The 60,948-nt window shown below is 44.7% G+C and overlaps 1 protein-coding gene across 2 annotated transcripts; it reads left to right on the plus strand.

The window, feature by feature from the left end:
- Positions 5,429 to 60,388, plus strand: DCLK3 (doublecortin like kinase 3). 2 transcript variants are annotated; one of them, XM_021071656.1, is made up of 5 exons: positions 5,429 to 5,450; positions 27,112 to 28,961; positions 54,646 to 54,778; positions 56,535 to 56,702; positions 59,800 to 60,388. In XM_021071656.1, the coding sequence occupies exons 2-5, from the start codon at positions 27,243 to 27,245 to the stop codon at positions 59,991 to 59,993; spliced, it is 2,214 nt and encodes a 737-aa protein (XP_020927315.1). In that variant the 5' UTR covers positions 5,429 to 5,450; positions 27,112 to 27,242; the 3' UTR covers positions 59,994 to 60,388. The 2 variants fall into 2 exon arrangements, with proteins under 2 accessions (XP_020927315.1, XP_005652450.2); XM_005652393.3 differs by lacking the exon at positions 5,429 to 5,450 and adding an exon at positions 5,526 to 5,820.

Raw genomic sequence — 60,948 nt, forward strand, 5'->3', positions numbered from 1 at the left:
TGGGTTCGATCCCTGGCCTTGCTTGGTGGGTTAAGGACCTGGCATTGCCACCAGCTGCAGCATAGGTCGAAGATACAGCTCAGCTCTGGTGTTGCCATGGCTGAGCACAGGCTGCAGCTACAGCTCCAGTTCGACTCCTGGCTCAAGAACTTCCAAATACTGAGGTGCAGCCGTAAAAAGAAAAACAAAACAAAACAAAACCTGAATTGGCTTGAGAAATTGCTTCAATTCATGAGCCAGGCAACTTCTCTGACATATCAACAGTCTATATATTAAAGAGCTTATACTTCAGGGTTACAATCTAATTAGTCAACACCACATCTTTTAGGAAGATGTAATCATGGACCTGTCTTTCATAAGGATATGGTGACTCTTCATTTTTAAAATTAAATTGTGGATTGAGGGGTTCCTCATCGCATCAATCTTATTTGAAATGCGTCTTACCTTGGTGTCAGTTTCTCATCATTATTTTTCATGATCTTCATGTCTTTGGGGACTGGCATGGTGATTGAATACAGTAGATACCCTCAAAGTGCTCGGTGATTATTTATTGGATGAATAAATGAATACACTGATCAGGCAGCAAGGCATGATGGAAGGAGCATGGGAGATGGAATCAGACATACCTGGATTCCAACTCTGGCTCTGCAACTTAATTGGCCATTATGTGACCTTGGGTGAGTTTTGTAAGTTCTCCTATTCCCAGCTTTCTCAAGGGTTTAAAAACAGGATACAGTCTCAGAATGACCCAATCTCACGGAGTTATGAATTTCAAAAGAAGTATCCCCTTCCCTCTGTGGAAGCTCCTGATAATTAAGAAATGTTTGTCTCTTCTCTCATATTGGACTTCTCCACTTGGTAGAGATTTTGAGACTATTCGGAGAAGGAGCTAAAGCTACTGAGTGGGTTGGACACAGAAAGGGTTAGATTAGGGCAAAATGACTATCTCAAACCTGAGAATGAGAAACTTAAAATTTTTTTTCCAGAAAAGTTCTCAGCATTATTCAACATAGAAGTAAAATTTGGTGGCTTACCCTTCTCCATTTCATTCAAAGATAGCACACAGGAATGTGCTGACACTGTAGCAGGGGTCTGCAAACTTTTTCTGTAAAGGACCGAAAAATAAATACTTGTGGGCCATATGATCTCTGTCACAACTATTCAAAAGCAACACAGATGATATGTAAATGAATAGACATGTCTGTATCCCAATAAATCTTTATTTACACAGACTGGCAATGAGCCAGATTTGGCTGCATAGTCCATATAGTTTGCTCACCCCTGCCCTAGAGCAGCACTTTGCAGCTCAACATAAGAATCAGGAAAGATCTGGTTATTTCATAGTTCAATTAGCATGCTTTTCTTTGTTCAATCAGAAGTCTAATTTCAATAACTAAAGATGCTATCTCAGTTACACAGATTAAAATGACAGGTGTCCCTAAACAAAAAAACCTAAGTGGTTGATTTGGCATCACTTTTTTCTTTTATTAAATTTAGTTGACTTACAAAAAAAAGAAAAGATCTGTCCACTTTATTTCCATTTATCTTTGAGGGCATCACTCATATCTGAGGTGCATTTCTATCCTTTATATAATATTAAGTTAAAGAGGAAGAATTTATTGGAGGCCAACTGAATCACTGATAAGTTTTTAAAATTTTATAGGGATTCCTGTCATGGCTCAGAGGTAACAAACCTGACTAGCATCCATGAGGATGCAGGTTTGATCCCTGGCCTCACTCAGTGGGTTAAGAATCTGGCATTGCCATGAGCTGTGGTGTAGTTTGCAGATGCGGCTCAGATCCTGCGTTGCTGTGGCTGTGGCGCAGGCTGGCAGCTGTAGCTCCAATTCGACCCAAGCCTGGGAACCTCCAAATGCCATGCATGCAGCCCTAAAAAAAAAGAGACAAAAAGAAAAAAGTAAAAGCTTTATAGAAGAGAATCTGAGCCCCTAACTTAGAAATTTCTTTGTACCACCCTCGGTTTCAGTGTCCCATATATAGGCATGAGCCATACATCACATTTTGCAAATATGCTTGTGCATATGTATGTCTTTAACTTTGTGTGCCTACATGTCTTATTCTGGAATCTGGGGACTGGATATAATTTACTTATTATCTCTTCTTTTGTTGAGGTAATTTAATAGCAATTACACATAATTTTTTACTACAGTCTACCTTTTTTAGAGTTAAGTCCAGTTCCATTTTCTAATTTTATACCTAATTATAGTCAGTGTTTTGAGAAAAGTCATGTCGTGGCCTATGATACTTGAAATCTTGCCCTGAATCTGCTATTCTACTGTAAGGGCGTGAGAATGTTTTGGACTTTTCCTTTTATTACCATTCCACATTTGAAAATTGTTTAGTAGTTTTGCAAATGAGTTTGTTTTTATTGCTATAATACAGGAACAATTATTTGCCTCTTGCTTTTATTGCACTGAGTGCCATATTCTTGGGCATCAGGAGGGCCCAGATGGCAAGTTTAGCAGACATTGGAAATAAACTGGTTCATTTAAAAGCAGGAACTTGTATCCAAGAAAAGTGGTGTCATGTTTTAGATATATTCCTGAAATCATGTCTACACACAGCTGACACACAGTTATCTGAACCAGAGTGAGGAGAGAAATTATATGCATCAGCAGCTTTCACAAGGAATCCTGCATTTTATTGTAGGCACTAGTTTTGACTTCTTCCTTTTTAATTGTTTTCTTTTTAGGGCTGCAGCTGTGGCGTATGGAAGTTCCCAGGCTAGGGGTCGAATTGGAGCTGCAGCTGCCAGCCTACACCACAGCCACACATCTGCAATACACACTGCAGCTCACGGCAACACTGGATCCTTAACCCACTGAGCGAGGCCAGGGATCCAACCTGCATCCTCATGGATACTACTACTTAGGTTCCTAACCCACTGAGCATAACAGGAACTCCTGATTTCTTCCTTTATGAAAGTCTATTGGAGTGGACTTGGGTCAAATGACAAGTCTGCCAAAGCAGAGAGAGGCATTTTGGCTGACTTCAAGGTAGATAGGAATCACTGGTTGAATGGAATATGCCGCTGGCTGGGTCACAGTACTGGAGGAAAGAAGATTAGATCAACCATGACGCAGCCATTTCAAACCCCCTACTTTCCTATCTTTCTGCTGGTGGAGGTAGGGGGGAGTGGGGGCAGAATAGTGAGGGTTTGAATTGTGCATTGGCAGTTTACTTAGGATGAGGATATAACGCTGAGTGAGGGCTGCCCAGGGCCAGCCCGGATGGAAAAAGATGGTGGCCAAGATGGATTTGCACTAGCTGGAGCCCAGGGTATCCGTGGAGGACTGGCAGGAGGTGGGGAGTGAGAAGTAGACAGTGAAACCAAGTCCCCCTAAAATGGAAATATTTAAATAGCTGAGGGACAATTATCTCTAAGAAAATTTCCAAAGAGTTTCTTTCTTCAGGCTTTTGCTCAAATGTCACCTTGTCTGGGAGGTCTTTCCTATACAGCCAACTTAAAATAAAAACAGTCCTCACTCTCCTTTCCTTGCTTCATTTTCTCTGTACCCTTTGTCACCATACTTGCTTATTGCATTATCTGCCTCCACCCCCCACTAGAAGGGGAACGATTGGGAGGAAAGTCATTCGTCATTTTGTTCACTGTTGGTGAATTGGATTGTTGAAAAAGGTCCTCGATGATCACTTTGGGTTGTCTGGCCATCAAAGAGCTGGAAGCAAAAGTTCCCTTGCACACAATGGCTTCCTGAGGTTGTTGCAGCCATGTTGTGACCCTGAGGCAACAATCTGAGTCTGAGGGGAAAAGGCAAAATGTTGAAGGGGGCCCTGGGGAAGCCTGAAAATAGATTTAGTCCTAAGGTCACCTCTGAGAGACTGAACCAGTGCAACAGCCTTCTCCTTGACTTCCTGTTATGTGTGAAGCAGAGAAAGACAGACCCTGAATCTGGGAGTGGACCTGGTACTCAGCCTTGATGTTCTGTTGAACATGAACAATTTCACAGAAAACCAACATCGGACGAGGCCACTCTGTGACCTGATGGGTCCAGGTAATATCAAGACCATTGCTGTAATCATATCAGTGGGCATGTGGAGAGGTGAGTGTCAGGGAGGAGGAAATTTTCCTCTCCTTTCTATGATCTTCTGGAAGATCTAAGAATTGGCATGAAACAGATTAATAGGACAGAAAACAAAGTTTAATAACATGTATACCTGAGAGAGACCCAGAAAAACTTTCCAAATGGCTGAGGCCCTCACCTTAAATACCACTCTCAGCTAAAGACAAAAGAAGATGTTGAGGGTGTAGACCTTACCAGGAAAAGCACAGTAAACAGGGGTACATTTGTGACACAGATTTGTCATTGCATCTTCCATTGATTAGAATTTCTAGAGATTTGGTCCTTTTCCTCTTACAGGTACAGTGGAGACATCTAATAAACAGGAATGTCCTTTACGAATGTAAATGTTTCATATACAAAGGTAACTCCTACTTGGTTTTCAGCATTTTCCCCATGTCTGCTGTTTCTTAGAAAATGACCATCTTATGGAGTTCCGGTCGTGGCTCAGTGGTTAAGGAATCCGACTGGGAACCATGAGGTTGCGGGTTCCATCCCTGGCCTCGCTCAGTGGGTTAAGGATCCGGCGCTGCCCTGAGCTGGGGTGTAGGTTGCAGACGGGGCTCGGATCCTGTGTTGCTGTGGCCGTGGCGTAGGCCAGTGGTTACAGCTCCAATTAGACCCCTAGCCTGGGAACCTCCATATGCCTCGGGTGTGGCCCTAGAAAAGACGAAAAAAGAAAAAGAAAAAAGAAAATAACCATCTTAAAATAAGATTCCAAAGAGACAGAGTTTTGGGTGGCAAATTCTGCTCCCCTACATGGGCATGGTCTTCCCTTCATTAATCATCTCTCCCAGGAGGGGCCTGGGAGCCTGTATTTGAGGATGTGGGTTTGTAACTCTAGACAGTGGGGGATCTGCAAGTTGGAGGCTGGGGCCTATGGTGTGCTTGGAAAGGTTAGAGCAATGCAAGGGGCATGGAGCAGCCTTTAAATGGTACCAGGAAGACATGTCGCTGAGGGAGGTTTGCAGGGTATATCCCTTGGTATGAACAGAGGAGAGCAGGTCTCTGAATCTGGGAAGTAAGCAGGATACAGGGAGGCTGTGGGACCTTGGGTAAGTGTGTGAGAGCAGCAGGGATGGGGTAGGAGAAAGTGGGAGGTGAGGGAAGTCTCCTCTCTCAACTGCCAGGAGCGGCGAGGTCTTCTGGGGTCCTGGGGAAGACTTTCGACCGCCACCCACAGAGAACGTGGGCGAGGCTCAGGTTCAAAGCTGACTGCCCCTGGCTCCCAGGCGCACCTAGAGGGCGGGGAAGGAGTGCAGAAAGGCCGGCCCGGTGGGGCGGGGAGAGGTGGGGCTGCGGAGGGTCCCTGAGGGCCACCTCCGGCGCTGACTAGAGAAGCGGATGCAGGTGCGAGTTCAAAGTGGGCCCTACCTGCCTGCGGGACCCGGCGCGGTGCGCGGGGCGGGGAGGGGCGGGCGCTGGGAGGGAGGCGGGGCGGGCGTGCGGTTGCTAAGCCGGCGCCCCCGGAGACGTTCCCCCCGCCTGTCGCCAGGCGCGGTGCTGGGCGGTCGGCGGGAGGGAACGAGGAGAGAGCGCAGCGCAGGTTCGTCGCTGCTTGCGCCGCGCCAGCTGCACCCGCCCAGCCGTCGAGCTGCGGCCCCGCTCTCCTGCGTCCCAGGCCCGGACCTTCGCGCCATGCCCGCCGCCGCGCCCGCCCCGCACCCGCCGCCGCACCCCGCCCGGCCGGCCCCCGGCTGCCCTGCTCGGCCCGCCCCAGGTAAGTGCGCGCTTCGGCGCTGACAGAGGCTTGGTCGCCGCCGGGCTTGGGGTGAGACCCTGCACCGTGCGCGGTAGGGCTTCAGTGCCAGTCCCGCCGGGGTGTCCGGAACAAGGGTGTGGGGTGTGTGTGTGTGTGTGTTGTGTGTGCGTGTATGTACGTGCTCTGGTGGGTCCAGAACAAGCACTGTGTGGGTGTGACCCCCACATCAGCTGAAACTCGCCTGCTCGGGGTTAACGCTGTCCCTTGCTGGGTTCCTGTCCCTTGCTGGGTTCCTGTCCCTTGCTGTCTTCAGGAGCCTGCCTGGGAAACGCGTGGGCATCCTGCGAGGTGCAGGGGGCTGCAGGAGAGGGAAGGCGCCCTCAAGGGAGCAGACCTGTATTGAGCATCTCAACGTGTCAAGTGCTTTAACTCGAGTTGGCCTCATTTCATCCTCTTCACAGACCTATAAGGAATGTGGATTTATCCCATTTGGCAGATGAGAAAACAGGTTCCCAGAACTCGGTGGCTTGTCCAGGGTCACAGGGCTTGATAGCCGCCAAGCTGAGACTGGAACCCAAGTTTCTTCAGGTCTCTGACCCAGCTAAAGTAAAGGAAACTCTCTTTAGAACTAGTTAAAGAAACATATAGAAGAACTAAAGACCACAGGGGAAAAGGCTAGAGGCAGAGCATTTAGGAATGAACAGAAGAAAAAAAAAAGTGGGTTCGTGAAATAGCCCATCGATAATTTCAAATATAGGACTGCGTTTACGCTGCCTTCCGTGTCTGGCTCTGGGGGCGAGGTGTTGTGAGGCAGGAGAAGGCTGTGGCAGTGCTGGGCAGAGGCGTCTGGGGACACCTTTTCAGAGTGTCCGCCTGCTGGGAGTTGGGGGGTGAGGGAAGTTGTGGAGAGAATTCAGTTGTTATTCATCACCAACAGTTAGTCATCCCTTCATCTTACCCCCCTCCCTATTGATTCCATTTCCTTCCCTTTACTTGTTGTGTTGTCCAAGATGACAGCTGTCACGTTGAAGCTGGATCCCCCTTCCTGATTATCTTGGCATTTGGTGGTTCTGTGCCTTGATGGTTGTGTGAGGAGCTATGAAGTAAGTCCTTGTCACTGCTTACAGAGGTGATCTGTTTTCTAGTGGTGAGCTAACCATCACAATCACAATGAATGGGGCGTCTAGAGTAAGGATAAGCCAAGCATTGTGCTTATCCTTAAGGGGTAAGGTGGCAGGAAGTAGGGGCCCCAGGAAGCAAAAAGAAAAAAATTTAAAAAAGGAAAGGGATGTTGGGTTTGCCTGGCAGCCCAACTTCAGCAGAGGATTTCAATGTAATATTTGGGTTGTTTGGGGTGGTGCCCTAAAATGCTTCACTGGAAAAAGAACAGAGAGGCAGAAAATGGTTTCTGAAAGATGCTCTGTAACGTATTCCATCAAGGTTTGCAAAGTCTTTGAGCCAGGTAATTTTATGGTGAGCGAAAAGAAATGTGAGAAGGGAAAGAGTCCCTGCCTGACAACCCTGTGAGACTGCAGAATAAGTGAGATGGAGTCAGCATTGTCATAGCCAGAGTTTAGGCAAAACTTGGAGAAGGGAGTACTGGATCCTGGACTATCACAGGTGCTTCAGTGCTGTGCTCTGTCCCCTCAGAGCCCCTTGTGCACGCTGGTACCCTGGGTGCTTTCACTCCCAACTGTTGGAGGATGCCCCTGGGGCTTGGTCTCTAGGAGCTGAGAGCAAGGCATGCCTGAGAGTTACTATCTCCCCTGGGGACAGCCTCTAACCAATGACTGATTGGCACCAAATAGAAATAATCTTGCTCCCTTGCCCTTGATTGGGACATGACCTGAAGTGACATACTTTGTCTCTAGAAATCCACTGTGGAGGGGTGTCGCATGGACCTCTGTGAGTTATTGCTGGGCTTGCGTCCCTTTCTGGCCTCACTTCTTCACTCCCCTACCAGTTTTGTTCCTAGGAATACTTCCTAGTAAAACACTTTCCAGGGTTTCCATTGTGGCTCACCGGTAAGGAACCCGACTAGTATCCATGAGGATGAGGGTTCGATCCCTGGCCTTGCTCAGTGGGTTAAGGATGCAGCAGTGCTGTGAGCTGTGGTGTAGGCCTGCAGCTGAAGCTTCCAGTTCAACCCCTAGCCTGGGAAGGTCCATGTGCCATGGGTGCAGCCCTAAACAAGAAACAAACAAACAAACAAAAACAAAGCAATTTTCTAGGGATTCCTATTTCAGGGTCGAATTCTAGGGAACCTGGCCAAACACATGAACCTTTTCTCACTCTCAGCATTTCTTTCTTCCCATGGCATTAGAATAGGATTGTACCCTCAACTGCCAGGCAGACTGTGCTAGCCCGCAAAGTGCCTTGATGAGAATTCCCACCAGGTGCCTCCTGGCGGATGGAGCCCTGTGCCTGGGCACTGGTATAGCCAGCAGAGGCTCGGCGCTGATTTGTTCCCACATCTGGGTGCCTTTGGCAGTGCCCAGTGGGTGGCATGGTGCTTGGGTGTAATGCTCAGAAAAGCAAAACAGAATGGAGAGTTGCTCCATTGTTCCAAGATCTCACTCTTGGCTTTTCTAATCCCTCTTTTACCCAGTTTAAGGAAAATTTCCCTCTCATGTTTTCCTAAATATTTCAGGCAGATGTATTGCTTTTCTCTGGTTACATGTGGAACTGGTTAAATGCCTTAGCTTCTTTCTAAAGCCAGTAAAGGGAAAGACAGGGCTGCCTTAGCCAGTGGAACCACAATACCACAGCCTCCAGGGGCCTGGCGGTACCTGACCAGGGAGAGTGGGTGGGTCTCTACCAGCTTGGCCTTGCAGGAGGCTTCTGCCTTGACATGGGGTCATTATGAGGGACTTAGATGGGCTTCATTAGTCCGAGGCTCTTGTCCAATGATGTTTCCTTTCCTTGCATCCGGAAGGCCATTGTACTTGGTACTTGGAGTATCCCACCTTTTCCTTTGGGGACCTCTTTTTAATGTCTAAATTTGGCCCATTTGGTGGTAACACAGATCCCCTTTTGAAGATACAGATGTGGGGGTGTTCTTTGGAAAGGGTGTTTTTAACTGTCTGGTAATGTAGGTCAGAAGAGGGAAATTCAGGGAGAATGGAAGTGTGGGGAAGAGGTGGTCTGTTCTGGGAGTCAGGAAGTTCAATTCCATTCCCAGAGGTCTGAGGCTTCCTGGGGACTGGGCACAAGTCATTGACCTTCTCTGGGAACCTCAGTGTCTTCACCTTTCTTTACTTTCTTTATAGTTATCTAGCCATCCTCAGAGACGGTTGTTTGATGATCAAGGCGGAAATATTTTCATTGACTCATCAAACAATCAGTGAGCAAGCCCATGAATCCTTGCCCAGGGAGAACTGGCAGTGTCTTGGGAACAGTGGTGTATGTTGAGGTATGGTGGCGTCAGAAGTAAGTGATGGAATAGAGAGCAATACAGTTCGGTGGCTGTGTGAAGGGCACAGAAGTCTCCAGAGCTGTTCGGGAAGGCTAAGTGTGAGTGGCAGGTGCCATGTAGTGTGTGGTGAAGGGGGTTACAGCTCGAGTCCAGAAGAACTGCCTTCACATCAGGACTCTGGCTCTTCAAAGCTGTGCGATGGTGGGCAAGATACTCAATCATTCTGAGCCTCAGTTTCCTCATTGATAAAATGGACACAAGCGAGTTGTCCTGGGGACTGAGTGATGTAAAGCACTTCCCAGATATGATTACAAAAAGAAAATATTGTTATTACAGTTACCTTTCAGGTTGAAGAGTTCTGCCTGAGTCTTTTGGCCAGTGTCTCTCAGTATAATTGGACTGAAGGGAGTTTTCAGCATTAAGTAATTTAAAAGGGAACTTGGTATTTCCTCTCTGCATGAATTATTAACCTAAGGCACCAACTGGAGGAAGCCACCAGAAGTGGTTTTCACCCAGCCTGTCCTCACACCTGACAAACTTCCACTTGTGTCTTGACCTCTGGGTAGGCATCACCTTCATGGCAGCGCCTTCCAGGCCCCCTAGGGAGGCATGGCGCCTTCCTCCACTGCATCTCTTTGGAACCTGTGATTAATGGTTTGTAAGCAAGTGCTTACTAGTGACCCTCAGAGACCACATACCAGTTGGGGACAGGCAAACCCATGGAGCCTTTTCCCTAACGGCCATCTCCACATTCACAAGCTAGCCCAGGGCAGCCTTCTAGGAGCATCTTTGGACCTCAGCACTGGATTGGGACAGCAGATGTCCCAGCAAATGTAGCCTTGGTTTTAGGAATGAATTGGCTGAAGCTCGTTGTTCAGTTTAGTTCAGATACTGTGCTGGTTTCAGGTTGGCTGCAACCAGGATCCTCCAGAGCTTGTCTTTACATCTGTGGTAGAGACAGCTGGTGCTCTCCAGATGTCCATGTGCTTCCCTACTTTAGCAGATGCCCGTATTCTGATGCTTCCCCTGCAACCCACTGAAGTCCAATTGGAGGGCTTTCTCTGGCTGCAAGGTCAAGGGTGGCTCATTCTTGGGGAAAGCCAAGTGTTAGGCAGTTACTGCCCCTAGGAGCAGACCTGAATCACTGATGGAGGGGGATGGATGGGTAACTATCACAGTTTCTACGCCCCCCTGGTGGGCTAACCCTTGGGCACGCTCTCCCCTTTCTCGCCAGAGATTCCCAGCAGAGCTGAGCCCAGGTCTCCCACAGGAGTAACCTTAGCTGCCTCATTTCTTCTCCTCCAGTGCGTTCCAGGATCACCTGCCCAGTAAACCCAAATCCTTCCCGCAGGCGCTGCTTTGGGGAGTGTTCAACCCAGGACCCTTTGGTTTGGTTGGGGCCACTGGACTGTGGGTGGAAGTTCTGTGTGTAAGGGCCAAGGCACTGCTATTGTGTCTCTCTCGCTGCTGGGGCAACCTGGGAGGATGTGAGATGGAGAAAGGCTGCTTGGTTCATATGCGATTTCACAGGAGCAAGAACCTTTTATTATGGTAGCCACTGAGCTTCTTGGCACTTGTCAGTTAAAGCACTTACCTAACTGACACACAGTGTCAGCCCTGACCCTTTGGGTACCAACACTGAAATCAACCCATCCTTAATTTCTCCATCCTGTTCTGATACATAAGAACTCTTGGGATTTTTTACCTGTGATCTCCTTTAATGTTTCTAATTTCCAAACGTGTTCTCTCTCCAGTGGCCTGAAGAATATTAAAATATGGTTTACTTATGTTTTTCTATGGCTTTTCATTAAAATTCATCTGGAATTTATTTTGGTATATGCTTGTCAGACAAAAAATCTAAGTGCACTTCATTTCCAGATTATTATTCAATTGTTCCAAAACTGAATAAAAATCGTTCTTCCCTTCACAATTACTTTGTAATGGTCTTTTGTTATATGTGACGTTCTCATGTGAGGTAGTATCTATTTTGAGGCTACATTTTTCTTTTACCTTAAATTCAGCTTTTTTTGTGTGTAAGTACCAAGACATTGTAATTATAACTCTGTAATTTATTTTACTGGCCACATTACTTATTACTGTTTCACTCCTGTCTTCAAAACTTGCATTAGTGCTTAACCACATCCAACCTACAAATCCAATTGGAAAGAACTGATACATACTAGGAACTGATAACTGATATGTATTAAGAACTGATAACATTCTGGAGTAGACAGGTTTTTTTTAAATTGATCTTCTATTTCCATTCTCAGTTTGTAGTTTTCCTCATGTTGATCATATATATTTCTTTTTTTCTTTTTTTTGTCTTTTGTCCTTTTAGGGCCTTACTGGTGGCATATGGAGGTTCCCAAGCTAGGGACCTAATCGGAGCTGTTGCCACTGGCCCGCCTACAGCAGAGCCACAGCAATGCCAGATCCGAGCCACGTTTGCAACCTACACCACAGCTCACCACAATGCCAGATCCTTAGCCCACTGAGCAAGGCCAGGGACTGAACCCACAACCTTATGGTTCCTAGTCAGATTCGTTTCTGCTACGACACGATGGGAACTCCATATTTCTTGTTAATAACTTTATTCCTAGGAATTCTGTGTGTGTTGGCATTATACATGTTTTTACTTTTAAAATTGTATTTTCCGGAGTGACCTTGTGTGGCTCAGCAGTAATAAACCCTACTAGGATCCATGAGGATATGGGTTTGATTCCTGGCCCTTGATCAGTGGGTTAAGGATCCGGCGTTGCCACGAGCTGTGGTGTAGGTCACAGACGTGGCTCAGATCCTTCATTGCTATGGCTGTGGTGTAGGCCAGCAGCTGTAGCTCTGACTGGACACCTAGCCTGGGAACTTCCATATGCCACAGGTACAGCCCTAAAAAAAAAAAAAAAGTGTATTTTCCAACTGATTATTGCTATTATTTAAGAAGTTTAATATAAATATATACATAGTTTTAAAATGTTGGCCTTATAGCTGGCCCCAACAAAAAATACAACAGTTTTATTTGTTGTAAAAAATATAAAACTTTCATCAGGTTCCATGTGCTCTAATTGCCTTTCCAGGTGGCTCCAAATAAACAAACAGGGAGTTCCCATCATGGCTCAGAGGTTAACGAATCTGACTAGCATCCATGAGGTCGCAGGTTCAATCCCTGGCCTTGCTCAGTGGGTTAAGGATCCAGCGTTGCCATGGGCAGTGGTGTAGGTCTCAGACACAGCTCGGATCCTGAGTTGCTGTGGCTGTGGTGCAGGCCAGCAGCTACAGCTCCCATTTGACCCCTAGCCTGGGAACCTCCATATGCCTCAGGTGCGGCCCTAAAAAGCAAAACAAAAACCCAAAAAAACCAAATAAACAAACCAGATATATTCTAGAATTGAAAGACATTCTGGGAGAAAGAGAAGGAGGGATAGATGAAAAAGGTATACGAAGGAGTTGGGTAAGAATTATCGGACCCCCACCCACAGTCTAAGTGCTGAGTTACAGATGCTGTGGCACAAATAGCTTGGGTTCATTGTGTGTTTTCTCTTTGAAACATAATCTCTTACAGATTTCAAACTTGCTTGTAGGTGTCTACCCTGGTCCTAAAAATCACTAGCTCCAACATCCTAGTCTTCCCTTTGATGATTTACACTTGTTAGGAATAACACGGTTATATTTTGAATCTGCATACGAAAAGATGATGTCAAAGGATGCTGGCAGTGACACCAAAGGCAGGCCTGGCAGGTCAGACTGGTTAATGGAAAACAAAATAAAAGGATTCCACAGCCTTGGTCAGGGTCTCACCTTGTGTTTAAGAAAACCAAAATCTTTGATGTATTAATTAAAAAAAAAAAAAAAGTACCAGAAAGAGAGCAAGTGCACTAGATCGAAGCTCCATTTTCTTTGTAGAACTTGTGATACTCAGGGCTTGCAAACCTCCCCAGTAAACTAATTATGAGGAAGCTCCAAGTGCAAGGTTATGTGTGCTGTGCACTGGCTCTTAGAACCTTTAGGACGTCCTCTTTCACGCCACTAATATTAAATTTAGAATTCCAAGGAATTGTTCATTTTCTAAAAGGACAGTGTAAGAGAAGAGGTTTGCTGGTTTTGAAGAAGGTATTTTCTAAAGATGTCCTATAGCATGAAAGGAAAGCAGGGGTCCCTTACTCACATGAAGGAGAAATGGGGACTGAGCAAAAAATCTGAGACCCGGTGGAAAGGCTCCTATGGTTTCCTTGTTTTCAGGGAGGTTTATTTGCTTTTATTCCCGCCGCCCCCCCCCCCCAGTTGTTTTATGTTACAAAGCAAAGACAGCAGTGGCTGCCTGGTTCTATATGTTGAGTGTGCTTTCTTCATCAGAGTACAAAGCAGGTGTCTTTGTTAAAGGGTTTTCTTGGAAAGGCAAGTGGAGTATTTGTGTTGAGGAGGGGAGGGGAGGGTCAGGAGGCAGACGGGTGTCTTTTTCTCTTGCCCCAGCTTGTGCATAAAGCCATACACACAACATGTGGGATTTTAAGTGGCCTTCGGCGAGGATGTTAACAAAGGAAAAAACATACATGGTGAATTTTTATTCTCTGGGGAGGAGAGAGTGGGGTTTAAAATATCTAACCATCTCAAGGAGAAAGAAAAAGGAAAGTTTTATATTTTCCATGCTGCCTTGAATAACTGTCAAAAATTCTCAGCAGTTTCTGGCTAGCTAGCTGTCTCCATCTGGAGGCTGGCATTGTGTTTTTTTAACCTGCAATTAACTACCCTCCACTGAAAATTCAACCAGTGATAGTCATAAGCTTTCATAGCTTTTTAGGGAACTTTTTCTTAACAGTTCTCACTGTTCTTTTCCTATCCTTGAGAATATCAGTTTTTGGTGTCCAAAGTTACAAAATTAGATATTAGGAAATTGCTGATGGTCACCAGGAACCATTTTTTCATTTACTTACATATATTTTTTGACTGCCTACTCTATGCCAGTGTGGTAGGCCCAGCAATTTTTATTAATTTCAGTTTGAATAGAAAACAGCCACGTGTAGGAGTTCACATGACACAACAGGACAGATGTCTCTGAAGTGGAAGCAGGTTTGATCCCAGGCCTGGCACAGTGGGGTAAAGGATCCAGCATTGCCACAGTTGTGGCATAGGTCACCATTGCAGCTCAGATCTGACCCCTGGAGCAGCCAAAAAGGAAAAAAAAAAAAAAAACACAAAACAATAGCCATGTGTAGCTGGTAGCTATTGTATTAGACAGCACAGAGCTAGAGAGTTGGGGAGATCGGTTAAAGCATCTGTAATTTTTTTTTGGCTGTCCTCCCAGCACATGGCAGTCCCTGGGAGTGAACCTACTCCACAGCAGCAGCCTGAGCCACAGCAGTGACAACACCAGATCCCTAACCTGCTGCACCACCAGGGAACTCTGAAGCATCTGTAAATGTTGTAAAGCAAAAATAAATGTTATAACACCAGCAGTGGTAAGTTTCTATGAAGAAGAAGCAAGATTAGTGAGCGAGGGAGGTGGAGTGGGTTGAGAGTCTTCATACATGTTACATATACATAGTCATACATACTGAGAGTGAGCTGAAGGCTTCTTGGAGAAATGATACTAGATCTATCACAAACCTGAACAAAGATAGGAAGGCTGTGTGTGAAAGCGGTAGTTTGAAGACATGCCAGGCATCTCTGATTAATTAATTGCCTGTTGTTTTTAATGAAACACAAGAGAAGGGAAGTCTTCTGCTTATGAACTGGGAGACATGCCAAAAAACACAAAACACTTAGTGCTCATTCTTTTAAAATTTAAAGATTTTTCACAGTTTGGGGCAGTGCTGTGAGTCTATGTTCTCTAGAAGCAGAACCTGAGATTTGGGTTCTTGCGTGTGGGATTTGGGGAGAAAGGCTGTCAGGGGAAGAGAAGGAGGGGAGCGAGGGGAGCAGGGGACCCAGAGAAGCAAGGATGTCATCTCAGCTGGGAGTGCTGGAGCTTGCACTGCACCAAGGAGCTCGCCTCACCTTGGGGTGAGAAGCCTGTCATTTGTACCCTTCCCATCCCCTCAGTCAGTACTGATTAGGGGCTGCCTTTGGGAAGGTAGAGTTGGTTGTGTAACCTCCTAGATGGAGCGGCTCCAGGTAATTCTTAGGAGAATTGAGCAGTGATGGTCCATTAATAGCAACATCTATAAGAGCTGGTGGGTGGTGGCTGCTGCCTGGTAAGGGCATTGGGTGGGCACCCACATTGTCCATCATGGTGCTGGCCCCATAGTATGTTGATGACTGAGTAGCTTTCGATAGACTTGAGGACAGAGACAGATGAAAAGTCCTAACTAAAGGATGGCTTTCATTACCCAGAACATTCTGGGGATTGGGGACTCAATGGAGAGGCTGTTCTCCTCAACACAACTATGAGTTTATTGGGTTCATTTATGGCCAGTCGGCCTCATTCCCGGCATCAGGTGTGGGTGTTTGGGATCTTGCTAAGCTAGGACCATTTATTTAGTAGACTCCAGCCCTGCAGATCACATCTTGGGGCAAATTCCTGGAGATGGCATTGCAAGGGGTCCTGAAGAAGCTTACCTACAACTGCAGAAGAAAATACTTGTAAATACTTGTAAATGATGCTCTCAGAAGGCCTAGATGCAGCATTAGGGCAGTTTGAGGGAACCATTTAAGTTTCCATGCACAGAGATAGGCTTCTTAATAGAAGAGCTATTGCCTTGGGTGCCACCACTATGATCAATCTGATTTAACCACGAGGTACTGAGAGCTTACTATGTGCAACCTTATGCCTGTCATCTTGTTATGATCTTTACAGCCATCCTGGTGTTGGCCAAGCAGGGCATGACCATGGCAGTGAGGACCTTCTTGGCTCTAGCACCCAGGGTGGGTATTGGGGCCACTTCTAGAGCTTTATGGTACCTGTTGGGTACATACAGGGTCTTGGCACTGTGATGTCCCTTCTTAGAAATGAGAAGAAAACCAAACCCAGTTTTAATTCCCTAAAGGAAGAAAAGTTTGTACCATAATCCACTTTCCCCTGACATGGAGGTGACTCTTCTTTGTTTGGAACCTTAACTCACTTAGGGGAGTTGTTTTTTTTTTTTTTTAAGATCATCCTGTCTACAGGGATATCGCTTGTTTATCGCCAACTGCAGGAACACTGGGTGACTTTATTTCGCCCAGTTGGGATGCTGGCTGGCTTAATAATTAGAGCAGAGTTAAACTGAAGCTGCTTTGCTTAGGTATTTATGCCGTTGATGGGTCTGAGTCCTGCTCCATTTCCTCTGGATGATCCCATGAGCTTTGTTTTATTCTGTGGTTACAGATGACTCCCCCAAACCTGTCTGAGCCATTGCTCACAAAGATTCAGGATCTGTGGAAGAATTTTTTCAGTTCTTACTAACTAGCCATGTGGCCTTGGGCTAATTGCTTACCCTCTCTGGTCTAAAAATTGAGAGTGTTGGGCTACTGGCAATTTTAGTTATAACATGCAAAGAATTCCACCCACACAGCATTTGCTCCAATACATGGGTCCTTCTTAAGATCCTCCTTTGCATCTCTCTTAGGTTGGATCCATGGCATTCCTTTTGTTTTCAAAAGATGCATATATCAATATAAACAATTTCTGAGAATTTTACCAGTAAATCCAGTCAATCATGTAGTGATCATGTCTTAAATATTTATATTCTTCCTCAGTCTAGTGTATCTAAACCTCAGATAAACAGCACAGTGGAACTACTTAAGGTATTTATTTCTTCTTGGATGAACTTTGGTAACATGTATCTTTCATGGAATCCAGCCATTTCATTAAGATGTCATATTTATTGGTGCAAAATTATTCATTTCCTTTATTATTTTATATAAGCAGCCCCAGTGTTTTTCAAATGTGTCACTTCTCTGGAATATGAATGAAAACTATATATTTTGGGGAAACATTTCCTCTTAAAGTTTTTACTTGCTTGCTATTTAATTACATGTTGTACATGGAGGCTGTCTTACAAAGAAGTCAAAATCGTTTAAAAACTGCTTTCTAAAGCATCCATGAGCTCTTTGCCTGCCCTGTCTTTATAATAATGGATATTGGGCGGGGGTGTGGGGATTGTGCCTGCCCCTCAGATCAGCATCTGACAATGAGGGGGAGAGTCTGCAGGGAGACACTGAGGGATGGTGCAAATATTACAGGTGTCTTTACATTAGTCTAAAACCCATCCAACCAAAGCACAAAGATGGAGAAATGAGTTAGGTGTGCTCATCTCTCTAGAAAAAAGACGAATGGAGGAGAATGATTTTTGAAGCCTCACCTATAGGGATGGAGCTTGGTAAAGCCCTCTCTGGCCAGGTGTTTGAATGTTGTTATGACACAGGCTGGTGGAGACCTGGGGGCGGGGCGGGGCGATCACCAGAAAGAAAAAGGAAAATATGGATTTTTGCAGGCATCAAGTCAGCTGGAGACTGGTCCCAGGGTGAGATGTACTTCAGTGCACCCTTTCTCAATAAACGCACCTGCTGAGCCTCCCTGAACAGTACTGAGAAAAGCAAAACTCAGCCCAAATCAGGGTTATTGTGAATCTCTGAGCTGCGGCAGACCATTGGGATTAAAAATCCAGGTCATAGGAAACAACAGCCCAGCCTGGGAACGGTGCCCTCTTGGAATTTTACTGAGTGAGTGGCAACACCCCAGGGGTGAGATCTCGGGTGAGCTGGGGAGTGTGGGGAGGAAATATTAAACCCAGAGGTCAGACTGAAAGAGAAGCTGTCCCCGGGGAAGCCTTGGTTAAAGCAAACCGGCACCAGATGCCGCAAAGAAGGACAACGTGAGGGACAACAGGGGCACACATAGCAGTGGGCAAAAAGGGGAGCAATGAAGACTTCCTGTGATGGAAAAATTGGAAGGTGGGAAGAGGGTTCATCTGGAGGAACAGCGGTGGGAGAGAAGGTTATCGGTGTGGTCACTGGAATGCCCAAGGCCTCACTGACCCTGGGAGCAGACGAGGCTGTGTTAATATTAATGCCCTTCGTGGAGTCTCAGCCACCCCGCCTGCTGTCACAGGACCTCAGCCAGTGTCCTTGGAGTCCTCAGGGGAGGATGTCACCTGTGCTCAGTACACTGTGGCTCCTGTTCTTCCTCCAGCCATGATGTCACTCCTCACTTCCCCTCCCTGTCCCCCGGTTGCCACTGTCCCCAGGGCCCTGCCTTGCCCCTTTCTGCTGTGCTGGGGAAGGCAGGAGGCTGCTCCTCTGCTTACTCTGTTGTAAGCACCCCACACAGGCTTTTGAAACAGCTCCTTCAGCTTCCGTCCTTACCCTGTGATCCAAGGATTGGAGGACAGGGTGCAGATGCCAAGCTGCCCCTCTTTTGTCATTGCCATTATGCCTGATATCATCCCAGGTGCCCAAAATACCTGGGCACAGAACACCTCCTTTCTCCCCTTCACCCACTCCCTTCTGCCCATTTGGCCACTGGTGCAAATAGGTCCCAGCACTGGGCCAAAGCCAACCCTGGATCCCAGTTTCGATTTGGTTGGGTCACACAGCTACACTTTCAGGGTTAATCAAATGGGTATGTACTAGTCAACAGACCTTCTGATCTCTCCCGTCCTCTGCATATTTTGGTTCCACTAACCAGTTTGAGGAAGTAAGAGACTGTCTAAAGCACTGATTCTCAAACTTTAATGTGCATCGGGTCATCTGGGGACCTTGTTAAAATGCGGAATCTGATTCTGTAGGTCTGGCGTGGGGTCTGAAATTCTCCATTTCTAACAGGCTCCCCCGGGGGTACTGATGCTACTGGGTAATCAAATCCTGGATCACTCCCTCCTCCTTATCTGTTTGCTGTGCTTGAAAGCAAACCCTTTGGTAAGGAAATCATGTTCGGATTTTGTGTTACACTGCACTGGTGAGGCAGTGTTTTGTTACCTATCACACATCCCTTATTCATGTTCTGAAAATAAAGATACTGTTGGAGTTCCCATCGTGGCACAGCCGAAACGAATCTGGCTATCATCCATGAGGAAGCAGGTTTGATCCCTGGCCTCGCTCAGTGGGTTAAGGATCCGGCGTTGCCATGAGCTGTGGTGTAGGTCGCAGACACGGCTCAGATCTGGCATGGCTGTGGCTGTGGCCAGCGGCTACAGCTCCAATTTGATGCCTGGTCTGGGGACCTCCATATGCTGTGGGTGTGGCCCTAAAAGAAAAAAAAAATAAAGATACTGTTTATTACAACACCCTTTTAAGGAATTGCTTTGAAAGCACCAATTGACCAGCACTTCCGGAAGGATACTTGGGAACTTCTCCCATTATCTTTACTCTATAGCTTTGCTTCTCAAATTGTGGTCCATGGAACAGCAGCATTGGCATCACCGGGAACCTTGTTAGAGCTGCGGAATCTCAGCCCCTTCCCAACCTGGACTGACCACATTAGGATGTGCCCTTTTATGTGGTCCCAGGTAATGTGTGTGCACATTATCAGCCTTTGAGAAGCCTGCCTGTAAGACACAGAACTTCGGAAATGGGAGCCGCTGGTTTCACCACTAAATTAGCTCGGTCAATGACAGTAGGGAAAAGTTCCTGCTTCAGTCGTTGGACCTCTTTGTCTTGGGGTGACCTGAGATATCTGGGGATGGAGGAAAATCCCTTCTCAGTGGCATGGAGCATGAGGGTTCTTCAGACAAACTAACAGAGGAGGAAGCGGGAGCTGTGATGTGCTGATGAGATGGATAGCATGTGTAGGACCAGAGCGGGGTGAGCAGGAAAACTGAGGGACGGAGGATGAGAATTATTGAGGGAGTCAGAGATGAGCTTTGAAAGTGAGCAAAGACATGTAAGCTGGTTCACTTTAGAATACCCTTGTCAACAACAGAGGCTCTACACAAAATGTGTCACAATTTCAAGGTAGCTGGGACAGTACAAGTTGCTTAGGAAAGATGTTTCAGACATCTGTTGTAACAAGGACTGGCCCTCACTCAGAGACCAGGTAGGGCTCTTGTGCCAAAGTGCTGGGGGGCCTTGTGGAATTGGCATGAATAGGTCAGCAGATAAAAGACAACTCAGAACTAGGGCACTTCTGAGATGAGAGCAGGAAAACACCTTTTTAATTACTCTGTTTCTGATATCTTAGTTGATGTCCTGTTGGTAATAAAGATGATTAGGTAGTGATGACATTAATTAGAGTGTCATTAGTGATGACAAACAATAGATAGCATGGCATTTAGTTTTATTACCTTACCCTCATTAATTTCCTCAGCTTTGATCAATACATACATTGGCCAGGCTTCTGAGTTATGAAACAGTAGCATTTTTGAGGCTCAGTGAAAGGCTGCATTCCAATTTTTTATTCGTTTAGGAAGCCCTTCTTGGGATGTTTGCATAATCAAATGTAAGTTCACAAATGTTTCTCCTGCCTCAGATTTGCATATGAGCAAAATGAGTTTGTTCCCAAACAGCCCCTGGAAAAAGCCCAGGACAAATGATTACTCAGTGAAATGGAAAATGATTTTACCCAGTTCTTCTCCATCTTCCCCAGAAAATTAGAAGGGAATCGTCTCTTAACCTTGCCTGCTGAGGCTACAAGTGGTCAGTCTGGTGATACCACCAAGAAACATAGATTTATAAAAGGGAAAGTATTTTAAGTGGAGCTTTCCTGCTAGGAAGTGGGATTATATGCCACTTGATGCATTGCATTTTCCTGGCACTTTGTGTGTGTGTGTGTGTGTGTTGTTGTTGTTGTTGTTGAATTACATATTACCAGATGTTTTAAAACACCAATTTCCATTTATTTTAATACTCAGACTTTGTAAATGTTTAAAGAGTGATTATGTATTACTTATGTTCTATAGCCATTTGAGTGCATTTCTTTTTCTAGTGTATTACAGGAGCCAGGCAAGAATTCCAAAGTTCATGCTCACCATAGACATAATTTTTCTTCATGGTATATAATTAGACATATGGTTTATGGTTAAAAAGTTACTAGGAAAAGATATATTCCTGGAGTTCCTGTCGTGGCTCAGTGGAAACGAATCTGACTAGCATCCATGAGGATGCAGGTTCGATCCCTGGCCTTGATCAGTGGGTTAAGGATCCGGTGTTGCCATGAGCGGTAGTATAGGTCACAGACACAGCTCAGATCCTGAGTTGCTGTGGCTGTGGCATAGGCCAGCATCTACATCTCTATTCGACCCCTGTGAAAGAAAAGATATACTCCCTGTGTTCTGATTAAAGAAGATAAGTAAGAGATTCATTTTAGCAGTATGTTTTCATTGCTTTTTTTCCTTGATCCTAACTTAATGATGGTCAATCTAAACAAAGTAATAATAAATGATTAGAAAATAAACTGAGTAAACGTAATTTCCAGTCATTTTGGTAGCCTTTTCCGCATAATAAGGTATAGCGGTGACCATTGTGGAACTGGGTTATGTTAATTCATCTGAATTGGGCAACAGATAGGAGGCACAATTGCTGGAAAACAAACCCGTTAGAGGGGAAAAAGAGCAAAATTCCTGTGCAGTTATTGAGTTTATTGGCTCACACCAGTCAGAGAATCCTAGGATCAGTGACCAGGGAGTTGATCTCCCTTCGTTTATCTAAGAGCTGTATGCTTAGATTTGCCTGAGTGTTTCTCTTGATATCCTATCCCTAGTGTTTTTCTATTTCAGTCACTACATGAATGACAAATTCACCTTGCTGAGTCACATTCAGCATCCTGCCCTCTTTGCCCTGGTCATGTACATGGATTTGGGGGCAATCCAAAGTTATAAGAATTGGAGAGGGAAGAAAACAAACCCAGTTTGAGTGCCCACTCTAGAGCCAAGCCAACATGTTGGGTGCCTTCAACCTGAGTGAGATACTGGGTTTGGCTTCATGGAAACTGAGGCTCAAGGAGATCATGTAACGTTCCTAAGGTCACACAGCCACTTAGAGCCTGATGGATTTAAGTTAGAGTTTCTGACTCCATGTTCATGCATTCTCTAAAATGAAGCTTTCACAAAACTCTGGGGACATGCCCTTCTCTTCCCTACCTGTGTTAGCTGTTCTTGATAAACGCTGCATTGGCACTTTTCCTTGTCGTCAGTGAATGTCTGTGATCATGTTTCCTTTCACCTCACTTGTTTCATTTCACTTTCAGTTAAAGTCCATGGTGGGGTGTCCCCCTGGGTGGAAAGCAGTAACACTCAACTATTTACAAGGAGAACCAGGAAGACTGAGACTTGATTCTTGATGTTAGGGTTGGGGACCCAAATCTTGCGTGCTTACTTGACGTAATAGGACAGTGTAGGGGAGTTTGCATGATCCACAGTCTCTGCCTTTGAAGAGGCTAAGTTTAGTCCAGAGGGAGAATACCTCTGAAGGTGAAGTAATACTTAGCTGAGGTGTGCAGAAGAGTCTCAGGCAGTCCTGGTAAATGTTGGTTTCATGAATGATCAGGGCTTCAGAGGAGGAAGCTATGACTACAAACTTGCAACGTCAGGGAGGGTTTGGTGGTGGATGCTGATCTTGGATCTTACACGATGGTAAGGCTTGGATGGGTGGGAGGAGTGAAGGTGGCATGGGGTTGGGTTGGGTGGGGACCACCTTACATGTTAAGCTGAGAACTTGAGTTTGGCCCTCCAGGATGGTAATCAGGAGCCACCATAGGTTCTTGAGCAGAGGAGTGGCTGCATACATGGGCTTGATGGGTATTGGGGAGAAATCCTGTAAACATTTGTGTTTGGGGTGTTTGAGGCAAGAGCAGCAGTATTGTCAAGGGGAGATGAATTTATGTTGCTGTAGTCAATTAACAGACAAATGATGCTACAAGAGAGTCTTTTTCTGTGCCTCCTATTGGAAGCTGCAGGCTTGGTGGCTGAGGGAATTCAGATGTTTAATTTTCACTATCTTTACCCTCAATAACTATTGTTTTGTTTTGTTGGGTTTTTTGGCTGTGCCTGCAGCACACAAAAGTTCCTGGGATTGAACCTGAGCCATAGCAGTAACAACACTGGTTCCTTAACCACTAGGCCAACAGGGAACTCCTAACTATTTATTGTTGATGTAGGGGCAGAGTAGGGGTTACTATTCCTAGATCATATTAGGTTGAGCCATATGAAATTTCCACTTTGGGGTAAGTGATAGAACTACTGGCAATTTTATATGGTTCTTAATCGATCTTGTAAGTTGCTGAAGTAGACAAGTAGACGTGGGCTGACCTTTGGTTTTGGTCATGTGATCTGGGGTAGGTCCTGCGACATTGCTGCTTACAGTCAGCCTGAAAGTCCTTGGGTGCTGTTTCCTTTGGAAAAGGGACTGTTCCTAGAGACTGAGCCCAGGGTCCCAGGGGTGTGCTAGGCTCCTCCTCTCCCTAACGTTTGCCCTTCCTGCCTACAGACCAGGCATTCAGCAGCTCCTGGCTTTTTTTTCTCTTCACTTCGAAGAAGAAAAATTTGCTCTAGACCAAGAATTTTAAAGGAGGAAGGAGGGCTTAGGGAAGAGAGGATAAGATAATTGCATCTTGAGGTTGTGGTTTCCTAGGGCACCCCCCAGGATCATGATGCAGACAGAACCAGAAGTGCCATTCCTCTAGCTCCTGTTGAGGAGGATGGGGACTGAGTTCTCACTCTGGCCCCAGATTTCAGAGGCTTTAGGTGAGTTTGAGACCGCCTGGACAGTGGGCCTCACATGCACGGTGGTGATGTGACAGAGGCTGAGCTCCACTCTCCACAGCCTCTGTGTTGGGACCCTGGGATGGGGGCTGCTCTGGTGGAGCCTTTCCTGGATTCGGGCATGGAGTGTGCCCAGTGTACTCTGCTAACTGCAGGGAATGAGGACAGGTTCTGAGCTAGGGTCTGCGGAAGCTGGCTGGGCACTACCATCCGAAAGCATGCGTCCCTTCCCCCCTGACCTGACTCTGGGTACCACAGACCAAATCATCTGTCATTACACACAAACACCACAGCTCCACTGTTTGGGACCTTGGGGGTCTCATCATGATTTACCTCTGTCATCCAGGGTCACCCCTCAACATGCGACCCACAATGTCCTGTTCCACTACCATTATATGCCTCCTGACATCCCATCTTGGACCTCCTCTGGGATCCTCCTTGAATGCCCTTCCATGCTAAACTTTCCTGCATCCCTAATGTATTCACAGGATATTCCCTTGTCCTCCTGCTTCTTCCCTGAGCCTTCCTTAGAATAGAGAATTCTTTTCCCTTTACTTCGCCTGATAGATAAGTACAGAGGGGCCCTCTCTGTGAAATGCACCACGAGGAAAACAAATGAGAAGACTTAGGGAGTTCCCTGGTGGTCTAGTGGTTAGAACTCCACACTTTCACCACTACAGTCCAGGTTTAATCCCTAGTCTGGGAACTGAGATCCCACATCAAGCTGCTGCCAAAAAAAGAAGAAGGAGCAGGAGAAGGAGAAGAAGAAAAAGAAAACTTAGTCTCTTTGTGTACGTGTGTTTGAAGGTCACCTTCCTTGGCACCCTTCTGTTTCTTGAGGAAACATGAACTAGCATGACTACTGTAGACCTCTCTTCTTTCCTCTCAGCATCAACTCTCTTAGCCAGAAAATGGAAGCAGATTAAAGAGATAATGAGGAGAAAGGAATGACAGATGTCCATAAATAAGTAGTTTAACTGTAAACGTGACTGTGAAGCTCATAAATTCCTGGCATGTGGGAAGATCAGTACCGGCCACCACTTGTCATCTAATCAGACACCTGTGTCTAGATGGAAATCATCTCCGAACAGATTGTATGTTATAATTAAAAAACAAAAAACATTCTGTGTCAATATGCTGGGCCAAATTGCCCATCCTGGCACAACTGGAGTTTCTGCTACAATTCAAATGCACTTGCATTGCTATGATTGTGGCGTAGGCTGGCAGCTACAGCTCCCATTTGACCCCTAGTTTGGGAACTTCCACATGCTTTGGGTGCAGCCCTAAAAAGAAAAAAAAAAAGGCACTTAAAAATAATTATTTTCAACTTCTTTTTTAAAGGAAGCATAAATAGCAGATTCCTGCATGTAGGTAGGGCATGATAAATGGATCCTGTGGGGGTAACTTGAATAATTTGCAGCTCACCTTCATGGTTTCAGTTACAGATTTTGCTATCTTCCTGTTTTCTTTCCTGATCTGCACAGAAATTGAAATTGAATTGACAAAACTGTCTCAAGCGCAGGCAGACCTTGGAGATATTGTGAGTTCCGTTCCTGAGTACTGCAATAAAGCAAGTTACATGAATTTTTTAAAAAATTTCACAGTGCATATAAAAGTTATGTTTACACTCAACTGTAGTCTATTGAGTGTGCAATAGCATTATGTCTTAAAAAATGTGCTCAGCTTAATTAAAAAATATCCTATTGCTAAAAAAAAAGATAACCATCATCTGAGCCTTCAGTGAGTCATAGTAGTAAAATCTAAAATCCCTGATCACAGATCACCATCACAAATACAATAATGACCAAATTTGAAATGTGAGAGTTTCCAAAATGTGACATAGAGACATGACGTGAACAAATGCCTTTTGGAAAAAAGGCACCAATAGACTTGCTTGATGCAGGGTTTCCACTAACCTTCAATTTCTAAAAAACACAATATCTTCAAAGCATAACAAAGTGAAGCACAAGAAAATGAGATATGGCTGGGTTCATTTGATTCGGAATTAGAAAGTCTTGTTTTACTCATTTATTCAATTTATCAGGAAACAAAGTGATTATGAGCACATACTCGTTATTAAAGCTATGAATATGAATATACTGGTTTCTTTCTTTCGTTTTTTTTTTTTTTTTTTCCTTTTTAGGCTGCACCTGTGGCATATCGAAGTTCCTAGGCTATGTGTTGAATCAAGAGCTGCAGCTGCTGGCCTATGCCACAGCCATAGCAACACAGGATCTGAGCCACATCTTCGACCTACACCACAGCTTATGGCAGCACCAGATCCTTAACCCACTGAGTGAGGCCAGGGACTGAACCCACATGCTCATAGATACTAGTTGGGTTTATAACTTCCTGAGCCATGACAGGAACTCCCTTTTTTTCCTGTTTTTAATGACAAGAGGATAAAACATTTAGAGAAGACCATATGTCATGTTGGCCCCTGAGGTCCTATGATGCCAGGTGACACTGTGCACAGTAGAAATTTACTTTAGTAGATTATATCATGACCAAAATGAAGTGATCATACAGAAGAGATGTTAAGATCATAAGGACAGAATCAATAACTGTCAATCGCTATGCCTTTACTGTGTGTCAAGCATATATTGAAGTGAATTATATTCATTTTCTTATTTATTTTTCACAAAGATCCTGGGAAGAAGGTGTTATTATTCCAGTTTCATAAATGAAAAATATGGAACATGAGTAATTTGCCCAAGCTCACCCAAAAAGTCAGTGGTCAAACCAGGATTCAAATCCAGGTCTGTCTCAAATTCTGCAATCATGATTTCCTCACATCTTGGCTCATCCTGTGTGGGTTGAAAGTCAAGCTGAGAAAACTGTTCTTGGCAAAGATGTGGGTAAGACTTGGGTGCTTTAAAGTTTCAGAAATTTCTGACCTCTTGTTGGTATTTCCTGGGCAGCAAACCTTGGACCTTTTATCTCATGTGTAGGCCCTGGAAGATCAGTTCACTTGAGTGTAGTGCATTTAAGGTCAGGCCTCACCTAGAAGGGGCTCCCATGGTGTGGTCTATCCTGGGGGTTGCCTAGGAGACCTGGGGACCCACCTCGGGCCCAATGCTGACTCTGTCCTTCGTTCCTGGTCTCTCTTGGGGGAGACAGGAGATTAGACCTGATGTGTAAAGGCTCCATTGTTTCAAGCAGACCCTCAAAGAACACACTTCTAACCTATAACGGCATCAGTCATCTTTGGTGAAGGTTTGCTGAAGGTCACAGGCCTCTTTGAACCCATCTGACTAATTCTGTGTTGTCCTCTTTCCGCTACAGAACATCGAGGCCTATGTGAACATTCCTTAAAATACTTAAGCTCGAGAATCTCAGAGCGGAAGCTGCAGAGTGCGTGGCTGCCTACTGGCCGGGGGAGTCTGGAGAAACCATTCCTGGGGCCTCGGGGCTCCATGGTGCCCATGTTCAGCCCCCAGAGTGGCCTTCACCCTGTCCACACTGAAAGCAGCCCACTGAAGCCCAGGGTCGTGACTGTGGTCAAGCTGGGCGGGCACCCCCTGCGCAAGATCACACTGCTTCTCAACAGGCGGTCTGTGCAGACCTTTGAGCAGCTCTTGGCTGATGTCTCTGAGGCTCTGGGCTTTCCCAGATGGAAGAGTGACCGCGTGAGGAAGCTGTTCAACCTCAAGGGCAGGGAAATCAGGAGCGTGTCTGATTTCTTCCGGGAAGGGGATGCTTTCATAGCCATGGGCAAAGAACCGCTGACTCTGAAGAACATCCAAGTGGCTTTAGAGGAACTGTACCCCAACAAAGCCCGGGCCCTGTCCTCCTTGACCCAGCACAGCCAGGTCCCCTCTCCAAGGCTGAGAAGCAGGCTTTACAGCAAGGCTCTGAAAGGGGGTCACCACTGCGGGGAGACTGAGACCAGCAAGAGCTGCCGTGAAGCAACAAGGTCCCAGGCCACCATCAGACCTCAGGGGAAGACCCCCGTGGAGGACAGGGCGAAGGTCCAGAAGAAATGGGTGAGGGGGAAGTGGGAGCCTGAACCCAGCAACAAGGTGCCCAGGGATGCCACTCTGGAGAGGCATGCCAGCGGAGAGAAGCACCTGGGGGTGGAGATCGAAAAGACGTCAGGGGAGATTGTCAGGTGCGAGCAGTGTAAGCGAGAGCGAGAGCTCCAGCAGAGCCAGCAGAGGGAGCGACTCTCCCTGGGCGCCAGCGAGCTGGACCTGGGCAGGTGCCCCCGATATGAGGTGGAGAGGCTGGTGAGAACCAGGAGCTGCAGGAGGTCCCCTGAGGAGAAGCCCCAGGGTGGGGAGGAAGGCTGGAGGGAAGGCCACAGAAGCAGTCCTGGGTGCCCGGCCCAGGAGTCCAGGAGACCCAGCAAAAGCGCCGACAGGAAAGAGGACCGAGATCCTGGAGGCCAAGAAGGTCATCCCTCCGCCTCAGCCAAGACCAAGAGGGACGCGGGGGAGGTTCAGCCCGGCGGAGAGGAGAAGGACGGCAGGAATGCAGGCAGGAGCAAGCAGGGAGGCTGGCTCTTCAGGGAGCGTCATGCCAACCTCGACCCGGAGAAGCTCTCCAGGACCCGAGGGGACGAACAGGAGGCGGAGAAGGAGAAAAAGCCAGGCGTGTCCGGAGGGAGGAAGACGGCCCCCCGAGACGAGCCTCCGGCCAGTGTAGAGAAGGAGCCCAAGACGAAGCCGGAGGAGAGCAAGACGGAGCGGTCGCTGGGCAGGAGGCGGCGGCCGGCGGGCATCCTGGCGACAGACGTGAGGAAGGAGTACGAGACCGGCCGCGTGATCGGGGACGGGAACTTCGCAGTAGTGAAGGAGTGCCGGCACCGCGGAACCCGGCAGCCCTACGCTATGAAAATCATCGATAAGTCCAAGCTCAAGGGCAAAGAGGACATGGTGGACAGCGAGATCCTGATCATCCAGAGCCTCTCTCATCCCAACATCGTGAAACTGCACGAAGTGTACGAAACGGAAACGGAGATCTACCTGATCATGGAGTACGTGCAGGGAGGCGACCTCTTCGATGCCATCATAGAAAGTGTGAAGTTCCCGGAGCGCGACGCCGCCCTCATGCTCATGGACCTGTGCAAGGCACTCGTCCACATGCACGACAAGAGCATTGTCCACCGGGATCTCAAGCCGGAAAACCTGCTGGTAAGCCCTGATCTGGCTGCAGTGGGAGGGGGCGGTTATAAAATGTGGGATTCAGGCCATACTAATTGCCTCCTACTCTGTTATCCTCACCCGCTAGAACTTTACCTTTATAGTCTTCTTTAGTATGCTCTTCTGGTATTTAAAACTTCTGTTAGAGTTCATAATTTGTGGAGATAAACGGGGCTTGACTAAATTATTGAAAAAGAAACCTTCCAATTTATTATTTTTTGTTATTATTAAAGTGTAGTTGATTTATTTTGTTTCATCAAGTTCTCCAATTTAAACAAAACAGAAAAATGTTTTCTTTGTCCCTGAGAGGAAAATAGTTCACCTTGACAATGACTAGGTGGACTTCATTTCTTGGACAATTGCTCGTCCTTTGGGCTAGGTGCTAGGGGTGTCTGTGGTAGCAGCTTGCCCTGCAGCATTTAGTCCACCCTCCTACTGAAAGCCCCCTGGCCCTTTTGAAGAGGAGGTCTTGCCGTAGGAATTCAGAAGGCTCAGTACTGAACAGACCCATTTGTGGAGTGGTAAGAGGCTGGCTCTGGAGTCAGATAAAAAAAAGCCCTGGCTTTCTTGGTTGCTTGCTCTTGTATCAGTCCTTTGTTTCTCTGGGACTCTGTCCCCTCATTTATGAAAGAGAAATAGTAATAGTACCTATCTTGGGAGGTTGAGGGAGGATTGAGCACAGGAAAGAGAAAAGCAGCCCAAGACCACCAGGACCTGGCACTCACAGCCTAGCTGTTCTGTTGTTGGAGGTAAACAGTCACCCAAAACACCAACATTTGTAAGGCCTAACACTTCAGACTGTTCTAGGACCATGATGGATCTAGACAAAGGCAAGACCTTTTCATAATCTTATGCCCAAATCCAGATAAGAACAAGGTTGTCCAAATCACAAATGGGCCCACATATTCCCTTTGGGTGCTGTTGTGATTCACTGCCCCACCTTTGAGATAAGAATTATCAGGAGTTCCTGTCGTGGCTCAGTGGTTAATGAACCCAACTAGCATCCATGAGGACGCAGGTTCTATCCCTGGCCTCGCTCATTGGGTTAAGGATCTGGCGTTGCTGTGAGCTGTGGTGTAGGTTGCAGACACGGCTCAGATTTCTGGTTGCCATGGCTCTGGCATAGGCCGGCGGCTATAGCTCTGATTCAACCCTAGCCTGGGAACTTCCACATGCTGCTGGTGCGGCCCTTAAAGACAAAACAAAGATTTTTCAAGATGTCGTATCATGGAATTACCATCACTTCCTGACAGTATCCAGTTCAGAGCAAAATTCTGCTTTCTTGAACTGTCTCCCAAATCACTTAGCATGGCCAGATCTCGTGACAAGTTCATTGACATCCTCTTGCTTAGATGCCTGGATCCCAAAGGTGTGCCCTCTCCCTTGTAGCAAATCCATCAACCCAACGTGTTCCTGAACTACAAGTGTGTTCCTGATGGTCTTTACTAGGTCAGCACACTTCACATGCTCACTCTCTGGCATGTTTATCCTGCTTTCTTATTTGTTGCCCTGATCATCACCTGATACATTCCATATTTATTCTTTTGTTTTCTTTTTCCTCCTTTGGAAAATTTTGTGACAACAAGAATGTTGTTTTATTCAGACTGTACCTGGGCTGGGGGGAAGGGTGGCTGTGCCTGTGTCATGCAGAAGTTCCTGGGCCAGGGATCCAGTCTGAGCCACAGCAGTGTCAATGCCAAATCCTTAACTCCTAGGCCACCAGGGAACTCTCAGATTGTACCCTGAAACCTACATCAGTCTGTCACATGGTGGATATTCAATAGATATCAGTTGGATGAATGAATGAATACAAACCCTAGTGGGCTGCCTGGGGAAATAGCAAGCATTCTATCAATGGCAGCTACTGTCATTATTATTATCTAGAGACAAGTCTGACCTTAAGGTGGATGTCGTGAGGAAGCATCCAAAGGAAGATTGATACAGATAAAGCTGTAGGAAATGGAGCCCCAGTTTTTTTTTTTGAGCAAGAAATTAGTCTGTTTCCTTTAAATTCATGGATGTAGACCCAGCCTGAAAACACTATCCCAGTACATTTGTCTGCCTATTAACTGTTACCATAAGCAGAATGAAACTCTGAGCAAGTTAAGCTCATTATCTGGTGCAATGAGGTCTATGCTGACTACTAAGTTAAGCAACCTTGTTTTTGCCTGAATTCATAGGAATGCAGAACATTCATTGCCTGAGGGGTCCGAATGACCATCACATGACTCTCCCCTTGAAGAATTTCTTTTTTTTTTTTTTGCTTTTTAGGCCCACACCCTTGGCATATGGAGGTTCCTAGGCTAGGGGTCTAAACAGAGCTACAGCTGCAGGTCTGCACCACAGTCACGGCAACACAGGATCCAAGCCACATCTCTAACCTATACCACAGCTCACAGCAATGCCAGATCCTTAACCCAGTGAGCGAGGCCAGGGATCGAACCTGCAACCTCATGGTTCCTAGTCAGATTCGTTTCCCCTTAGCCACAACGGGAACTCCAAGAATTTCATTTTTACATTTGCTGAGTGTCCTCATTCTTTCTTCATTTGCTGTCAGTTTCTGTCTTTTGGGTCTGAGCCCAAGTCTTCCCCATGTGTGATGTGCTAGATGCTGTTTATGACGGCCACTTTCGAATTGCAGCAAGGCCATGTTCTTCACGGATCCTCTGATACTTTCCCCACATTGTCTAAGCAGGAGGGGTTCTGATCAGAGGCCTGGGTGGGATCCACGAGCTGAGCATTTGGAGCATGTGCCTAATAAAGCATTAGTACCGTTATACAAGGCCTCGAGGATGTGGAGTGAGATCATTTACTCTGTGGGAGCGTATTCTTTTGGGGACAGTCATCTGAGCTTGCATTTTCTCAACAAGGTCCTGGAACCAGTCTGTCGGGCTGGCCTGTCTCTAGGGTGTTAGAGACTCTCACTTTATTAAGGGGCTGACTTGTGAGCAGTCTTCTTCAAATGAAGAAAGTCAGCACTTTTATTAGATTGCACAGAGAGTTTTGCTTCCGGAAATAAAAAAATTGCAAGGAAAATGTTAGTATGGACAAGCTAACTGCCTCTAAGAAGTCATTTAGCAACGCTTCATGGATGTAAATGTCAGCTCATGTATGTTTTAGTGCCCGTAAAGGCAGTGAAGTACATGCGTATATGTGTTCTTAGTGAGAGAGGGAGTAAAAACTGCAGAGTAGCTGTAATTTTTCAGTCTAATACATGAGTTGTTGTTGTTGTTGTTTTTTGGCCATATCCACAGCATTTGGAAGATCCCAGGCCAGGGATCGAACCATGCCACAGCCTTTACCCAGAGCTACAGCAGTAACAACACCGGATGCTTAAGCTGCTGAGCCACCAGGGAAATCCATGAGTTGTTAATTGTTGTTAACTGTCCCTGATATTTAGATCTTTCTTTCTGATATTAAAGAGCACCCACTTTTTGTTTTTTTAAATAAGAAACCTTTTTTTCCCGTGGTGGTCTGGCTCCTTCAGAAGCCATGAAAAGCTGCAGATCTGAGCCATCTTTGGTAGAACAGGGTGATATCTTTTCTGTCCTGTGGATAACCTGTCAGCTTGCATTTATCAGAATGGATGGGTCTGTCACATTTATAAACCGTGTTTATCCTTCTTCTGGGTGAGTAAAGTTCAGCATATTGTTATGTCAGAGTTGAAATGCTGCCTCACGTCAGCGCTTTGTAATTTTCCAGACAGGGCTCTGAAAAGTGTTGGATTTGACAATGGGCTCATTGTCTGGGTGCAGAAAAGGTCTCGTTTCTCAATTTGCTGATACGGTAATTACATGACAAACTTGGTTGGTCTTCTGAGAGTTAATATTGGTAAATATCACAGGGTGACTACTGTCCACCAAGTAGTACTTACGCTTCAGTTGCCTTTGATTTGACTTTCTGCACTTGTGTTGAGCTTTGTCTTATCAAAGTAATTTTTTCTCTCTTTAGTGGATGGCTGTTGTCTGTATTAAGACCTGTCTTCGCTAAACTTAGGAGAATGATGGTGTTAAAAAGAACTTTTGATTACATGGCAGATTGGAACCATGGCTGCTTTTAGAGACTTCCAGAATGTGCTAAGAGCTGTTAATGGATATAGCAAGCTTATCATGTTTCGATCAACAGAAATATTTATATCTGATCATTGGGCCCTAGAGTAAAATTTCAGGCCTATATTAATACTGAGCTTATCTATTTCTACTGATCAGATTTCCTCTTAAGATGCTAGTGCCTCTCTTCCCTTAAGGCCATTTAGACTCCTGAAATCTTTCAGAAGAAGTTTTAATTATGAGAATTTCCAGCTTGCAGAAATGTCCGTCTTAATTGCTTCTTCTGCCAGGCCGTGCTCCTTTGCTGGGGTTGGAATGTGCTGTGTGGTGTCCCCTGGGCCCAGGGAGGAGGTGAACAGGAGCGAGAGGCGATGATGACTAGCTTGGCCCACACAGGACAGAGCAGGGACAGGCAGGTCATGTATGGCCAGCAGCTGAGATGTTGCACCCAGCAAAGAAAGCTGCGTGAGTGATGTGGGGGTGGAGAATGAAGGAAAGTCAGACATGAGCCAGGTCCTCTGAGAAAATTTGTCCTGCCACGGGGAAGAGAAGGAACAAGGCCCTGCTCTGGAAACAAGTGTGAAAGGAATGAGGTGGGTGGGTAGGAGCTACAGCTCTGGAGTGCGGGGTCAGAGGCCCTTGGAATCCAGGAGAAATGGTGGTGGGGCTTGTGGGGACAGGTCTCAGTTTGGTCAAGGACAAAGGTCATACCCTCTCTCTGGCTTCTTGTTGGTTCCAAGAAGGAACAGACTTTTCTTTTCTTTCTTCCTTTTTTTTTTTTTTTCCCTGCTTTTTAGGGCTGCACCTGCAGCATATGGAAGTTCCCAGGCTAGGGGTCAAATCAGAGCTGCAGGTGCCAGCCTACACCACAGCCACAGCAATGCCAGATCCAAGCTGAGTCTGCGACCTACAGCATAGCTCACGGCAAGGCCAGATCCCTGACCCCACTGATTAAGCCCAGGGATTGAACACACATCCACATGGATACAGGTAGGATTCCTTTCTGCTGTGCCACAATGGGAATTCCCCAGGAACAGACTTTTCTTGATATTTAACTGTGAAATGTGACGAGACCAGGGCAGTGACCTATGTCCCTTAAGATGGCAAGGAGAATCTGAAAAGATAAAAAGTGGCCAGCCATGCTCCTTGAGTGTTCTCTCTACAAAATAAACCTGTCCAGTTATTTTATTCATCTTCATTCCCAAGTTCTTTTTCCACTTCTCCTGAGATGCAAGAGGATGCCTGGTTCTTGCTCTTTTGGTCACTGGGTCTGTAATGCATAATTCTTCCTGACCAGTATGACTTCTCTCTTGCCAGCTCCAATTTCTTTTTTTAATTTAAAAAATTTTTTTATTTATTTAAAAATTTTTTGTTGTAATATAGTTGCTTTACAATGTTGTGTTAGCCTCAGGTATACAGCAAAGTGGTTCAGTTATACATATACACGTATTTGTTCCTTTTCAGATTCTTTCCCATGTAGGTGATTACAGAATACCGAATAGAGTTCCCTGTGCTCTGCAGTAGGTCCTTGTTGGTTATCGATTTTTTATATGGTAGTGTGTATATGTTAATCCCAAACTCCTAATTTATTCCTGCCAGCTCCAAATTCAGTCTTCTTTCCTCTTAGCTTCCATGGCAGAGGTGCCCATGTCCTTTCATTAATGGTCCAAATATTCATGAATATACTTATACACCAACCACATTCATTAAAAATTTAATGACAACTCTGAAGTATATCTTGTGAAGGTATGCATGATGAAATCAAGAAATGTGGATTTCAGAAAGTCCACATAAAATCACTAAAGAAAAACTGTGATACAGGCCATGACGTCATTGGCCAATATTGATCATGTAGGCAAGAAGACAGGTTAATAAGAAGCAGAATTTATCTCAAGAATCTCTGGGTGAATTCTGCCAGGAAGTATCACGGTTATGACTTGAGGTTTCTATCAGCAGGAGTGGCTCTTAAGTATCTATATTTGCAGTTTCCAGGAAAATAAAAAGTATCCATGGGCTCAGTGAACCCATATATGTGTAGGTTTGACTGCATAGCTAGAAGTTTCAGGAAATTTCTTACATATTCAATTTCATTTCTAGTGATCAGTCTGTTCAATTGATCTATTTCCTCTTGATTCAGTTTTGACGAGCTGTATGTCTCTAGAAAGCTGTCCATTTCCTCTAGGTTGTCTAATTTGTTAGCATATAATTGTTCATAGTATTCTCTTATGGTTTTTTATATTTTTGCAGTATGCATTGAGATTTCTTCTTTTTCATTTCTTATTTTGTTTGAGGTCTTTCTCTCCTCTTCTTGGTGAGTCTGGCCAGAGGTTTCTCAATTTTGATTACCCTTTCAAAGAACCACCTCTTGGTTTTATTGATTTTTTTCTATTGTTTTTTGAATCTCTATTTTATCAATTTCCTCTCTGATTTTTTTTTTTTTTTTTTTTTTTTTTTTTGCTATTTCTTTGGGCCGCTCTGGCGGCATATGGAGGTTCCCAGGCTAGGGGTCCAATCAGAACTGTAGCCACTGGCCTACGCCAGAGCCACAGCAACGCGGGATCCGAGCCGCGTCTGCAACCTACACCACAGCTCACGGCAACGCCGGATCGTTAACCCACTGAGCAAGGGCAGGGACCGAACCCGCAACCTCATGGTTCCTAGTCGGATTCGTTAACCACTGCGCCACGACGGGAACTCCTCCTCTCTGATTTTTATGATTTCTTTCTACTGACTTTAGGTTTTGTTTTATCTTTTTTCCTAATTCTTTTAGATGTTAGGTTAAGTTGTCGATTTGAGATTTTTCTTCTTTTTTGAGCAAGGCGTATATTGCTATGAACTTCTCTCTAAGCACTGCTTTTGCGGGCATCCCATAGATTTTGAATAGTTGTGTTTTCATTATCATTTCTCTTGAGGTTTTTTGTTTTTTGTGGGTTTTTTTTTCTTTTTTGTCTTTTTTGTCTTTTCGGGGCTGTACCCGTGGCATATGGAGGTTCCCAGGCTAGGGGTCTAATTGGAGCTGTAGCCGCCAGCCTACGCCACAGCCACGCAACTAGGGATCCGAGCCACGTCTGTGACCTATACCACAGCTCACGGCAACACCGGATCCTTAACCCACAGAGCAAGGCCAGAGACTGAACCTGTGTCTTCATGGATACCAGTCGGATTAGTTAACCGCTGAGCCACGATGGGAACTCCTCGAGGTACTTTTTAATTTCCCTTTTGATTTCCTCGTTGACTCATTGGTTTTTTTAGTAACATGCTGTTTAGTCTCCATGTGGTCAGTTTATTCTCATTTCTTTTCCTGTGGTTGTTTTCTAGTTTCATGCCATTGTGGTCAGAGAAGATACTTGAAATTATTCCTCTACTCTTAAATTTGTTGAGGTTAGTTTTGTTCCCCAGTATGTGGTCAGTCCTTGAGAGTGTTCCATGTGCACTTGAAAAGAATGTATATTCTAATTTTTTTGGCTATCATGTCCTGAAAATATCCATTAAGTCTAACTTCTCTATTGTGTCATTTAGGAATTCTGTTGCCTTATTGATTTTCTGTCTAGAGGATCTGTCCATTGATATGAGTGGGGTATTAAAGTCTCCTGCTATTATTATATTCCCATCAATTCTCTTTTATGTCTATTAGTATTTGTTGTATGTGTTTGAGTGCTCCTATGTTAGGGGCATATATATTGACAAGTGTAATAGCCTCTTCTTGAATGGCTCCTTTTTTCATTAAATAGTTTCCTTCCTTTGTCCTTCTTTATGGCCTTCATGTTAAAGTGTATTTTGTCTGATATGAGTATTGCAACTCCTGCTTTTCTGTCTTTTCCATTCACATGAAATATCGTTTTCCATCCCCTCATTTTCAACTTATATATGTCCTTTGCCCTAAGGTGAGTCTCTTGTAGGCAGCATGTTGTACGCTCTTGTTTTTTTATCCAGTCTGCCCTTCTATGTCTTTTCATTGGAGCATTCAGTCCATTGACATTTAAGGTAATTATTGATAAATATGGATTTATTGCCATTTTAAACCTTGTTTTCCAGTTGATTCCATGTTTCTCCTTTGTTCTTCTCTTTTTTTGGTTGGATGATTTCCTTTTATTTTATGCTGTGTCCTCTTCTTTTTGGTGTTTACGAATGTATTCTTTGGTTGTGATTTGTGGTTGCCTTGTTTTTCAAGTATGTTAATCCCTTCCTATATCTGCTTTCTTTAGCTGATAGTCATATAGGCTCAAACACATTCTAAAAAAAAAAAAAGTCTGGATTTTCTTACTTTCCTTCCCCACATTTTTATTTATTTATTTATTTATTTTGCTTTTTAGGGCCACACCTATGGCATGTGGAAGTTCCCAGGCTAGGGGTCAAATTGGAGTTACAGGGGCCTTCTACACCACAGCCACAGCAACGGAGGATCTTCTCTGCATCTCCACCCTACACCACAGTTCATGGCAAGGCTGGATCTCTGACTCATTGAGTGAGGCCAGGGATCAAACCCTCATCCTCATGGACACTGGTAGGATTTGTTTCCACTGTACCACAGTGGGAACTCCAACATATGTTATAATTTCGATATCCTTTTTTAACATTGTCCTGTTTATCCTTTTTCTGTTCCTTGTGTTTATTGTTGCTTTTATAATTTCTTTTAAATTTTAGATCTGTATATTGGCTTATTTAAATGATTACTTTCCAATTATGATTTCCTCCGTCATATTTATTCTTCTTTTTATTTAGAGGAGCCCTTTCAGTATTTCTTTTAGAATGGGCTTAATATTGCTGTACTCTTTTAATTTTTGTTTGTTGGAGAAATTCCTTATTTCTCCTTATATTTTAAATGATATTCTTGCTGGGTAGAGTATTCTAGGCTGCAAAACTTCTCCTTTTATTTATTTATTTGTTTGTTTGTTTGTTTATATATTTGCTTTTTAGGGCCACACTCACAGCATATGGAAGTTCCCAGGCTAGGAGTCGAATCAGAGCTACAGCTGCTGGCCTATGCCAAGCCATAGCAACACAGGATCCGATCCTCATCTGTGACCTACACCACAGCTCACAGCAACACCAGATTCCCAACCCACTGAGTGAGGCCAGGGTTGGAACCTGCATCCTCATGGATACTAGTCAGATTTGTTTCTGCTGTGCTACAATGGGAACTCCCAATTTTTTCCTTTTAGAACTTTGAATAGGTTTTGCCACTCTCTTCTAGCCTGTAGTGTTTCTGTAGAGAAATCAGCTGGTAGCCTTATAGGGGTTCCCTTATAATTAACTCTTTTTCTTTTGCTGCCCTTAGAATCCTCTCTTTAACTTTTGCCATTTTTATTGTAATATGCCTTGGTGTGGGCCTGTTTGGGTTCAATTTGTTTGGGGCCCTCTGTTCTTCCTGTGTCTTGATATCTGTTTCCTTTATTTTATTTATTTATTTTATTATTTATTTATTTATTTAATTATTTTTGCTTTTTAGTGCTGCACTTGGGGCATATGGAGGTTCCCAGGCTAGGGGTCTAATCTGAGTTACAGCTGCTGGCCTATAGCACAGCAACACCTGATCCGAGCCATGTCTGCAACCTACACCACAGTTCCCAGCAACACTAGATCCTTAACCCACTGAGCAAGGCCAGGGATCGAACCTGCAACCTCATGGTTCCTAGTTGGATTCGTTTCCACTGCCCCACGACGGGAACTCTGATATCTCTTTCCTTTAGATTGGGAAAGTTTTCAGGCATAATTTCTTCAAATATATCTTCAATCCCCTTTTCTTTTTCTTCTCCTTTGGGAATCCCTATTATGTGTAGATTGGCTCACTTTATATTATCCCATGGATCTCTTATATTGTTTTATTCTTTTTTAATTTAGTTTTCTGTCTGCTGTCCTGATTGTGTTATTTCTATTATTCCATCGTCCAAGTCACTAGTTCATTCCTATGCATTATTCATTCTGTTCTTCAATGCCTTTAACTCAGCTTGTGTCTCTGCAAATGAATTTTCTAATTTTTCTTGGCTCCACCATATAGTTTCTAGTTTCTTTCTAAAGTAATCAGCAGGAGTTCTCATCATAGCTCAGCAGAAAGAAATCTGACTAGCATCCATCAGGATGCAGGTTATATCCCTGGTCTCACTCAGTGGGTTAAGGCTCCAGCATTGCCATGAGCTGTGATGTAGATCGCAGATTCGGCTTGAATCTGGCATTGCTGTGGCTGTGGCATAGGCCAGCGGCCACAGCTCCAATTTGATCTCTAGCTTGGGAACCTCCATGTGCCATGGGTGCCGCCCTAAAAAGACGAAACAAAACAGAAAAATTAACCTTCATTACTGTTCATACTTCCCTTAATTCCTTCAGTATTTTCACTATCTCCTTTGTGAATTCGGTGTCTGTTAGACTTCAAAGGTCTGTTTCATTGTTTGCTCCTTTGGGTGAATTCTGTTCTTTTAACTGGGAATGGCTACCGAGCTTCTTCATTTTGCTTATATTTTTCTTATTCTGTGAGTATAGAGATAACAACTGCTGTAGTATTGGAGGGCTGTTTATATCCACGAGTGCCCCTGGGTATTTTGGGAGGGCTCACTGTTTATTTTTAAAGTGTTGCATGTGCTTCCAGGGAGATGGAGACAATGGACAGGGCTGGTAGCCAGTGCCTGATTACTGGGTCCTTGAGAGTGGCAAGGACCTGCGAGAAGGTGACTCAGGCTGCTCCTGCTAGTTGCAGGGCCCTGGGAAGTGACAGTGACACCCAGGTAGGTGTAGGCGGTGCCCAGAGCGTTTGGCAGTGGCAGCATCAGGGAAGGTGCCTTCCTAAGGGAGTGCGAGCAACAGCAAGTGGTGCTCGGTGGCAGTGCCCTCCTCTATTCCGACCTCTGAGGTGACTGGGGCCTCAGTGGTGGTGCCTGTTCATGGACCCCTAGTGGTGGTGGGCCATGCCCACCTCTGGAGTCTGGGATGACTGAGTTTGCCCCCTGACACTGGTAGACCATACAAGAGGTGCCCCTTCCTGCTTAGCCCACACAGGGGGCACTGCCACCCATAGTCTGAGCAAGAGCCCTGCCCTCTGAGGGTCCACATGAGCACAGAGAAAGATATTCCTATGGTGGTCCACCCCCCTCTTCTTGCCTTCCCCAACAGTGGTGCCTTGCTTCTCCTGTAGGCGCAGACCTCCTCCTGGGTTCCCTCAGCTAGGGAGCTCTGCTCCTAGCCCTTGGCTCGATGCTCCCTAGCCCCTCAGGCTGTCGCCACAGAGCCAAACCTAGTCCTCTCACCAGAACCGACTTCTGGAGCCTGAGTCTCAGTGCCCAGCCCCCTTCTGAGTGTCTCAGGCTGTGGTGTCCCTGGTGGTGGTACCAGTGGTCTGTGTTGCTCTCTCTCTGTTTTGCCCTCCTCAGTCCAGCTGCCCTGCTTTTCTCTGAGGCTTTGAGGTCCCTCGTTCTTGGCCAATCTCCCCATAAGGATGCTTACCATGGTGTAGCTTCCTTTCCTCTTTCACAGCTCTCTCTCAGGAGTGCTAGTCCCATCCTGATGCCCCCCCCTTTTTTTTTTTCCTCTCATTTTTCCCCCCTTTTATTCTATCCAGTTATGTGAGGGTTTCTTGCCCTTTTTGGAGGTTTAAGGTCTTCTGCCAGCATTCAGTAGATATTCTGTGTGAATCATTCTACATGCAGATTTTTTTTTTTTTGATGTGTTTATGGGAGAAGGTGAAGACCGTGTTTCACTCCTCCACCATCTTGATCCCCAGGAAGTTTCTGAAAGTCTTCAGAATTCTAGATGCTGGGTCACCTTTATAACTGAGGTTTTCTTTCTAACGTTAGTTTCTTCTGAAACAGTCACTTCGGAGTGTAATTGTCTGAGACTTTATTGTCTGCAGTAGTTATCACCAAGGACCATTTAAAAGTGTGATTCTATGAGTTCCCTTGTGCCTCAGCTGGTTAAGGATCCAGGGTTGTCACCGCAGTGGCTCTGGTTACTGCTGTAGGTTCAGTCCCTGACCTGGGAACTTCTGTATGTCACAGGTGTGGCCAAAATAAATAAATTAGTAAAATAAAAGCCTGATTCATATTGACTTCATTGAGTATCTACTAAAATTCCTTTCATTGCCTTCAAGGAGTCCTGAAGTTTGGGTCACCTGATGAAGGCAGGGCCCAGCCATCTCCCTTGTCCACTTAATTCCTATATTCACATGTATTGTCATCTCTCTAAGAGAAGTGAGCCACGTAAGGGTCTAAGGTGACGTTTCTGAAATTTCTTTATTTTCAAATGCAGCATAATCTGAGAAAGCAACTCACTAAATCTCTTCAACAAGTTTCTGAGGTCTAAGGTTTAGTTGTCTAATTGCAGTAACATGAGACCCCACCCCCACCCCGCTGCCCCAGCTCTCTTTCTTCGGGACGTCACACACACACACAGAGGAAAGCTAGCCTCGGTCCTTCTTTCACTCTCTCATGCCTCAACCTTGCCAAGTTGATCATCTGTTCTGACTGAGCATCCTGATGAAGGACTCAGCAGAACAGGACATTCTAGGTGGACGTGGATATACTGTAAAACCCTTCCCAACCTTTAGTTTCCAATGTATTGTAGGATAAAGGCTGTGTTGTCCAGTACTGTGTCCACTAACCACACATGGCTATTTATTTTTAAATGAAACTTAAAGTTCAGTTCTTCAGACACCCAAAGTACATTTCAAGTGCTTGTGTAGCTGGTGGCCAACCTACAGGGAAGTGTAGATATGGGCTATTTCCATCACTGCAGAAAATTCTATTGGCCAGTGCTGCCATAGACAATAGCAGGGGATGGTCTTTGGAAAAGGGTAGTGAAGGAAGGACTCACTGAGAAAGTAATACTTGAAAAAAGTCATGGATTAATATCTGAGGAGCAAATTTTTCAGGTGGAGGAAATAGCAAGTGCAAAGGTCCTGGGGCTTTGACCTGACACATGAGCAGGAAACAGGGGCAGGAGTGGAGTGGGTGAGGTGATGAGTTGTTGGAGGGGAGCTTCAAGCTTTTATTTTTTTACAACACTTATCACCACCTAACATTACATGTTCATCTGAATATCATTTATTCATAGAAAGAAACCTTCATAAGAGTAAAAACTTTGTTTCGTTCTCTATTCCTAGCACCTAGAATAGTACATAGCACATGTGGGTGTCTTATTAATATTAGTTGAATAAATATGAGATGTTAAGTAGGAAGAAAAATTGTCATGATGCGTAGACACCAAAAGCATGTCAATGGCCTGTCATGTGACAGGTCCCAGATAAAATTTTGTCGCCATTGATTTTTTTGTCTTTCTTTGTCTTGTGCTATCTTTTGGTATTGAAATGTAAATTGGTTTAGGCATTGGCATTTCCTTATGAATTGGTTTCTAAGATCATTTCAGCCTTCTTAGCCAGTTGGGAGTGGAACCTTGGAGGGAAAAGGCCAGAGGAAGCAAGAAGGATCAAATGAGAAGTCAGCAAAGACTACTACTAAGCCTTACCCACATCTTAATTTTTCTTGAGGTAGCAGCTTGGCGTTTGGGCTGTACTCTGCTGCCATCTGCTGTTCAAAGCTGATCATTGCATGATCACATTTAAATTGATGTGCTCTTGAAGGAGAGGCAGCTGTTAATGGCTCAGAAAAAGAAAGATTCCTCTTGAAGCTTTGAGACCAAGACCATCCAGAGGTAACCTGGATGCTTATGTAAATAATACAGATTGCCTGGAGTTCCCGTCCTGGGTCAGTGGTAACGAACCCGACTAGCATCCATGAGAATGAGGGTTCGATCTCTGGCTTTGCTCAGTGGGTTAAGGATCCAGCTGCAGTGTAGGTCACAGGTTCAGCTCAGATCTGGCATTGCTGTGGCTGTGGTGTAGGGTGGCAGCTACAGCTCCAGTTTGACCCCTTGCCTGGGAATTTCCATATACCACAGGTGCAGCCCTAAAAAGACAAAAATATGTATGTGTATATATATGTGTGTATGCATAGATGTATACATGTGTATGTATAAATACATATATTTATAAGTAGATAGATAAATAGCCGGGGATTCAAAGCAGGGTACTTTGGTGTGGCTGGAAAAAGGGATTGGTGGATGCAGATGGATCAAGTGTCATTAAAGTGCCATGTAAATTAATTTCTAACACTGTCTCAGAGGGCAATTGAAAATGAGTCCCAAAGGAAAGAATGTGACCCAGAACAATGAGTGTAGATAGACCAGTAGATAGAGAAATGGAGACGTGGGGTGAGGGCAAGGTCAGATATGGGCACTGGGGCTATGCGTGGGCCCTCAACCAAACCTACCCCGGGAAGGTGTAAGGAGGATAAAAACCTGTTTGCTCTATTTCTTAGACTCTGTGACTGGGGCCTGGAAATTAAACTGACAAAATATAGATTAACAAGAGAAAATAGACAGATTATTCACTTGTGCAGCATGCATACACATGGGATGAGAATGCAAAGGGTTTATACAGCATCATAACGAAGAACAATACAGTTTTAGAGAAGTGACAAGACAAAGGAAAAGAGTTAAGGCTTTTAGAGGCTGTAGACTGTGGAATGTAAATGCATGGGGAAGCTAGTGGAAGGTGAGAGTTGTTTTTATAAGGTTCATCACGTAGATTCTTCCTTTGGTGTGTTCTGGGGATTTAGAACATTCTGCCCTTCCTGGTACAAGGAGGGTACCCTTCTTGTGGGGATTTTTGTCTCCTGCTTTTAGGAAGAAAGAATCAGAAAGTACTTCTTGCACCTGCTGTTTCTGAAGTGTCTTCAGCTCAAAATAGTTATGTTGAAGTTCTCTTGCAGTGCAGGGGTTTAAGGATCCAGTGTTGTCACTGCAGTGGCTGTGATTCAGTCCTTGCCGCTGTGGCATGGGTTCATTCTTTGGCCTGGAAACCTCCATCTGCCACAGGGATGGCCAAAAAAAAAAATCGTGTCAAAGTGGCATAATCTGTGGTGGTGTGTTCTGATACCTTACAAAGGATTTCTGAGGAAAGGATGTCAAAGTGGGACATTTAGTGGTCTCTTTGCCTTGATGGTCACTCAGTGCCTGGTTAGCTGAGAGTCCTGAGGCCCATGGCTCTGTTCAGCTCATACCAGGTGTGTCATATTCATTTCTGGGCATTCTTATTTTATTTTTTATTTTTTGGCTGCCCCGCAGCATATGGAGTTCCTGGGCCAGGGATCAGATCTGAGCCATAATTACGACCTACACCACAGTTTTGGTAACACTGGATCTTTTAACCCACTGTGCCAGGCAGGGGATTGAACCTGTGTCCTGGTCCCCTGCACCACACAATCCCGTTGCACCACAGTGGAAACTCCCATTCCTGGGCATTGTTTGTTCAAGATCTCTAGCAAGCTCCCACCAGACACTGCTGCTGGTGGTCTAGGAGCTGCATGTAACATAGGAAGGAGTGAGGAAGGGGTGACAGGTCTGGAGATGAGCTTTAGGATGCTTGGACATGAACTTAGAGATGAAGCTGAATCAGTACCATCTGGGAGCCTGTGGGAGAAGCCACAGGTCATCTGCAGGGATTCTCGTACTTGCTTTTCATCTTTGGAAGAAGCATATTCTTCCCAGAGAGCAGATTTAGAAAACAGGAGTCGGGGTGGAATTCTGAATTAACATGGGGTGAACCACATGGAAGTTAGGCCAACTGTAATCAGGACGGTCTGCCCCAGGAAGCTGTGGGATCCTCTCCTGCTTGAGATTTCAGTCGGAGGCGAATGGGTAGTCCAGGGGGAGGATGTTCTAGACTAGTTTCCTGTTTGGGTGGAGAATTTGATGGTTTTAGAAGCTCCACAGATTTCTGGGAGTAAGTGTTATTCCAGGAGGATGTCACTCATTTGAATTCAAAGATAAAGATAAGAATCATCTGAAGCCAAGAATATGAGGTGCCAGTTGGGAAAACAAAAACAGAAACAAAACTCACACGATCAGTGCCTGACCTTAAAATGTAATTAAGCTGCTCATGCAGGTGAAGTAAATAAGTCCCAAGTCACCAGACAACTCTTGTCTCCATGGAGACAAAAAGCAGCATAATATTATTCTAGAAAGGCCATAAAATAATTTAAAAAAAACAGATTTAGTATTGGAAAATGTATCCGTCAGCATCTGGATATTTAACATGTTTTCAAAATAAATTTCATTAAAATTAAAAAAAAACAAAAAAAACAGAAAACAAAGGCCGAGTTTCTACCATGTTTAATCCGCACCCACCTCTGTGAAGACAGGTTTTGGAATTAGAAGGTTTCTATGAGAGGGAATTCTTATTGTTTTGCATAGGGACACATACTTTATTTTGATGTGTTCTGTCAGCCAGATGCTTCTAATGCTGATCATTTGGTTGGGAATATTTACAAATATTTGTACAGGACAGATTTTTTTTTTTTTAAGCGGTTACTCAGCAGATGTGAGTCGTGTAGACGGTCCCTCTGGAAACTCAAGGCAGAACCCTGGTTATTATCCTTCCCTTCCAACTAGATTTTCTAGTGTCAGTTATTCTAATAATGACCTCCCTGGTCTCCTTTCAGGCTGTGTCTGCTCCCATACACAGACTGAAACACACGTGCATTTTAGTTCTGTATCACTGATGCTCAATTAAGGATAATTATGGAGACGTTGATGAGATGGCCCGGCAGTGACTCGGGCTTAGTGATTAAAGCACATTCTGTTTACGGACTTGGAAGCTCTCTGGCAGGAGGCAAAGCAGGTTTGGAGCACTTACCCAGGGATGGCTGCCCACCCTACATTGTGGGTATCGCTGTACCCAAGGGTCTGATGGGGCACAGGGAGAACTAGCGCCCTCCCCACTGCCTACCAGCCCCCCACTGCTGGTGGGAGCCTTGGAAGCTTTGGCCGGGTTCCAGTAGAGATGTAAGGTGTGTACCTGCCCAAAGTTGAACATTTCTCCTATAACCCTGGTGGCTCTAGAGAGTCTCGCTAGGATGATATGGCCCAGGCTAGTCCTGGTAAATTTCCCATAGTGCTGGAATCAGCCACCCAGCTCACCCTCACCTGGGCTATTGGCTTCTACCATGAGATGCAGGGCAGGTAAGAGTAGGGCAGGACTGGAGCCTTAACAGCAGAGGGTGGACCAGGGCCGTGCTTGGTCAGGGGGCCTTGGGTTTGGATGAAGTGATCCTAAAAGGGGGAGGGGGGAAGGTACCAGGTCTGACCTTCTGTACTTCTCATTTGGCTTGAAGTCATTCCTGCTCTTCACAGGTGAACTGCTGTGGAGGCTGAAATTATTATATTCCTTCCTTTAATCTGGAAGGCCAGCCAGCCAGCCAATGCTCTGGAGATCTTGGCTGTGCAGCAGAAATATTCCCAGAGACACAGCCACCCCCTCCCCCAGGAGGGACGACTCTTGCGCAGCCTGAGGGATTGAGGGTAAAAGGCCTTTGTGTAATAGCATGGTAAATCTCAGGGTTAAGGAGTTCCCTGGTGGTGCAGCAGGTTAAGGATCCAGCTTTGGCACTGCAGCAGCTCAGGTTGCTGTTGTGGCTCATGTTAGATCCCTGGCCCAGGAACTTCCTCATGCCATGGGGCGAGGCCCCCAAATTAATTAATAAAAAAATAAACATTATAAGAACCTCCATTTGACAATGGCTGGTGGTGCCCCCTGATGGCAGATGTTTGTCTTGGGTCCACCTGCTTCTGGATCTTTGGGGGCTTTTGGACGAGGCCTCTCCACCTCCTGGAACAGAAATAACCTTTTGCTGAAAGATTCAGCATCAGACACCAGTTGCAAGCGCAGACTCTAAAGCCCAAGTGTCAGGGTTCAGACTCTAGCTGCCATTTACTATGTAACTGTGCCTCCACTTGCTCATCTGTAAAATGGGAATGTGCACAGCCTCACAGGACTGAGAAGAGGATTAAGTGAATTCATATTTTGTAAGATGTTATATACAGGGCCTGGCATCGAAGAAGCACGACACAAGTGTTTGTGAAGTAAACCATGTCATTTTAGCCTCCCCCGCTTATTTATCTACTTCTTCATTCCAATTTCCACTTCTTTTTCCTTTCGTTTTATCCTCTGCCTAGACATGCATTTACCCACAGGCATTCTCTAGTCCTCATTACAGCTAGTCTGTGCTCAAAAGTATCACTGATCCTTGTTCTAACTCAGTGCTGCCCAGTGGAACTTTCTCTTTTTTTTTCTTTTTTTTTTTTCTGGGTCAAAGGCTAACTGCATTTGCAATCTTGACATACACAGCCAAACTGGCCTTCACAGTAACATTTTTTTCCACATCTGGTCAACAATGTATAATTATCACACTTTGGAATTTTTGCCAATCCAATTAAGTGAAGAGTGCTACTTAGTTTAAATTTGCATTTTCTCATATTAGATCTGGAGTCTGCAAACCTTTAATTTGGTTTATACACAATCTGTATTTATTGTTCTGTGAATAATATTTGTGTCCTTTGCATATTTTTCTATTCATTTACCAATCATTTTCTTACTCATTCGTAGTAGCTCTTTATAGAGAGAGATTAGCCCTTGTCCACTGTTAAGTTTTTGCCCCTAATTGTTATCATTTGAATTTGCTTTTTGTGTTTTTCACTAGGTAACATCTTTTTTTTAATTAATAGTCGAATGAATTTATCACATCTGTAGTCGTATAATGATCATAACAATCCAATTTCACAGGATTTCCATCCCATAACCCAAGCATATCCCCCCACCCCCCAAACTGTCTCCTCTGGAAACCATAAGTTTTTCAATGTCTGTGAGTCAGCATCTGTTCTGCAAAGAAGTTCAGTCTGTCCTTTAATCAGATTCCACATGTCAGTGAACGCATTTGATGTTGGTGTCTCATTGTATGGCTGACTTCACTTACCATGATAATTTCTAGGTCCATGCATGTTGCTAAAAATGCCAGTATTTCGTTCCTTTTAATGGCTGAGTAATATTCCATTGTGTATATGTAACACCTCTTCTTGATCCACTCCTCTATCGATGGACATTTAGGTTGTTTCCATGTCTTGGCTATTGAAAAGAGTGCTGCAATGAACATTGGAGTACATGTCTCTCTTCGAATCATGGTTTTCTCTGGATAGATGCCCAGGAGTGGGATTGCTGGATCAAATGGTAGTTCTGTGTTTAATTTATGAGGAATCTCCATACTGCTTTCACAGTGGTTGCACCAATTTACAATCCCACCAACAGTGTAACAGGGTTCCTTTTTCTCCACACCCTCTCCAGCACTTATTGTTTGCAGACTTTTGGATGATGGCCATTCTGGCTGGTGTAAGGTGGTACCCCATCGTGGTTTCGATTTGCATTTCTCTAAGAATGAGTGATGTTGAACATCTTTTCATGTGTTTCTTGACCATCTGTATGTCTTCTTTGGAGAACTGTCTGTTTAGATCTTCTGCCCATTTTTGGATGGGGTTGTTTGTTTTTTTAGTATGGAGCTGCAGAAGGTGTTTATAAATTTTGGAGATTAGTCCCTTGTCAGTTGATTCACTTGCAAAGATTTTCTCCCATTCCGTGGGTTGTCTTCTTGTGTTGTTTAGGGTTTCCTTTGCTGTGCAGAAACTTTAAGTTTGATTAGGTCCCATTTCTTTATTTTCGTTTTTGTTGTCAATACTCTAAGAGGTGGATCTGAGAAGATGTTGCTGTCGTTTATGTCAGAGAGTGTTTGGCCTATGTTTTCCTCTAAGAGTTTGATAGTGTATGGTCTTGTATCTAGGTCTTTAATCCATTTGGAGTTTCTTTTTGTGTATGGTGTTAGGGAGTGTTCTAATTTCATTCTTTTCCATGTGGCTGTCCAGTTTTCCCAGCACCACTTATTGAACAAGCTGTCCTTTCTCCATTGTATATTCTTGCCTCCTTTGTCATGGATTAGTTGGCTGTAGGTGTGTGGGTTTAATTCTGGGCTTTCTTTCCTGTCCACTGATCTATATTTCTGTCTTTGTGCCAGTACCATGCGGTTTTGATGACTGTTTCTTTGTAGTATAGTCTGAAGTCCAGGAGCCTGATTCCTCCAGCTCCATTTTTCTTTTTCTGGATGTCTTTGGCTGTTCTGGGTCTTTTGTGCTTCCAAAGAAACTTTAAAATATTTTGTATGAGTTCTGTGAAAAATGTCCTTGGTAATTTGATAGGGATTGCATTGCATCTGTAGATTGCCTTGGGTAGTATAGTCATTTTGATAACATTGGCTCCTCCAACCCACGAGCATGGTATATCTTTCCATCTATTTGTGTCATGTTTGATTTCTTTCATCAGTGTCTTACAGTTTTCAGAGTACAGGTCTTTTTTGTGTCTCTTTAGGTAGGTTTACTCCTAGGTATTTTATTCTTTTGGATGCGATGGTAAATGGGATTGCTTCCCTAATTTCCTTTTGTGATCTTTCATTGTTAGTGTGTAGAAATGCAGTTGATTTCTGTGTATTAATTTTGTACCCTGTGACTTTGCCAAATTCATGGATGAGCTCTAATAGTTTTCTGGTAGAGTCTTTAGGATTCTCTAGGTATAGTATCACGTCATCTGCAAATAGTGCTAGTTTTACATCTTCCTTTCCAATTTGGGTTCCTTTTATTTCTTTTACTTCTCTGATTGCGTGGCTAGGACTTCCAAAACCATGTGTTTTTTTTGTTTGTTTGTTTGTTTTTTTGTCTTTTTTTTTTTTTTTTTTTTTTTTTTTTTGCTATTTCTTGGGCCGCTCCCACGGCATATGGAGGTTCCCAGGCGAGGGGTCGAATCGGAGCTGTAGCCACCAGCCTACACCAGAGCCACAGCAATGGGATCGAGCCACGTCTGCAACCTACACCACAGCTCATGGCAACGCCGGATCGTTAACCCACTGAGCAAGGGCAGGGACCGAACCTGCAACCTCATGGTTCCTAGTCGGATTCGTTAACCACTGTGCCACGACGGGAACTCCAAAAAACTATGTTGAAGAGTAGTATCGAGAGTGGACATCCTTGTCTTATTCCTTACCTCAGTGGGAATTCTTTGAGCTTTTCACCATTGAGAATGATGTTTGCTGTCGGTTTGTCAAATGTGGCCTTTGTGATGTTGAGGTAGATTCCCTCTATCCCCACTTTCTGAAGGGTTTTTATCAGAAATGGGTGTTGGATTTTGTCAAAGGCTTTTGCTGTGTCTCTTGAGAGGATCATATGGGTTTTATTTTCCAGTTTGTTAATGTGGTGTATCACACTGATGGATTTTCAGATATTGAAGAACCCTTGCATGCCTGGGATAAATCCCACTTGATCATGATGTACAATCCTTTTAATGTATTGTTGGATGCAGTTTGCTAGTATTTTGTTGAGGATTCTTGCATCGATGTTCATCAGTGTAATTGGCCTGTCGTTTTCTTTTTTGGTGGTGTCTTTGACTGGTTTTGGTATCAGGGTGATGGTGGCCTCATGGAATGAGTTTGGGAGTATCCCTTCCTCTGCAATTTTTTGGAATAGTTTCAGAAGGAGAGGTGTTATCTCTTCTCTAAGTGTTTGATAGGATTCGCCTGTGAAGCCATCTGGTCCTGGACTTTTGTTTGTTGGAAGTTTTTTCATCACAGTTTCAATTTCAGTTCTTGTGATGGGTCTGTTCACCTTTTCTACTTCCTCTTGGTTTAGTCTTGGAAGATTGTACTTTTCTAAGAATTTGTCCCTTTCTTCTAGGTTTTCCATTTTATTGGCATATAGTTGCTTGTGGTAGTTCTCTTATGATCCTTTGTATTTCTGTGATGTCCGTTGTTACTTCTCCTTTTTCATTTCTAACTTTATTGATTTGAGTCCTCTCTCTTTTTTGCTTGATAAGTCTGGCTAAGGGTTTATCAATTTTGTTGATCTTTTCAAAGAACCAGCTTTTTGTTTCATTGATCTTTTCTGTGGTTTTCTTCATTTCTATTTCATTGATTTCTCTCTGATCTTTATGATTTCTTTCCTTCTACTCACTTTATGTCTTGTCTGTCTCTCTCGAGCTGCTTTAGATGTCAAGTTAGCTTGTTTATTTGAGCTTTTTCTTGTTTCCTGAGGTGGGCATGTATTGCTATAAACTTCCCTCTTAGAACGGCTTTTGCTGCATCCCATAGGTTTTGGAGTGTCATATGTTTGTTGTCATTTGTCATTTGCTTGTAAGTATTTTTTAATTTCCTCTTTGATTTCTTCAGTGATCCATTGGTTGTTTAGAGCATGTTGTTGAGTCTCCACGTGTTTGTATTTTTTGCAGATTTTTTCTTGTTGTTGATTTCTAGTGGTATAGCATTGTTTTTGGAAAAGCTGCTTGATAAGATTTCAATTTTCTTAAAGTTACTGAGGTTGGAGTTGTAACCCAGGATGTGGTCAATCTTAGAGAATGTTCCATGTGCCTTGAGAAGAATGTGTATTCTGTTGCTTTTGGATGGAATGTCTTATAAATATCTGTTAAGTCCATCTGGTTTAATGCTTCATCAGGGTCTGTGTTTCCTTATTGATTTTCTGTCTGGTTGATCTGTCCATTGCTGTAAGTGGGTTATTAATGTCCCCCAGTATTATTGTGTTATTGTCGATTTGTCCTTTTAAGATTGTTAGCAGTTGCCTTATATATTGTGGTGAACCTGGGTTGGGTGTGTAGATATTTAAAATTGTTACATTTTCTTCTTGGATTGATCCTTTGATCATTATGTAATGACCTTCTTTGTCCTTAAAATATTCTTCATTTTAAGGTCTACTTTGTCTGGTATGAGTATTGCTGCTCCAGCTTTCTTTTGATCCTGTTTGCATGAAATCTTTTCTTCCATCCTCTCACTTTCGATTTGTATGTGTCCGTAGAAGTGAAGTGGGTCTCTTGAAGACAGCATATATATGGGTCTTGTTTTTGTATCCATTCAGCCAGTCTGTCTTTTGGTTGGGGCATGTAGTCCATTACATTTAAGGTAACTATTGATATGTATGTTCTTATTGCCATTTTATGAATTGCTTTGGATTTGTTTTTGTTGCTCTTTTTTCTTCCTTCTTCTCTTGTTCTCTCCTCTTCTGGTTTGATGACTCTCTTTAGTGTTGTATTTGAGTTGATTTTTCTTTGTTTGTATATCAATTGTAGATTTTTGGTTTGCAGTTATTCTGAACTTTTGATATAAGAGTCTCTCTCTCTATATATATATATGAGATTGTTTTAAGTTGTTGGTCTCTTAATTGCAAGTTCATCTCCAGTGTCCTGCATTTGTACAAACCTCTTCTCATGATTTCTGTTTTTGGTGGTATAATTGTGCATAGATGATTTCATATCTTTACTGTATATATACTTTACTGGTAAGCCTTCTCATTTGTGGAATTTTTGTTTCCTGTTGCTGTATTTTCTTTTCTGCCTAGGGAAGTTCCTTTAGTATTTGTTGTAAGGCTGGTTTAGTGTTGCTGAATTCTCTCAGCTTTTGCTTGTCTGTGAAGCTTTTGATTTCTCCTTCCAATCTGAATGAGAGCCTTGCTGGGTAAAGTAATCTTGGTTGGAGGTTTTTTCCTTTCATCACGTTAAGTATATCATGCCATTCCCTTCTGGCCTGCAGAGTTTCTGCTGAAAAATCTGCCAATAACCTTATCAGGGTTCCCTTGTATGTTATTTGTTTCTTTCCCTAGCTCCTTTCAAGATTTTTTCTTTGTCTTTAATTTTGGTTAGTTTGATTAATATGTGTCTCAGAGTATTCCTCCTTGAGTGTATTTTATATGGTATTTGGTGCGCTTCCTGGATTTGAGTGAGTGGTTCCTTTCCCATGTTAGGGGAGTTTTCGGCTTTATTCTTGGAATATTTTTTCTGTCCCTTCTCTCTCTCTTCTCCTTCTGGCACCCCTATAATATGGATGTTGGTGCGTTTCACGTTGTCCCAGAGTTCTCTGAGACTCTCTTCATTCGTTTTCATTCTTTTTTCTCTTTTCTGTTCCGCATCTGTAATTTCTACTAATCTGTCCTCCACCTTGCTTATTGCTTCTTCTGCCTCCTGTATTCTGCTGTTAGCTGCTTCTAGTGAATTTTTTATTTCAGTTATTGCATTTTGCATCTCTTCATGTTCAAGTTTTATATCTTGTATCTCTTTGCTCATTGTTTCCTATAAGTTATCCATCTTTACCTCCAGTTTATTTCCAATGCCTTACATCTTCTTCAGCATCAACAGTCTAAAGTCTTTTTCCCAGAGGCTGAGAATCTCCTGATCACTTAGCTGATTTTCTGGGGGTTTTCCCTTCTCCCTCATCTGAGTTATAGTTCTCAGTCTTTTCATTTTATAGGTTTTTGGTGTGGTGACCTTTTTACAGATGGTAGAGTTCTAGCCTCTCTTACTTCTAGTGTCTGCCCCCTTGTGGCTCTAGTCTGTATGGGGGCTTGCTGTAGGCTTCCTGATGGGAGGGACTGATGCTTGCCCACTGGTAGGTGGAGCTGATTCTAATCCCTCTGGTGGGTGGGTCTGTCTCTGGATAGGATTAGAGGCAGCTGTGTGCCTGAGGGGTCTTTAGGTAGCCTGTTTACTGATGGTGGGGCTGTGATCCCACCTGGATTGTTGTTTGCCCTGGGGCTTCTCAGGCTGCCTGATGGGTGGGGCCAGATTTTCCCAAAATGGCCACTTCCAGAGAAAGGCATGTTGCTGAATATTCCCGAGAGCTTTGCTTCCAATGTCCTTCCCTCACAACAAGCCACATTCAGCCCTGTTTTCCCAGGAGGTCCTCCAAGAACTGCCATCAGGTTTGACCCAGATTCCTATGGAGACTTTGCTTTGCCCTGGGACCCAGTGCACATGAAAGTCTTTGTGCACCTTTTAACAATGGGGTCTCTGTTTCCCCCAATCTCATGGAACTCTTGTGCACAAGCTCCACTGTCCTTCAATGCCAGATGCTCTGGGGGCTCTTTCTCCCAGTGCCAGATCCCTACACATGAGAGTTTGTTGTGGGACTCAGAACTCTCACTCCTGTAGGTGAGTCTCTGTGAACCAGTTAGTTTCCAGTCTGTGGGGCTTCCCACCTGGGAGGTATGGGGTTGTTTATATCACATAATTACCCCTCCTACCTCTTGATGTGGCCTCCTCTTTGTCTTCTGGAGTAGGATATTTTTTTTAAGGTTTCCGGTCCATTTGGTTGAAGATTGCTCAGCCTTTAGTTGTGAATTTTGTTGTTTTTAGGAGAGAAGTTGAGCTCCAGTCCTTCTATTCTGCCATCTCTAATCCCATCTAGGTAACATCTTTTAACATGCCCAGTGGAACTTTCTGTGATGATGGAAATGTCGATATGAACTGTCCAACATGGTAGCCACTAGCCATGGATGGCCATAGACCACTTAAAAAGTGGCAAGTGCATCTGAGAAACTGAATTTTAATTTAATTGGATTTTAGTTAATTTAAAATAAATAGCCATCTCTGGCATTATGGTGCTACCATACTGGACAGCAGAGTAAATCTAACTTATTGGTTATATACCACAGCTCACAGCAATGCTGGATCCTTAACCCACTAAGCTGGGCCGGAGATCAAACCTTGTCCTCATGGATGGTAGTTAGATTCGTTTCTGCTGAGCCATGACGGGAACACCTAACTCATTGGTTCTTTAGTAAGCACCTGTCATTGAGATCAAGTTGGTCAGTGTTGGGCTAACCTATAAGCTCCTGTGTTTTCTCATTGGCTTATCCTGACCTTGCATGCTTGTTGTCTCAAAGTTTTCCTTCCTTGTTCTCATCACAGTTGGGGGGTTTTGGTTTTCTTCCAGGTTCAGCGAAATGAGGACAAATCTACCACCTTGAAACTGGCGGATTTTGGTCTCGCAAAACATGTGGTGAGACCTATATTTACTGTGTGTGGGACTCCGACTTATGTGGCTCCCGAAATTCTTTCTGAGAAAGGTAAGCATAACACATTGCTCTGTGGGACCTTAGCTCACTTACTAACACATGGTTTTGTTTTTTTATTTTTTATTTTATTTTATTTTTTTTTTGTCTTTTTAGGGCTGCACCCACGGTTCATGGAGGTTCCTAGGCTAGGGGTCAAATCGGAGCTGTAGCCGCCAGCCTATGCCACAGCCACAGCAATGCCAGATCTGAGCCTCATCTTCAACTGACACCACAGCTCATGACAACACCAGATCCTTAACCCACTGAGCGAGGCCAGGGATCAAATCCGCATCCTCATGGTTCCTAGTCAGATTCACTTCCGCTGTGCCACAATGGGAACTCCACACATGTTTAATTTTTAGTATTTAAATTATATGTATATGTATGTGTGTATATATATTTTTTAAGGCTGCACCCGCAGCATATGGAGATTTCCAGGCTAGAGGTCGAATCGGAGCTATAGCCACTGGTCTATGCCACAGCTACAGCAGTGACAGATCTGAACCACATCTGCGACCTGCACCAAAGCTCATGGCAATGCCAGATCCTTAACCTGCTGAGCAAGGCCAGAGATCGAACCTGCATCCTCATGGATACTAGTCAGATTTGTTTTGGCTGAGCCATGATGGGAACTCCTAAATTTTACATTTTTCAACATGGAGCAGTCAGAAATCTCAGAAAGTTGGCACAAAGCTTGGACTTGGACTTTAATGGAAATATTTGAAGTAGGCCTCCTTGATTGAAGCATGAGAACTGTTTCTTTATCAGGGCTTCCCTTATTGCAGGGAGCAGATTGTGTGTGGGGGGGTGCGGGTACATGTCCACGTTGGCAGGACAATAAGATGAAAGGTGGTGGAGAACTGGGTGTGGAACTCAAGCGAGCAAGGCCATTTGGCCACAGCCCAAAGCCTCCTCTAATGGAGAGAACTGAAGCAGTTCAATGGTAATTTGCTTAAAAACTCCTTCACCAACCTTGTATTTAAAGGAAAGGGAGGTCCTATTTCAAACCCCATAAGTAGTATTTATCACCTGCTTATATATCGTATGAGGGTCCAATGGACTGTTTTAGTGACACCCTCTGTAAAGTATATAAGAGGAAATCATCATTATTGTTACATGGCTCCCAGTATGGGAATGACTGTTTAGCCAAGCCATCTTTGCACTCCAGGAGAAATCAAGTTAGCCACCCTAGGATGGTGAAAGGTGGGAAGGGTCTGGCTGGGTTGTTGGGTTGAGGGTAGGGAGAAGGGAGAGATTTCATTCCAGCAGCAGAAGCATTGGGGAAGCTAAGACATGGAGATGAGAACATGCATGCGGATTGGCTGGGAGAGACCTGAGAGGACCAGCCTCAGTGGAGCAGAGTGAAGTGTGGTTGGATGAGTCAGTTGAGCCTGGATTCCCCCAAATGAGTCTGGGCTCAGAGAGCCAGCATCATAACCATGGTCATGTGGGACAGGAGAATCTTGAGAAACTGTAGACATCTTCATGGAGGCATCATGAGCTGGATAACAGAGGAATGAAAGCAAATAGTCTGCATGAACTCTGAGAAGCCAGGATGCCAGGGCCAGCACCAACCAACACAGGGTTGGAAAGAAAAGCTTTGGGGGAGATGAGGGTGAGTTAGATTTTGAACACAGGGTCTCTGTAGAGATAGTAGGATGGATACACAGAGTGGTACGGTTGGCTGAGCCACAGTTTTGAGACCCCCTTCCATACAGAAATGGCAGCCAAGATGGTGAGATGCTGTGTTTCTGCCTCCACCACACAGGTTACGGGCTGGAGGTGGACATGTGGGCTGCAGGTGTCATCCTCTACATCCTCCTTTGTGGCTTCCCTCCATTCCGCAGCCCGGAGAGGGACCAGGATGAGCTCTTTCACATCATCCAGCTGGGCCACTTCGAGTTCCTGGCTCCTTACTGGGACAATATCTCTGATGGTGAGACTGGGGTCTTCCCAAGCAGGAGGGAAAGGGATGGAGAGCTGGAGTCCCTCCTGGGAGCTGAGTAATGGTAGAGCTGGTTTTTAGGTCAGATTTGTAAAGTGACACAAAAAGAACCCATAGCAGTACCTAGGCTATTGACATCTTGGGCTTCATCCTTTATCTCCTGCTAGATTTGTATAGATTTCCCTAGCCTTCTGAGCACATGACTTTCTTTGAGATTCAGTGAAAGAGTCCAACCACCAATTGTAGTCACCAAATACTTTTCTGGAAACCAGTTATCAAACCTTAGAACTGAAGACTATCAGAAACACACAATGCTTATTTGGAAAGATCAGAGCCATCCCATATACAGAAGTGTTTGTGAATTGGACAGACTGGAGATGCTTATTTTATGTGTGTATGTAGCATGTATGTGTTGCTTTTCAGGGCCTCATGTGTGGCATATGGAAGTTCCCAGGCTAGGGGCTGAATCAGAGCAGTAGCTGCTAACCTACGCTATAGCCACAGTGACACCAGATCCGAGCCATGTCTGTGACCTCTACCACAGCTCACGGCAATGCTGGATCTTTAACCCACTGAACAGGGGCCAGGAATCAAACCCACATCTTCATGGACACTAGTCAGGTTCATTACCACTGAGCCATGATGGGAACTCCCTGGAGATGCTTATTTTACATGTGAATGGTTGGGTTCCTATAAGGGCCACAGGGCTCTGGAAGGTCAGGGGTGAAGGTCTTAGGTAGTTTTTAGCAGAATAGAAGCATGTCTGGTCCTCCTTTTCTCTCCTTTCAAGTGGAACCTTTGTTATTTTTCTACTGATTTATCTGCACTACTCACTGTCTTTAAAAAATTAAGAGCTGATAATCAGAAGTTTTGAGTCTTCGAGTCTCTTTAGCTTAAAAGCTGGAATAGGAGTGATAACTTTTCCCCAGTTTCCCCTAAATGCATCATGTAAAATGACTTACTGAACTGCCCTTGTCCTCTGCTATGTCTCCTCACGGGGGGTTGGGGGTTGAGGGAAAGGAAGGGTTTTGCTTTTCCTCTTAATAAGTTAGGGAAAGGGTAGTTTGCTGCATGTAGGGTGAGAGTCTTGAGCTGATTGAGGCAGTGGCAGCTTAGGAGTTGAGGACTAATAATAGTTTTTTAATTTTTAAAAAATTTTTGGTGGTGCCTGAAACTTGCAGAAATTCCGGGCCAGGGAGAGAACCCACACCACCTCAGTGACCGAAGCCACAGCAGTGACAATGCCAGATCCTTAACTGCTAGGCCACCATGGAACTCCTAAAAATCATTTTAGAAAGTTCTCTGCAGCACTGTTATTAGGTCTGGTTGTGGTGGCCCAGCCCTGAGCCCCCATGCCTTAGGGAGTGTGTTCTGGCTACATCTCTCCCACAAGTGAGGAGACTGTGGGAACAAGAGGATGTGGACCCCAGAGCCTAGTCTCCCCCTTCTAGACCACTTAACTGGGGTCCCAGCCTTTCTTGCCCAGCTGCCCAAGCCCACTTCCATGACTTGTGAGATCTTTTCTTGGCCCCTCCCCACAGTGCCATAGGGGGCCAAGGAGTGGCTGTTTGGGGGTGTAGGGAGAGCACAGACGTGTTGGCAGGTGTCTAGCTGTCCACACACATACATGTGAGTCTGGGAATTTCATTTAAACCTGGCCTTCTACCACCAAATCCTCCAAGCATACTGAAGGCATGATTCTGGAGATAAGTGGGGACAGGGCACATTGTGGGCAGCACTTGTCCAGCTTGAGCAGAATGGGGTATGAGAATCTGGTCTCCAGGCTCAACAGGTAGCCGGACAGTGGCCATAGAGGAGGGCGATTGGTGGGTGAGCAGCTAGCTGGCCTTGAATTGGGAGTAAAGGCAAAGAAAACTGGGTGTTTTTTTCCCCCAAGGATTTTTTTTTTTTGGGACTTTTTATGGCTGTGCCTGTGGCATGTGGAAGTTCCAAGGTTAGAGGTCAAATCAGAGCTGCAGCTGTCAGCCTACACCACAGCCACAGCAATGTGGGATCGGAGCTGCATCTGCAATCTGTACCACAGCTCACAGCAATGCCGGATCCTTCACCTGCTGAGCAAGGCCAGGGATTGAACCCACATCCTCATGGATACTGGTTGGGTTCTTAACCCTCTGAGCCACAAAGGAATTCCCCCTGTGCATTCTTGAGTGATGGGAAGTGGTTTGGGGAGCTAGCCTGGGGAGAGGCCAACAAGCCAGAGAGAAATCTCTTCTGCTCCCCATTAGCCACCTGGCCCACCAGTTGTCACTACAGCTCTCCAGAATCAGTCTAGGTCTTGGGCAAAAAAAAGTGCAATTAATTTTGAATTTGTACTATTTCCTATTTAGGTTCCTTTGCCCATGTCTTTCCATTTTGTCACAATCTGAAGGTATATTTATCAACTTAGGAAGAAAGATTGGACATATTTCATTTAACAACTTGATAGTTTGATTTACAAATTTAAAATATGTAGACATATAGTGTGTGCCCTCATGTGTGCTCTTGGGCGGGCCTGACCCCATGATTCTAGTCTGACATGGTGGCCCCTAGCTGCATGTGGCTATTAAGTGTAAATGAATTAAAAGTAAATTCAGGAGTTCCCATCATGGCGAAGTGGAAACCAATCCAACTAGGAACCATGAGGTTGCAGGTTCAATCCCTGGCCTTGCTCAGTGGGTTAAGGATCTGGCGTTGCTGTGAGCTATGGTGTAGGTTGCAGACGCAGCTTGGATCTAGCATTGCTGTGGCTCTGGCATAGGCCAGCAGCAACAGCTCCGATTAGACCCCTAGCCTGGAAACTACCATGTGCCGTGTGTGTGGCCCTAAAAAGACACACAAAAAAAAGGAAATACAGTAAGAATTCAGTTCGTCTGTTGCCCCAGCCATATTTCAAACATCCAGTAGTCCCAGATGGGTAGCGTGGTATGGAAGGTTTCCATCATGGCTGGAAATTCTGTGGGACAGCACTGCTGTGGTCCAGCCATGGTGCTAGCAAAAATGTGTGTTTCCTTATTTCCTGTGTGGGGAAGGGAAATGCAGAACCACCTTCATCCATCTCATTTTTTCCATCCTTCTTTCATTCCAACAGCTGCCAAAGATCTGGTAAGCCGTTTGCTGGTGGTAGATCCCAAAAAGCGCTACACGGCCCACCAGGTCCTTCAGCACCCCTGGATTGAAACTGCTGGAAAGACCGGCAGGGTGAACCTCCAAAAAGAGGTGCCCCCCAGCAGCGAGGGCCAACCCCGGAACCAGCACTCGCGGGCTACAGAGCAGACGGCATAGTCACAGCCTCGGTGTCTGCTCAGCCCTTGCTTCTGCTCGGGGACACAGAAGAGGGTAGAAGTCAAGGAGAAAATAGTGAAAAAGACCTCCTCACATAATTGGAGAGTCAAGGGGAGGAGAGAAGACACTCAGTATATTTTAAAGTGTATTTTAAAAAATAAACTTGAGTCTTAATGTTACATGTTGTCACACATTTTTAGGTTTGTATATTTCGGGGTAGGGGGGTGAGACTTGTTCTTTGTGAGGAATTTTTGGTAATGATGTTTTGCTTCCTCCTTGTAATTGAGTTCCTGGTATATTACATGAGTGGTGCTTACCAGGGTCTAAAACTCCTGCTGTGATATTAATACAGTGAATCGTGGTCCTTCTGTGTTAATAAAATGTACTCTAGATGACTTCAGTGGGCTGTACTCTTTTATTTATTATTTTATTTTGTCTTTTTAGGGCTGCACCTGTGGCATATGGAGGTTCCCAGACTAGGGGTTGATTTGGAGCTGTCACAGCTCACGGCAACACTGGATCCTTAACCCACTGATTGAGGCTAAGGATGGAACATCTGTCCTCATGGATGCTAGTCAGATTTGTTCCTGCTGAGCCATGACGGGAACTCTATGTGGGCTATATTCTGATTACTCCTTTTTCTTTTCTCTTTTCTTTTTTTTCTTTCTGGCAGCGCCCAAGGCACGTGGAAGTTCCCTGGCCAGAACTAGAACCTACACCATAGTGACAACCTGAGCCATAGCAGTGACAATGCTGGGTCCTTAACCTGCTAAGCCACCAAGGAACTCCTCAATACCCAATTGTGCTGTGTTTCAACCGATTATCCCTAAGTCTGAGTCACATCTTTGTGAAGTTGGGCACTCAGGCTGTGACCTCGTTAACGTTTTTAGGTCAGGAGAGAGTGGTTTCTGACATTAATATGTCAGAAACACAGGCATTGGGTTACACTTGAGCT

The sequence above is a fragment of the Sus scrofa genome, chromosome 13 (genome assembly GCF_000003025.6).
Source record: "Sus scrofa isolate TJ Tabasco breed Duroc chromosome 13, Sscrofa11.1, whole genome shotgun sequence".
Lineage (NCBI taxonomy): Eukaryota > Metazoa > Chordata > Mammalia > Artiodactyla > Suidae > Sus > Sus scrofa.

Excerpts from the sequence above, each read along its gene's own strand:
- DCLK3 (XM_005652393.3), top strand. The coding sequence starts at position 5,739 with ATGCCCGCCGCCGCGCCCGCCCCGCACCCGCCGCCGCACCCCGCCCGG. Across the intron at positions 28,962-54,645 it reads TCAAGCCGGAAAACCTGCTG|GTTCAGCGAAATGAGGACAA; the intron begins GTAAGCCCTGAT and ends GTTTTCTTCCAG. Across the intron at positions 54,779-56,534 it reads CGAAATTCTTTCTGAGAAAG|GTTACGGGCTGGAGGTGGAC; the intron begins GTAAGCATAACA and ends TCCACCACACAG.